General features: G+C 40.8%; 1 protein-coding gene across 1 annotated transcript; it reads left to right on the top strand.

Annotated features, from left to right (window-relative positions):
• Positions 1-46,632: 46,632 nt before the first annotated feature.
• SLC5A7 (solute carrier family 5 member 7) lies at positions 46,633-70,174 on the top strand. Its single transcript, XM_009947169.2, has 8 exons — positions 46,633-46,810; positions 53,509-53,622; positions 56,638-56,793; positions 61,487-61,635; positions 65,552-65,695; positions 67,602-67,755; positions 68,578-68,795; positions 69,551-70,174. Exons 1-8 carry the CDS (start codon positions 46,633-46,635, stop codon positions 70,172-70,174), a joined length of 1,737 nt encoding a protein of 578 aa, XP_009945471.1.
• Positions 70,175-72,089: the final 1,915 nt, after the last annotated feature.

Below are 72,089 nucleotides of genomic sequence, written 5' to 3'. Positions count from 1 at the left end.
ATATTATCTGGTGGCACTGCTGTTATAACAGTTAGAAATTTCACTACAGAACTACAAATCCTCCTGTTTGGAGGATTTGGCATAGGGCTAATACTAGTCAAGGGGAATGAATAGGTTATTACAAAATGCTAACAAAGATTTCTTGTCCATTTATTGGAAATATTTGGCATTTTTCTGAGAAATAACATCAGGCTAGATAGATCACTAATACAATCTGTGGTGGTAAGCCATGTACCTGCACTAAAAAAAAAGAGCTTTGTTTGAGGATAACATCTGATAAGGTCTTCCTTCGTATTCGTTCTTATAGTTATTGAGTCTGCATCAAGAGAACATCAAGCTTAGCGGAGTTCCCCTGTAGCTCAGCTAAAGCTGTATACAAGACAGTCATCACTAGTCTGTAAGAATGCTGGTTGGGAGGTTTTGATTGTTTGCTTGCTTTCCAGAGACACTGGAGTAATGCATGCTAACACAGTCCCTCTGTCTTTCTTGCAGGAGTGATTAGACTTCACCTGGAGATTTGAATCTGCTACTGCCTTCAAAGTAATGAATTTATTCTTTGAGTTCAGTTGGCTCAGCCTCTCACCTTGAGGTCCTGGCTGCAGCCCTTGTTAGCAGCCCAGCCAAACCTGCCATCACATTGGCAACATGAGAAAAAATGTGTATTAGAAGAGAAGCAGAGGACAGAGAAGAAAATGAACTTGATTCCACTCTTTGAAGTCATAACACTTAAAGAGAAGTATCTTATGCAAGGGATTGCGTGAACATGATGCCCTCCTCAGTACCTCCTGTGCAAGTTGTCCTAGGGATTGACTTGCTGCAGCCAAGGGCACAGTATGTATCTACCCTTCTTGCTGCTGCTATCTCAATACCATATCCAGAGGCTAAGCTGTGTGACTCAGCTCCCTCCCCCACATTTTTGTTTCTCTCTTTCCCATCATCCTTTCATACAGAAAATGAAAAGAGAACACTGTAAGGTCAGTCCTCCCTGCTGACCTTAGCCGCAACACCTATGGGGACTGAAATACAGAACAAAGTCTCTGGTTTTTCAGTTTTCTGTATCTCCTGTTAGTTTCAGTCAAGATCAGCCATAACACCTTTAAGAATATCAAGGCACAAAGTTGAACTTACATGTTAATGTTTTCATCTATGGCTTATTTTCCTAGTTTTTACAGGCTGTGGTTTTGCAAACTGCCTTAGTTCTTCTGGTTGATAAACCAGTAGATCAACTAATTGGTTTTAAATTAGTCCTCTGTTAGGAATGACTCGTGTTTTGCTGGAAACAACGTTATCAATCTATGAAACTCACAATCTAGATCTAATTTTTTGAAATCGAAATTAGATTTAGTGGCTTCAAATTTGTGAGTTTGGAACAACATGGTCTATCCATTAGGAAATTAAGTGAAAGATATGGGAAACAAGATTACTCACATGCACACACAAACTGATAGGACTAAAATTTCAAAATAAAAGTTATTTCCTAAATTTCTTGAAGCTTCATCTCAGCAGATACCTTCTTCAGCACTAAGACCACCTCTGATCACCTGCTTCAAACCCTGAATTGATTTCATATTGTGTTAAATCAACCTCTGTATAGTATTTTCATTCACTTCCCAAGCAACATCCTGCCCCTGTTGCAATCAGTGAAGGTTTTGCTTTTATTTCTAGAAGTCTCAATTTTCATGACATATGTCTACCAAAACTCTACTGGTGAGTCTGGATCAGCAGGGAAACAATTTGCTCGAGAGAAGCATCTACACGGAACTTCAATAGAGGTCCCTGCTGAAAGCAGTGTCACAGATCTGGGTCACACTTAGCCAAGATGGAGAAACAATTACATTTTGAATGCTCCAGAGTGGCTGTGTCTGCTGAGATCATAGAATCATAGAATCATAGAAAGGTTTGGTCTGGAAGGGACCTTTAGAGGTCACCTAGTCCACCCCCCCTGCAGTAATCAGGGACACCTTCAGCCAGATCAGGTTGCTCAGAGCCTGTCCAATCTCACCTTGAATGTTTCCAGGGATGGGGCTTCTGCCACGTCTCTGGGCAGCCTGTTCCAACGTTTCACCACCCTCATTGCAAAAAATTTCTTCCTTCTATCTGGTCTAAATCTACCTTCTTTTAGTTTAAACCACTACTCCTTGTCCTATAGCAACAGGCCCTGCTAAAAAGATTGCCCCTCCATCTTTCTTATAGGTCCGCTTTAAGTACTGAAGGCCAGCAGTAAGGTCTCCCTGGAGCCTTCTCTTCTCCAGGCTGAACAACCCCAACACTCTCAGCCTGTCCTCATAGGGGAGGTGTTCATTTGATGCACAAAAGATCAATGCCCTTATCATTTTTGTTGCCCTCCTCTGGACTTGCTTCAAAAGCTCCACGTCTTTCTTATGCTGAGGGCCCCACAGCTGAACACAGCACTGCAGGTGGGGTGTCACCAGAGCGGAGTAGAGGGGGAGAATCACCTCCCTTGACCTGCTGGCCATGATTCTCTTGATGCAGCCCAGGATACAGTTGTGTTTCTGGGCAGCAAGTGCACATTGCTGGGTCATGTCCAGCTTTTTGTCCACCCATACCCCGCAGGTCCTCCTCTGCAGGGCTGTTCTCAATCCATTCTCTGCCCAGCCTGTACTGCTACTGGGGATTGCCCCAGGCCTAGGTGCAGAACCTTGCACTTGTCCTTGCTGAACCTCCTCCTACCACCTGCTATGTCCATGAGCTCCTTCGGCCAGTACCAGCCAGCTGAGCGGTCAAAGGGGGCGCTTTCCTTCCTCCTTGCTCCCTGACCTCACCCTCTGCCCTCCCTTCTGCAAGAACAGGGCAGGGCACTAGGATAGGGATCCAATCTGGGTGAAAATAATCAGGTTTTTAGCTCCATGAATTTTAATACACAACTGTCTGGCTGCTCTGGTTTGCTTTGTAACCAACACAACCACACCAGCTAGGGAAATACAACAGGAGAAAGAAGTGGGCTTGGGAGACTGTGGTGCAAAGGGAGAGTGTGTGGAAGGAAGGATTGCTCCTTTCTGCAGCACATCCCTCGTGCCACCTGGAAACATGCAATGACAGTGGGAAGAACTCACTGCTGCTTCATGCAACATCTAAAATATCTCAGCTAAGTGAGACAGACTGGATCCCATCTTTTATTGTTTTACAGCAGAGAGCGTTTTATTTATGAAAAGAATGTATAATTAAAAAAAAAAAATCTTGCTACCATATCTTTATGCAAGCCAACAACAATTATCTTGTTTTAACCTTGAGGTTTTGTCCCTCAGACTTCCTAGATAATGTAAGTCAATCATCAGATGAAGATTTAGGTGTTTGTCATTCATGACTGTGCCAGAGGAACCTGGGGCCATGGTGTAGCTGCATTGCCATGACCCCAGTTCTGCAATCAGACACCAGTGTGGTTCTGTGTAAGAGCTTACCCAAGTGGAACTGATTGCAGAGTTAAGACCTAAATTTACCCATTAGAGTGCATAGCAGTGGGAAGGTCTTGATGAAGAGACTTTAGCTAAACTCCCTGTTTCTCTGACTATTCTGATTAAGTAAGAACAGTTTGGCTTTTGGTTGATTATACAATTTACAGCAAAAATAATTTTCCTCTCATGAAAAGTCAAGGTTACACTGATGATACATATTTATACTAAGAAAGAAAGCCTTTCTTTTTTTAAATTCAAATTAGTTATTTAAGGCATTCAAGGCCTTTTATTTTCATAAACAAAAGGCCTAAAGCTCTAGAGAGTGGGTAGTTTGTCACCTTCAGGTGAGCAGGGAAAAGTGCATTAGGCTCACGGAAAGGCTGATGTTCTCTCACCAGCTGTTGCACGCACCAGGTCTCATACGGATCTCTCCTGTCTGGTGGTATTTCAGTCTAACTGCTAGTAGGTTTTAAGAGCTTGAATAAAAATATCTCTCTGACAAGGAGAGGGGCACACCCAAGACCTGCAGCAAATGTGCCTAGCATGAGAGGTCATTGCTGTGGCTAAAGGGTACCGCAGGTTACACAGACTGAGAGGGGGGCAGTAGGGAGGCAGCTTGTCTTTTGGGGTTCGAGCAACTCTCTGCAGGAAGATTCCTTTGCAAAAAAAAAAAAAAAAAAAAAAGTATTGCAGAGAGGTAGTTTTTCCAAACAAACAGCAGCTAAACTAGTTTCCAGGTAGACACCACCACAGACGGTGTTTTGCTGAAGCAGCAGAGAACGGCATCGGGGGAAGTCTGCAAGCTCTCCCCACATCGCAGCAGTGGGGAGGGTAGGTGACAGCAGAGGTGACGAAGCAGCCCAGCCTGCAGAGACTCTGGGAAGTGCAGCGTCCAGGCCAAACCTGGGCTCCAGCCCCTCATTCAAGACAGTGACCATGACCACAGTGAATGGTGGTGCAGTCTTCTGTCCGGTGGATCAGGATAAAGTTTCAAGACCGCCCTGCCACATCCTATATATGTTGGATACAATAAGGGGATTTTTGTTTGATACATAGACAATATTGTTGATTATCATTGGCTTTCCAGATTAATTCCATGTCCCCTTTCATTCTTCACCTCCAATAATGTTTTCTTTGTTTTATAGACTTGGTGCTTTTACAGACTAAACTTGGTGCTTGCTAGCAGGAAGTATTGCATGACAAAAGTATTTCGTTTCCCAGGGACCTGGATGAAAAATCAATCAAATACTCTTTGGCATTTATACAAGAAAGAATCCCTAGAAAATTAAATAGGCCTTTTTTCTTGCCAGTAGTACCTGAAAAAGAAGAGTTACAAAAGAGTTCTTCTTCTCATTCATTTCCCAATGGAAAGATATTTCATTATTGCTTTTGTTACTGTAATTATCATCATGCAATCTGAATAATTACAGCAATATACTTCAGCAAACTACAAATGCTGAAAGCAATTAAGTGTAAAAAAATCTAGAGAGCATTTTTTCCTTCGCATAATGTAAAAGAAAGTTATATGAACCACATCTATTTACTTTTCCAAACCAGGTGCTAGTAGTATACTAAAAAAGCTCGAGAACTTGCTTCACAAATACTTTTCTCACACAATAGTTAATGGGCAAAAAACACCTTTATTCACCCAAGTGTCATAAAAGGAGCCAATCATAAAATGACCAGACTGCGAGAAGTTCATTATTGGATCCACCGACTTCGTCACAAAAATCAGCTCATTTATAGTATGGTGCAGCATATCAAATGCCAAGAGTACGCATATAGTAGTATTAAACAGTACAGAAAAAAAAACATTTTGTAGCACATTAGTGAGATTCCATTTGTGCGTGTTCCTGACAAATAGCTCCCCTGCAGTTGTCTCAGCATTTACTTGCCAGACAAGACCCATTTACTGCTTCATTTATTGATATGCAATGGAAGTTATAGAATAAGTATCATATCAGTGAATCTAAAGCAGTAATTCATGCAGTTCTTAGAGACATAATGTCTGGAGAGTCTAAAACTAAACTAACTCCAGGAGATGTTTATGAGTGTTGTGAATGAAGAAAAAAAAAAAAAAAACACCCAAGAGCGATAACTTGATGATGGGATTTTAATTTAATTTGAAGTAATGCAACCGAACTGCATGAGGGGAACGAATGGAGTGAACAATCAAGTCTCTTACACAACACTATTTTATCCTGCCATTAAATTGTTATAATTACCCAGTATTTGACCAGATGGCAAGTCATTTCTAAAGTCAGACCAGGTGTTCAAGATGCAGAGATAATCACAAAGCTGATGACTGTGGTGAAACTAATTAAAAAGTGTGTTGCAGTGGCACAGTGGTGCTGTGGAGAGAGAGTGACCAAAAATAACAGAATAGAAAAGATCTGATGTGCTACAACATAGTGATTTGGAAAATAGTAAGCAAAACCAAACAGAATTTAATTAATTTAAATGATCAAGTTCAGAGGAGCACTGTAATAAACTATTAGATAATACAATCTATTGTGGGCTTTCTGGGGTTTTGTTTCTGTTTTCTAACACAAATGTAAAGACAGAATTGAAAGGCAGAACTAATAAAGATGAAAACTGTCAACCCGATCAGAAGAAGGGCAAAATACGGGCACAGATGCACATCAGAATGAAATACGGGCACAAAAAATCCTTTTCATGCGGATGAACGCTGATTACATGGCCACAGCTGGAAATTACAGAGAGCTTTATTCATTAAAGACTAACTATCTTCAATTAGGCTTTGCTTTCATGACAAAACAACAGAGTAGCAAAGAACTGAATTGCCATGCTGCGCCTGCAGCTCCCCCGAACACGCTGCCCCGCAGCCTGCAGCCAGCACACTTCTGCTTAATAGACACCTTCACCTTTCTGGGACCAAAAGTCAATTCAGCCGTGAGGGAAAATGCATTTAACGGGGAGGTGGAGCAAACTTTAAAAACAACCCCGGCATGTAAACATCCCACCATACGATAAAAGAAATCAAAATGTCTCGTTGCCAGCTCGGTGCACGCTGGCCCACCCTGCCAGCCCAGTACTTTGTGATCACCTCTGGCTGCCTGCTCTAAAAATGTAAGTGCGAATGCTCACGCTGTGCCCACGGCCCTGAGGAGATCACTAATTGGCTCCATGCTATGCCCATACACGAAGCCTGATGCTAAGGGGTCCTGGACACAAGTAAAAGCTGAGACCTATTAAAGACGGCTCTCCATGAGGTTTTTCAGTCAAGAAAGGAAGGTGTTCCCAGCTGCCCAGCTGGTCATCTCCAGCAGAAGGGGAACTCCTCCGTGTCCCTGCAGCCTGCTCCGGAGCCTGGGGACACCTAGAAGGGATGGGGGTTGTAACATCCACAGTTTGAAGACAGCCTAAAAATCCCCGTCTTCCGTGAGCATTTTTTGCCATTACAGAATGATGAAAATGATGTGCAGCCCTTCACCCTGTGCTGCCACATTGTGCCGACAGCGTATTTTGGCGTGGTTGCATGGGGAGCTTTTGCTAGCAATAGCAGTGAGGATTCAGAGTCACTCTGCTGCTTGGCTTTTATCTCTGAGAGAGTTTTCAGCTGTGTGAGCTGGCCACACATTGGGCGAGGATGCTAGTAGCGTTTGCAGTCTCATCCAGCCCTCCAACATTTGGGAGAGTTTCTCCTCGTTGCAGGTGTCTTTGCCTGCAGAAAAGCTGGAGATTTCTTGGTACAGAGGTGCTATGATCTGAAATAGGAACAGGCAGCAGGTGGAGTTGATAAATCAGTTGATAGTCGATTCTGCCAGTAAGAATTTTGCATTCACATTACAGATTGCAGGAACCCTGCTCCTGCAATAAATGTTTCTTCATCCCTTCTCCAGAAAGCAAAAGGGGTGAATAAGTTAATTGATGTGAACAATCGGTATCTGGTGTACCCTATTTAGTCATTGATGTCCAGAGTAGAATGAGCTGAAAAACATAGTCTGTTAAAACATTATCTCCCTATTGTTTTTATCAGTTCTCTAGCTGGCTCAAAACCAGAATATTAATTTTCAGAATAGTCCTCTTTTTTTTCTCTTTTCTATTTTTTTTTTTTGGTTGTTGTTTTCCAGATTTTAGAACTTTTCCATCAACTCTGTTTGTGACATTGATGTTGGTAACACATTTCCCTCACTGGAAGGAGAAAAATGAAGAGCCATAATTGGAAACAGGAATGCAGACCCCAGATAATGGTGCAAGTCTATGGAAAACAGTTTACCCAGTTGAAAATACAGCCACATTCATTCCAGCAGTGTTTCCTCACCACAGAATATACACTGCAGGGTATGTAGCTTTCCAAGTATTTTTAACCTCTTAGGCAACTGGTATTTTGTCAAAAATGTCTCAAGGCATTTCATATTTGGTGCTTTGCAGTTTCTAACGGATGTTTTTCTAGGGACGATTATGAGCAAGTAGCCCAAAGACTGCAGCTTCTCTGGAAGCTGGTGCAGGAACAATTTCTTGTACTATTATGATTATTTTCAACAAGTTCATAATCTCCTGCACCAGCTATTGTTTCTATGCCATCTTCCTGCTGCCGTATTTGCTCTTTATTTAAACAAGCAGAGGTTTTGCTCTTTTTTAGAAACAGGCAAATAAAGATAAGTTTAAGGAATTTGGAAATAAAAGCTTGTATGTGAATTCAATAAGGACACCACAAGCTTCAAGTAAGCACATTGCTAAGTGAGAAGAAGAAAATTTCATGTTAATCTACAGATTTTTTAAAATTTAAAGCCCACATACTTGGCCCTCTGTCGAAGCCTACAGTGACCTGCAGAGGTCTTTAAGGGCCATGCAATCTACTTTTAGTCTTCAATAGGCCTTGCCACCTGCTCACATTTGCACACAGAAGTGAGGGAAAAGCCCTTTCCCTCTCTGGCCCTGCCATATGACCGTTTCTGCTGGTTAGTGGCAGGTAACATTTTGCAGAAAGGAGGAAGACTAGGTTAAAGTCTGCTGCCTTCCTTGCACAGGAGAAAGCAGGCATGAATGTAGGTTTCCCCAAATCAGGTATGTTAAGCATAAAGAGAAAAGAAGCTAAAGAAAGGGAATAAGGGTAGAGGAAAGGAAGGACAAGAAAGTGTTTCTTCTTTTCTTTTTCATAACTGACCATTTCCTTATATTAGGAATATGCAAAAATAATAATCTCTGGCTATAACCTGATGCATGATATACCTGTAGGAGCCCTTCTTGTTGCCTTTCACAGCCAGACTCAATGCCAGACAGGCGTTGGCCTTCCAAACACCAACCCTGTGTAAGGACCCTGGAAGCATACCCCCTCCTGGGGGTTTGGCTGCAGGGGCCCACGGCCAGCTCAGAGCTGGTGTAAGCAAGGGCAGCCGCCATCCCATTCAGACAGTGTCTCTACATCCCTCCTGGGTTTTCTGTCCCTGCTTCGACCTCTGATACCCTTTGTTTTTATGTCTGTGTTCCATCAGTATCTCCTTGTTCATCTAGCAGGCCTCCTGCCACCTTTTCTTGACTTCCTCCATGTCAGGATGGACCGTGCTTGAGATTGAGAAGTTGATTCTTGAAAATCAACCAGCTCTCCTGTATCTCTCTTCTCTCCAGGGCCATACCGCATGGGACACTTCCAACGAAGTTCTTCAAAAGGCCAAAGTCTATCCTGAAAAGGGGATGTAGAGGTCCTAAGAGATCTCTACAGTCTCCTGGGTTATTGCAGGACAGACACAAGGTCAGCAGACATTCATTCAATTTAAAGTAGCTTTGATAGTCGCCTGGCACTAAACTCATAGGCATGGTTTAAGAGAACACTGACTCTGTGACGAATTTACATCATTTGTCTCAGCAGCTGCTTTGGATTTCCCCTTTCAAAATAAACAGTAAAACAAAATTCATATTTTGAACAACACAGTTTGGATAACCTTTATTCCCTATCAAGAAACGTAGAGGCACCATGCTGGTCCCATGTGGATTTCACAAAAATGCAGCCCCACTAGCTTTGTGAATGTCATCAGTCCCGCAAACTTGCTCAGCTGTGACAATTCTATGCTATTTAAAATTTAATGCATGCTTAAGGACCTCAAAAATCAGGCCCTGCATCAGATTAAGCTCAGTCCAAGTAGATGTAACCTGCTGTCATATTTACATATGTTACGTCTGTCACAGAATGGAGAAGAGCATCTCAGAAATAACTACACTCATGCTAATAAAACCAAGGTGTCTAGAGAGGATAATTACTGTATGACCTTGCTGTTTCATGGTGAATGACCTTGTAAGACTGGAGAGCAGAAGTGACTGAAAATGTTCTGGTAGAATGTTTTTCCATTAGAGAATGATCCCAGAACTGGGACATTGCACAAGAACACATATATTGTCCTGAAGATTTTGACACAAAGTTATTGACGTTGTTTGTTTGAATAATTCTGCAGCTCACAGCTTAATGTGATCAAAAAGCTCTGCTTGAACTACTGCATCAGGATTCAAAATGTATAAGGTACAATATGAAGTTCAAAGCAAGAAAATAAGAATGGAGACTTTCAATAAAGTCATGTCACTGTTTCGCAGACTTTTTAATTTTCTCTCTGAAATTTTTTTACTTTTCACTCCCAACACGATGAAGGAATGAAAGGCAGAATATTTTTCATTTTTTAACTACAGGTACTTAAAGGAGTGTATTACCGAGGCAAAAGACAGACCAACATCTGCTAATTAGGAAAAAAAAGTGTCAATTTAATTATTTGTGACTTCTTTTTAATTTTTATAGTTAAGGCACTGAGATGATAGCAGTGTTCTTATGGTTTGGAAGAAATACCTGCATTCTGCAGAGAAAACAGATGTTTTATCAAACTCTGAAGATAATCAGCATATTTATATACACACTTTTATGTTTAACTGCCAATTTCTGTTTCCCAATTAAAGTGGTTTATTTGACTGTTATCTTTAGCTAATTAGTACTTATTTTAGGGAGCAAATACAGAGTTGGTTTCATGGGAAAGTAAACTCATTGGCTCCAAGTAGGGGGAATAGCTTGATGGCTGAAAAAGAATTGCCCCAGATAATGAATTCCTACGTGTTTTGTAATGTAACCTAATGCCTCATGCAGCTACTAAACTCCCAGATGGCCCAGCAGAGGCACATACTCATCAGGTGACATATTAGCCAATTTAAAAGATAATTAGTAAGCACCACTCTTTCTGTATTCTTTAAGCATTAGGAAGATTCACATTCCACTCTTTTATGTACTGGCCTCCAATTCAAAACATATGGAGCAATTTCTTTTTTCTTTTCTAGAGGTGCTGTTCTCCTGCTGCTCCCACTGACTCCAGCACATATTTATTTGCTAAGGATGCTGCTGTGCATTTTTGCTAGCGTGGCTTTGTTTTTCCAAGCATCTTCACTTCTTAAGGTAGTCACACTGTCGGGGTATCTGCTGTTGCAGGTGCCCGTTCCAGGTGCCTGTTCCAGGTTTCGGAGTAGGGGCAATTTATTATTATCTTTCTTATATCAACAGTCCTGATGCTTTACTTCAGCCAGACAGGTATGGTTCAATTACTGGAGGATGTCAGTGCTGTGTATGTGTCGGCATTAGGACAAACCAAAAGTTTGGTAAAATTATCCACCAAAACCAGGAGGAATGTCCAGGAAATGGGTTCAGGATCTGTTTTAATTCTGAACCACGGTATGGACCTGGCTTTTCTGGGTTCCCACCTTTTCAGACAAGCAGATTGAAACTATCAGCCCCAACAAACTGAGTATGTAACTGCATATAGCTGAGTGAGCCTAGCTCTCCCTTGGGATTTAGGCTGGGCAGGCTCTGAACTGAAGGGCCCAGTGCTCTGTTCTGCTGTTAAGCAGATCACTAGACCCCTCTCCCCGAAACATCCCAGTCTGATTTCCTTCCCAAAGCAGCAAGCAATGAAAGGCGTGAAGTATTGGGCCAAGTCTACGGGGGGGAATGCTCTAGGACCCGACCCTTCACCATTTGGATTTCAGACAATTTAGCCTGGATCTGTTTTGCATGCCTCGGGTGCCCAGCCCTACAGCTAATTTCTCCATAGAATATCCACATCCAGTCTAGCAACCGTTTATAACTTGGAGGGGGTTTTAGTCAACATACATAGAATATTTGCATATATTGGATGCAGTTGTCTGTCAAAAAATCTGTTAAGATCTTTTGATCACAGCCATTCTTTTCTCCATTTTTTTATCAAACACTTTTGTCATAAACCCCACTTTTTTCCTGTTTGCTCATACCTCAGTCTCAATTTTCTACCATTAAAATCTTGACAGGACAATTATATAGGTATTATAAATAGGAAATTCCATTTGAATACATTGTCATCCACCTACCAGTTAGTCTCATATAAGTGCTTATGCAGCAATGTTTAGTAGCAAAATCCTAAGCCTACTCTGGATCTGTAATTATTTTATGTTAATTCTTTCTATGTAATTTGGGCAGACCCACAAACACCTCTGCCAGTTTGCTCTGTAACATGTGGCTCCTGCTGAGTTCAGTGACATGCAGAGAGAGCGGGCAGCAGCAATTCCACTCCTCTCCTAAAATTCAGGACCTGCAGCTTTTGCAAGTGTTTGCATTTCTGCATGGTTTGGCCTCCACCCCGGGCAAAGCACTGTGTGACACCGGAGGGTGTTATTTTCCCAGGCTGCGGCAGGGATGGCACCCAGCTGATCAGCTGGGGTGTTCCCATGCTTTGCCGTTGTTTCTCCTCTTTGTTATACTTACGTACTTACATACTTTGACACGCAGCAATTTCTTCTCAGTTCTCAAGGCTGCTTTTCTCCAACAGCCAGTAACTGTCCCTCACGGATCTTCCCAGTCATCATAAGGAAGGGATTCACAGGCTCTGCCCTTTCCAAACTCTGTATTCACTGGCTGATCATTGCACACGCTGCTGATGTGCAGTGGCTCTTTTTGCCCAGTGGGAGAAGTAGGAAAAATGGTAGAAAGTTCACCTCCCCACCTTCAGAAGTACCAAACCAGTTCAGCCCCAGTAAATTTCAGTGTGCTGGCAGGGAGCTATCACTGAAATTTCTGTCTCTGTGCCTCGTCTTGGAATAGGTCCCAGCTGTAATCACCGAGGTGTCTGCTGTGGATTGCAGAAATGCGGGGAGATATCTGGATTTCGTAAGATGCTGCTTCTGTACTCTTTCAAATTACAGACGACTATAGATTTCTGTGAAATGTTGGTGGGAAAAAAAAAAAGCTCTAAGACTTAGAGGTGAAATTTGTCACAGCTGTGACTGTATACACAGCCAAGTGTTAAAACCTTGAAAAGGAGATTAAATGTGTAAATGAGAGGCATTTCAAAGAGACAGTAACAGAAGTCTGCACAGTAAAAATTAGGAATACTATGTAAAAGGCATTATTCGGAAAGAAGGAACTTACAGGTTCCTGTGAACGGAGCAAAGTTTAAACCATAATTACTCTTGTTGATGGACTAGCAGTTTTGCCTATTGAAAGTACATTGTTTATAAAAACTAGTTTATACTAAGAGTATTATGTCTATGAAACTCTGTGAAACTAATGATACAGAGTCAATGGCTCAAATATTAGAAGACAAAGCTTTAACTTTGTGTCGAAGAGCACACAGTAATAATGATTGGACTTAAAATTTACAAAGAAATTATGGAACAGGTTTGTTCTCAGATATCTGTGACATTCAAAGGGAAGAGTCTCATAAAAGTTTTGCTGTCCTTAATACCTTCAGGATATGCCAGAGATTTTGAGTTATACTGTGCTTATTGAAACAGGCAGCTTTTGGCCCTGAATTTTGGAAACAGGTTCATTAATAGAAACAACGCTCTTACGCTGATTTCCACCAGCTAAGAATCTGTCTCTGCAGGATGTCTTACATCCTCATGTCATGGTACTGAAAAAACATACATCAAATCAAATCAAGGTGGCAGAACAGCAATGGGTGTGAGCCTGGTGTCGTGGCTCAGGAATAGCTCTGAGAGGTGCCCAGCCGGTGCTCTCCTTCAGTAGGACGTGCAACTATTTACTTCAAAGAGCAAAACTAGCTCTCCCTGAAATCAATAGGGACGCCCACACTGACTTCAGTGGGAGCTGCATCAGACACCAGTGACCAGTTCTGAAGTTCAAAGACATTTCATCAATTTTTAGCTAGAGAAGTGGTGCTCAGCAGGACACGACTCAGGCCTTAGAGGTAAATGCATTCACGTCTGGTTGGTGAATAATTCTATATAATGTATATTTTGCACTATAATATTTATGAATAATTGCGGTAGGAACCTACAAAGTATGTAGTAACGTGGTACCCAGAAGAACAAGTTAATTTTCAGTGCATCTCAAATAAAGTAAGTTGAGAGAAGTTTAAGGAGGTTTAGTGGTAATACTCAGAAAAATCTGTACAGGCTACTCTTTCAACATGGCAAGAGTTATGTATAAGATTTAGGGAATAATTATATTCATTAAATTAATGGATGAAAGCTTATATATTGCAAAAGTCTCCTCCTACTCAGCATTCCTATAAATTATAAATAACAGTCAATTTAGCGTGACTCCATGGAGGAGACAGTGCCCTTAATCTTCAGATGGATTTCAAGCTTATGCCTTCATTAATCACAAGAGAAGGAGTTCTTTTCAACAGGTTTTAAATTTTTGCAGGAAAAAGAAAAGAAAATCTACACATTCTAGGTAGAGAGTAAAAGGTAGATTTCTTTCCCAGAACCTCCACAATGAAGAAACAGAGATTTTGCACACTCCTATATAACAACACTAGAAAGAAAAAAGAAATGTACATTTTCCATCCTGGTTCTAATTTAAGATTCAGCAGTTGTAGCTGCTTTCAATTCAGGATAGCCCAAAAGCTTTGTTAGTTTTAGTTTTGAGCAAACTTATAGGAAAAGCATTGCAGGTTCAAATCTGAGATCAAGGCAAGTTTGGGCTTGGTTCTGTTGTACAGTGTCAAAACATGCAATTTCTTCATGTTATTGTGATGTTATTTCATGGCTACAGCTAATGATGTATGTAATGCAAGATTAGTTGACTGTGCTGAACTGAGACTGGGTTTGAAAGGAGGATCCTTGGGCAAAGTTGTCTCTATCTGTGCAAGGCAACAAGGCCCTTCATATGAGCTGAGTGTAATTATAACTGTAGGTTCAGATTCAAGTCAAATGGTTCAGTATGAAGCACTTAAAAATTTGAAGAGGTTATACATTGAGGTTCCACTACTCAATCCCGCTTCCATCTCCCCCTTCCCCGACACAGGAGTGCTTTACAACTTTTTTATTATTTCATTTAAGTAGTGCTTTTCTTGTCTCTTTTCCCTTTTTCCTTTCATAACCCCTGAATGTATTACGTTGTTCGGACATTAAAAAGCTGCAAGTATTATAATAAAATTGCTTAAAATCATTGGAAAGAAGCACTGGAGCACAGGACTTTGCATTCCAGATCGTAAAACCAACACAAATAATTTAGTTCCAATCGGGAGGACTATAACTCACTGTTCACCAGAGGGGCCTGCTGCTGATCCATATTTTATGGAACGTACATTTTTAATGAATAAGGAACGGCTTTCCATTTCGAAATGGAATGAAATACTGATTGTTCTGCAATTTAAAAAAAAAAAAAAAAAAAAAAAAGGAAAAAAAAGAAATCTCTTGCTGCTCCAGGCTGCAATGACACATTTGATTGCTCGTTTCCCTTGTAGGTCAGTTCTATTGCCTCATTTCCCCCCTTCCCCAAAGAGCGCTACGCACACCCTCATTTTTTCCTCCTCCTCCCTCTTACCGCCCCCTCTCCTGACCCCTTTTCCACAGATACCATCCCAGGGCTATTGCTCCTTCCCCCTGACCTGCCCAAAGGGCCCGCTGCACTCCCCAGCAGGGTGTCGCTTCCACTTCCAGAGATGGTGGAACAGATTTTCCGTATCAATGCTTGTCTTGGCCATCTGTGCTGGACACCTCGATACTTTCACTCCCTGAAGAGGGGTGTTATTCAGAAACCAGGACCCCTCTCCGTAAGTTCACGTGCCCCTCTTTGCCCAGACCCCTTTGGGCAGGGCAGTCTGAAGAGACAGTTGTTGCCCAGTGGCTGGAACAAGTGGGGTTTGTGCTGCAAGCTTCGTTGGGGGTTTGTTTTGGTTTAAGGTGGCTGCTCTACTGTTCTCAGATTGCCTTTCGCTCTGACAAAGGGTGATGTAAATGGATGGCATTGGCATAACACCACAAGGACAGGTAAATGAAGATGGCCTCAAGTTGCACCAAGGGAGGTTTAGATTGGACATTAGGAAAAATTTCTTTACTGAAAGAGTGGTCGAACACTGGAACAGGCTGCCCAAGGAGGTGGTGGAGTCACCATCCCTGCAGGTGTTCAAAAATCGTGCAGATGTGGCACTTTGGGACATGGTTTAGTGGGCATGGTGGTGTTGGGTCAACAGTTGGACTTGATGATCTTAGAGACCTATTCCAACCTGACGATTCTATGATTCCATGAACCGCGGATGCCAGCTCCCTGCCTGGCCTGGAGGGAAACTCTCTCCTTTCACAAGCACCGCACAAACGCCCAGTCATCCCTTCCCTAGCGGGAGTAAGGCAGAAATCATCCCGGCGTCGCGCACGCTGCCAGCGTACTACAAGCAATCATAAACCACACGTAGCGCCAGCGTGTTCAGGCTCCCAGAAGTTCCGGCAAGAGCCACCGCTGGGTCCCCTCAATGGGCCGCGGGCCTTTGCGAAAGGGCAGGGGAGGATTTGGAAGGCGGCTGAACGCGCAGCCTTCCCGCGGAAGAACACCTTTCCGGGGGCTAAAACCGCCGGCGAGGATGGGGGGGGGGGAGGAGGAGGAGGAATCGACCTCGGGCCGGCCCAGCGCCGGGCGCGGAGGGGGCGGGGGGCGGCCCTCAGCGCCGCTCCTCTGCCTCCCCCTAGCGGGGCGGGCAGCGCGCGGGGCGGGGCGGGGCGGGCAGCGCGCGCGGGAGGGCGGGCAGACGCGGTCACCTCGCGCCCCCACACACCACACCACCCCCCTCCCCGCCTTTGCTGCGTCTTCCAGCACAGCTGGTTTTTGAGGGGTTTTTTTAGCCTCTGCCATATTCCCCCTCTAAAGAAACAGCGGTAGCACACGGGGTAATGGTTTGTAACTGGAAGAGGGCAGATTTAGGGAGACGGTTTTTTTACGCTGAGGGTGGTGAGACGCTGGCGCAGGCTGCCCAGAGAGGTGGTAGAAGCCCCGTCCCTGGAAACACTCAAGGCCAGGTTGGACGGGGCTCTGAGCGACCTGATCTGGCTAAAGATGTCCCTGCTCGCTGCAGGGGGGTGGGACTAGGTGACTTCTAAAGGTCCCTTCCAGCCCAAATCATTCTGTGAGTCTAGATTCTATCATATGACCTGCACAGCACACGAAACATTCGTATATAGATTTTGTTCACTCAGGGGAGACCTTATAGTGGCCTTCCAGTACCTGAAGGGGGCCTATGAGAAGTCTGGGGAGGGACTTTTTACAAGGCCCTGCAGTGACGGGACAAGGGGTAGTGGCTGGAAGCTGGGAGAGGGCAGGTTTAGGCTAGATACAAGGAAGAAGTTCTTCATCCTGAGGGAGGTGAGACACTGGCACATGTTGCCCAGAGAAGCTGCAGCTGCCCCCTCCCTGGCAGTGTTCAAGGCCAGGTTGGATGGAGCCCTGAGCAACCTGGTCTAATGGGAGGTGCCCCTGCCATGGCAGGGGGGTTGGAAGCAGATGGTCTTTGACGTCCCTTCCAACCCAAACCATTCTATGATTCCATGTTATGACCTACACAGTACATGAAACATTCATATATAGAACTTGTTCTGCAGTTCTTCTTGTACCAAGGCTTTCCTGGTGATTGCAAGACTTGTGTTTGAAAAAGAAAAATCGCTCTGTAGTTAGTTCTCCTAACAAAACGTAAGCAAGATAAATGAATTAATAAATTCTGATGACAGCATCTAGGCAGCTGTTGTCACTCCTGTATTAAATCTGACTAGTGAATCGGATATGGTTATTCCACTTTAAAGAGTATCTTGGAGGATGTTTGGATCAGGTCTCTCTGTCAGCTGAACCTCAATTAATTTTGTATTACAGAAAGTAACAGTACGGAGACCAGCAGCCAATGCAATTATTTACATCCTCCTGACATGATCTTCTGGTGCAACAGCATGTCAAAAATAGTAATTCACATTAGGCGAGTCATTGCAGATAATGCAGACAGTATGTGTGTGCAACCCTTACAATGCAGACATTGTATGTGTGTATGGCCATGCAGGACCACAAAACAGACTACTGCAGGCCTACTGGTTTAAAGCCAAGGTTACTTTCAAATTAATTTAAAGCTTCGTATCTGACCAGCAAGTACAGCACATGAGATATTTTCTATCCTCCACCAATAAAACACTCACTATAATCTCCGGGTCCATAGCCTTTTCTCATTGCAAAGCCAAAGGCAGAATGTGACTTCTTACATTTGGTGAATGTTCTTGCCGGGGCAGGAAAGTAAGAAACCAGCTTGCAAACTTCCCAGCTGCTCCAAGGTCCAGGTCTCTATTTTGGACCAATCCTTACTTCATGCACTGACCTGCCAGTTGTTCACTCTAATGAGCATGCCCCTCAGCCACATTGCCAACAGTCCTACACAGAGGGCGTTTGGCTTTATCTTTACATCCTACAGAAGTGCAGTATTTTTCTAAGACAATAAATTTGAAATCAAGAGGGAACACTTAACAAGTTCCACAAGGTGGTATCTCTCTCCCTGATCAAATGTGTGATTAATATATAGCAGGTGAGAAAGTGAGTCCCAAGAGGGTGATGAGGGAAGACTAATGATACTTTTACATCATGGTTAACCTGTAACAAGAATTCATTTAAGCCTACAGATTTGATGATCCTTTTCAATTGTATTTTTATTCAGCTGCAGATTGATTTAAAAATATTATAGCTGGCTCTTTCGAGGACAAGTGGTGCTTCTAATCAGTTCCATCACAGAACTAGATACTGTTTACATACTATAACTACAGGCATCCTTGACTTCTGCAGATTTGCATTCCACAGATCTCTGTTGCTTTTTTCTTCTGGTAATGTTATGGCATTATAGAGGTAGAAGACTCATCTGCCAGCATTCATGATCTTTTTCTTTCTTTATTTCTTTTTTTTTTTTTTCCTATTGCTCTCTGCTTTGTATATTCCTGACATGCACAAGATTTGTTAGAAACATGCTCACTAATTTGTGTTACTGGTTTGCTCTGCTACAGGGTGTACTGTGATAATGTACATTTTAGAGAGAAAAAGGAAATCAATGACTGTACACCATTTTCAAATATCTTCTACTTTACCTCCAATTCAATACCCCAGAGGAGGCAAGAAACTGGGTGAAAAATCAGTGGAAATACTGTTGCTAACTGCAATACTGTATGTTACGTGAATTATGTGCACATAATATGCATATAAATAGAGGGGTTTATATGTATATACTTAGTTCCTCTTTCTTCCAGGGCAATTCCTGCATGGTGACAAATTCCTGCAACTGATTTTGCCAGTGTTGTAGTGGGGCTTGGAGCAGCTCAAACCCCCCCTTCAGGGCAGCACCTGCCACAGGATGTCTAAAGACAAAGGACACAACTTGAGGAAAAAAAAAAAAAAAACCACAAAGAGGCAAAATGGTGCTCCTTGGGTTTCCAAACTGTGTCAACAGATAAGGTCCTGAGTCAGATCAGGTGGGATTTGCAAGAAGTTCAATCAGCTGTAGTGGTACTTTGGATAATGCTTGAAAGGAGACAGAAAAGCAATAATATATTATCTGTGTTTCAAATTTCAGCTTGTAAAAGTGACAAGTTTCTGTTTTCTGAATAATAAAAACTGTGTCTCAGTTTCCATACTGGGGCATTGGGTTAGCTCTGACTCACAAAAAAAATAATTCCTTCTGTTAGGTAGTGTACACCGTGCCCTGCAACTCTCAGCACCTATTAGTCACAAGGGAGAGGACTCCTGAAGAGTTATGTTACTTATTTCAACAACTAGCAGTAGAATAGACAGGACAGTTTGATTTTTGCATGTAAATAGATCTGCGCTGATTGTTTTTAGATCTGTAGCTAAGTAGGAAATCTAGAAATATCTGATCTTAAGCTACTGATCCCAAGAGAAAAATCATTGCGAGAGAAGACATTACAGTAATCTATACTCAACTATGACTGTTGTTGGGTATGGATAGCAAAGCAGTTAGACCTGTGCTGCTAGTCTCTCTCTGCCTCGCACAGGTAAAAGCACAGAATCGCAGCTGGAAACCTTCCCCATCCCTTTTTCAGCAGCAATTGACTTCACTGACTTGGCCGGCAGGTGGAACCCTCCTACCTTTTTTTCTCCGACAGAGCCAGCAAAGCAAAAAGCAGGCAGCCGCCTTCCTTGTGCCAGCTCAGCATTGCCGGTGGGGCAGCCGGGCTCCCTCAGTGCCCTGATCGCTCTCCTCAGCTCTGCTCCCATTATCGCTATCCCCAGGAGGTGTGTAGGACCTTTCAAAAAAAAAAACCCAAACAAAAAAACCCAAACAAACAAACAAAAAAACAAACAAAAAAAACCCCGCCAAAACAAAAAACAAAGGGAGATGAAGTTTTTTCCTGTGGGCTGCGTTTCATTGCCCAACAGCCAGCAAAACTCTGAAATACTATGAAAACAGAACGAGCCATGAAGCTCTTTTGACAAGTGTGTGTTTCTTTTTCCTCCTGTCTGCAGGTAAGGAGGTCATTTATGAAGCTGTATGCTCTTAGCCAGAAAGGATTCGCACTGACCACATCAGTGTTTTCCCAATTTAGCAACATGTCTCTCAGGCATCTCCTTTTCCAACAAGGAGGACGGAGCCTCCTTAGGTTCCATGACAGGGCATGCTTTGGCTTGTCAAATCGGGAGATGCTGCAGGGACCATAACTGTATGCAGCAGCTGGGAAGTGGCCCTCTGAGGACACGGCCCCCACCAAACGTCACATCCCCATCCATAAGCACAGGGTCTCCTGCTCTGTAAGAAAGGTGCTGGTTACAGCCAGAGGGTGAGGCTGAGGGGGTATTTCTGAACCTTTTGCACATCAGAAGAGGGCTGACAGCTCTGCACTCTGAATGTGTGAAGTCACGGTGTGACTGAGGAAGAACAGAAGGCAGGAACCTCAGTGGGACAGCCACTCTTGCCATCTACCTCACCTCTCCTGCGGCCTCTTCTTTCACCAATGGAGGATGAATGTGGTTCCTTGTTGCCATCCCTGTTGGGTACCCCCCAAAATTTATCACAATTCGGTAAGTATCTGGCCAAAGAGCTCTGGGACACTGATTAGAGCTTTAGCCTTTAAAGCCTGAGCATTCGACCACTTTCACACAGAGCTTCTTATTTAAGCATAGCTTTAGACAACTGTTTTTTCAATATTGCTACTTTATTATTACTTTCATTTCTCACTCTCTTTTTCCATGTTCCACACAGGGACTGACTCACTTTTCTCTCTCTGAACACATCACATCATCAGAATATTCATTCTGCTTGTCAATATAAAATTATTTGATTGGTTCATATAATACAATAGTCAATTCTTTCCCTGGATGATTTCACCTGTCAGTTCACAGAATCACAGAATCACAAAATGGTAGGAGTTGGAAGGGAACTCTGGAGATCATCTGGTCCAACTCACCTGCCAGAGCAGGTTCCCCTAGAGCAGGTTGCACAGGATCGTGTCCAGGCAGGTTTTGAATATCTCCAGAGAAGGAGAATCCACAGCCTCCCTGGGCAGCCTGTTCCTGTGCTCTGTCACCTCAGAGTAAAGAAGTTTTTCCTCATGTTCAGGTGGAACTTCCTGTGCTCCAGTTTGTGCCCGTTGCCTCTTGTCCTGTCGCTGGGCACCACTGAAAAGAGCCTGGCCCCATCCTCTTGACACCCGCCCTTTAGATATTTGTAAGTGTTGATAAGGTCCCCTCTCAGTCTGCTGAGCCCTTTCTTCAGTCAAGGTGAATTTTTTACTTTTTAAAAAATTTTCTGTGTAAATCAGTCCCTCTTACCTCTGGAGTCATTCTAACCATGTGCCATGTGTAGCCAACAAGGCCTAGAGCCAACACAGTCATGTGGGCAGAGAGCTGCTGCTTCCCGGCACCTGATATATGTCCTCACGTATCCTTTCCCCTCCATCCAGCTGCATGTTCTACCAGCCTTTTTTTCTTAAGCTGTATTGCATTGCAAATGCTTACCTGTACATCCTCTTTGCTTTTAGCAGTACGGCTCCAGAGGTTTTTCCTCCCCATTGCATACGTGTGTGTCAGCTTAATTTTTCTCCAGATGGATTGGCTTCTTGTTTCCAAGTTCAGCATCACTCCTTCCCCAAAAGTACTTGCAACTGCTCCCCAGTCTCCTTTCTGTGAAGCTCTATCACTCCTAAGGGCTTCACTGTTTAACGCTCCTACTCCTCTTTTTCTGTTTAACTTTCTTCTCTGAGACAGATCTGTCATTTCCTGGCTTGCCTCAAAAAAGTAGATAATGTAAAGAATGAGAGACACAAGTTTTAAGCTCTTCTGGAATTTTGGCTTCATTATTCATTGTTCTTCATGAGCTAACACTTTATTTTTAAAGTTCAGATTGCCTCCACAACTACACTTAACCACATGCCATATAGAAGTACTCTTTATGTAGTCTTCTATAAAAATTATTGTTTTCTTTTTAAATTTTTAGTTTACTATGATTTTTTTCTACTTCAACACTGCAAATTATTTAATGTTTTATTACAGTAGGCTGTTGTTTATACCTTGCTATAAGGCATTTATTTTTTCTCATAAAACAAACAGGATAGGCAGCACACCTAACTTCATACTTCTCTGACAATCTTCCCTTTTTCATTTCCCACATTTTTTTTTATAACTTTAAAATCTGAAATAATAGGGCTACATGTTCATCATTTGGTGAGGAGGGGTTTATAGCTAGGGTTTTTCACTTCCAATCTCTGGTGTTTTCTGGCTGACCAATGGCTGGACCTAAATTCCCACAGTATTGCAAGAGAAAGTCTTAGAAAACTCATGTTACCAATATTACTCAAGTGCAATATATATTTTGTGGAAAAAAATGTATATTCATGTTTGCATATTCAATGAAATATGATGTGTATTCAATGAGAAAGAAAAAAGTATATTCAAGACATACAAGAGCTGTATCATCATTCATCTGAAATCGTTCAATTCTAGGGAGCTAGAAAACCTGCACTCTCTTCTACACCAAATGACCACAAGTCTCTGAGCATGACTATAGCCAGGTCTCCTGCCCACTTGGCTTACGGCTGTTTGTTGATGCAGCCAGATCTGACCCTCTATCTGGTTTTTTCCTTTTCGCATTTCTGTGAGTTTTGAACTTGTAAAAGGTCTCTAACTGGCAGCACCAGAAATAGGACATCTGTATTTATTCACATAACAAGCCTAGCATGAGTAGCAGCACCAGTGCTCTGATGCTGGCTCTGCTACAGAAAAAAAACAGGTCCAGTCACCCCTTCTATGCCAATATATAAATCATCTCAGCTCCAGAGGGAGATGCACCATGTAAACAAACAAAAAGCAGAGCCCACTGTCACGAAAGCTAAATATATCCTTTGCATATGTTATTAAAGTAATGGTGTCTCTGCTGAAGCTGAAGTCACTTGCCAGGGAAAGAGGGAGGCACACATGGCAGATGGCAGGCACTTCATTTTGGTTATGAGCACAAGAATGAGATACTGTTGCATAAAGCAAGGTATTGATTTGTAACATGTCAGCTCCATTGTGGTAACTGCTTGTGTTTACCACAAGATAATTGAGAGGCAGCTTATCCCTAAGTGAAACTGGGATAAAGCTGCCCCATGTTTACCAGTGAGGCAATATATGCCAATAAGCAATAGCAGTGGAACAGCTAATAGTAAATCCACTCCTTCCTGAGTGCGATGTCCACGCCTGTAAAGATCTTCTGAGGCGCATACAAAGTCCTTGATGGTTAGAATGTATGAGAGTCTAACCCATACAGCAAGTGTCCATCTTCAATAGCCAGTTCTGGATATAGTTTTGTTCTGAGGTCAGTGAAGATTTAAACTGAGAGCATCGGCTCATTCATAACAGCCACATTATGTTTGCAGTATGTTAATACCTTCTGCTTACGTTAGGTCTGAATTGTGAATTGGAAGCAAAACAATTTTCCCAGATGATCCCTTGCTCTTTACTAGCGTATTTTGCTGTATACAGTTGTTTTCTGTGATAAGGTTTGGGGGCAGGGGACAAAGTAAGTAGTCTTGTTCTGTCCTTTTTGCCTTTCTACTTGTGGATATAAAATATATTAGGTGAGATACAAGACCATTATTCATGGAGGCAGTAAAAAGCTGGGTTTGTGGTGAGTAAAGCTAGATATCTCACTTGAGGCATTTGTGCACAGCAACCAAGAGGTCTGGGCACCTTTGCAGAAACACTAGCAGTATTGATGGCTTCTGCTCAGACCTGGCAGGAAGCTGATCTACTTTCTGTGCTGTATTTGCACACGTATTAATGACCTCGCCACCAAAGATTTTAGTCTGTGTGCTAGGGAGAAACGTGCCTCAGAAACAGTGTTCATTCCTATTGCGGCCATTCCAGCGAACACCTGCTCCCAGAAGTGGAGACCTAAGCAAGTCCAGACCCTCTGGCTGCTGGACTCAGCCGCAGTGGCATACAGGACTGTTGGAATAGCTGGGCTCCAGCTCCATAAGATGTCAGTGTTTTCTGACTTGGAAGCACGTTTAACTCAGTGAGGACTAGTGAAGGAAATACACGTCCGAGGGAGACAGCAGCCTCCCTGAATTGTAAACTTTTCGGGTGTGGACAGTTTTGTTGTGCTTTTACAGTGCTGTTTGTGCAATGACCCTTGGCCAAAGACTAATACTGAATAAATAAAAGGGTTGTGCTGATGACCTTGTGGGGTAACCTGCTGAAGTCAGCAGACTGGTTGTACCTCTGTTATTTCTGTCCAGCCAAGTATACATTTCTATCCTCTCCAATGCTGATTAATAGAAGGATGCTTGTATGGATTAATTTCCCTACACTAACTAGATTGTGTGCACTATCCATAAAGCTAATCTTTTTCTAAACTTCATAACATATAAAAAGGGACCACACATTTGTTGCATGTTTTCCATTTTAAAATGGCCGTACAAAAAATGCAACAAGAGCTGCCTATGAGAAAAACCCTACAAACTTTATATATGACAATCTTGATTCTTCCAATAGTCTTCTCTGTTTTTCCCACAACAGAGATACAATACAGCACGGCTGTATGACCTTGTTATCCCAGTACCAGATGGGATAAAGGGCTTTAAAACCTGGTCCTATTTTTCACAGTGCTGCTTCTAAATAAAAGGCCCGAGGAAGGAGCTAAAACTATACCCCCCCTTCTCTTTGCTGTCCTTGAATAAGCCAAGAAATAGAAGTTGTGTCAGGGTATCTCTGATCTCTGGTAAGAGAAATAAAGAGTGAACTTCCCATCCGTGCCCCCTTGCACCCACTCAGGGAAAGGAAGCCCTGTTTCTACCAAATGCTGAGAAGAGTTGACAAGTGTTTTGTTTCCCCACTGGTTCTGTTGGAGGTCATCACTGTGTGACACTGCAGGAGCAGCTCCCCTTCCCTGAGCTGCGGGTGCTGCTTGGTGGGTAATTGCCTTCACTAATTCCAAGCTTTTCACACTCCAGCAGATATCATAGGCTTGGCTGTAACCGTTACTAGTCTCGAGCGGCTCTTGTCACACAAAAGGTCTGGAATCACAGTACCTTTAAACTGCTTCTTCCTTTTTCTACTCCTGGAGGAGTTTGAGATGCAGCTGGACGCAGCAATGCCTTGTGTTCCTCCGTAAGGGACCCACCTTGACCCCAGGCTCAACACTGTAGATGCAGAGCTGACCTCTGCAGACATCATCCTGCAACGTCACTTCCAAAAAATGTAGCACACAAAAGCCCCTCCAGCCTGTCAGACTCACAGAAATGTTCTTTGAGGTCCAAAATGCAAGCCAGCAGCAGGATGAAAAGACCTGTGATGACATCTCCGGTTGCATCTGCTTGCTTCCAGTGCCTCCAGTACCTCATTGTTGCACCTTTGTTGCCTTATCTGCAAGTATTTGTGGCAAATCCAATGTAATTATCTCAGAGATCATGTGGAAATGTGAAACACAGAAATATTTCTAAATAAAATGGGCAGACATAAAATTAATCGTGTCGATACAATCTTTTTGCCCCTCCTCTGTTTTAATGAAATTTCAGTGCCTCAAAGCAAACATCAAATGATTCTTATTACTCAGCAGTTACTGAAGGAGACTGGTATTTCTAAAAACATCTAACACCAAATGCTCTATCTTAAAAACCACCACAACATCAGGATTCTTGGGTCAAAATTTGGCTCTTTGTCACAAATAGCATACAAAATACACCGGACAACAGGGCGTTTGTTCAGAAAAAAGCTTTTGCAAGAACCCTGCGGAAGCAAAGCATTTGGCAAGACTAGATGCTATTTATTGATTAGATAGACAAGATTTCTACCTGAGGGGGAAAAAAAAATATTCTAAACCAGCCTTTACTTTCTATGCCAAATAAAACCTGAAGAAATCACCGGGTGGCTATAAAAACAGTCTTCATTTTCCAGAAACTCTGGGAATTGTCAAAGCAGCTGAATTATCCCGCTGGAGTTTGGAAGGTACCTACATTTACCCAGCTGTGAGCTAATCACAGCTCTCTTAGCAGCTTCCCACCTCCGTTACTATAAAGCAGGTATACAATCAGATCCAGTGTCACACACTGACCGCTTCTGCTTCTCACCACCTCCAAGGTCTGAACTTCCATTAGGAAATAATTTTGTGATACCGAGGCACTCATTCTCACCTATGTTGAGCATTGCATGTCCCTGACAGAAAAGCAGCCAGGATTTTCAGAGGTGCTTTGCTGATAAGATCACACATATTAACAGGCAGACAGCTCTCTAATAGGGTGTCAGTAAATAAAGTAACCCATAGCCCACTCAGGGAATTCTGCGGTAGGAAAGGGATGGGGAGCTCTTCTGCTTGAGGCAAAGGCAGGTGAAATCAGGCAAAGGCATCTCTGTCAGGGGAGGTGGGAGCCGTGCCAAGGGCAGGGGGGAGCTGTCTTGCCTGGGGCAGGGCATTAAAATAGGGAGCGTATGGCTGTAGGGACACAGGGAAGGAGTGACAGTGCTGGAGCCACAGCCGAGTAACGGGCAGGGAAGCCGCTTTCCCACTGAGCTCTCCTCTGTGCCTCCATCCCTCTACTGCTGAGCAGAGCTTTCCCAGACAATTCCTATTACCAACCGGTGATTTATAGTCATCTCTCTCTCAGATGAACCAAAACACATGTCTCTTCTGATGGACTGTGTTCTGCAAAGCATGAGCTTTTACAATACAGCTGCTGTGTGCTATCCTCCACAAAGCAAATGTGGGAATATTTATATGGTTTTTTAATACAACAAATATATTTCCCCAGATGCTCTTGACTGAACATGTTGCTAATGGGAGTGTGTTCAGCTTTCCAGAATAAAAAGCTTTTAGAAAAGAGAGAAAATATTGAAAAGCTCAAGAATCGAAGGTGATTTTTTAAAAGAAAAACAAGCTTTCAACTGCATCTGAGTCTTTCTTCTCACAACTGCTCTAATATCTACATTACAATATTTCTCATTAGCTCCTTCTTCTTAAACATGGCATCACCCAGAGAATGTGGGTCATATTAGCTGGGTAGGTTCAGCACAGCAATGGAAAGCAAGCAATGCCATACCATGTGAGCAAGCATCTCATATGCTAACCGTTGAATATAAGCCCCACTAATGGGCTGGAAGCTGAGTCAAATATTAAACAACACAAGTTCTAATACTCAAGTGTTGGATGAAAACTCTGCTCTATTTATTTCAAAGGTTATATGAGCATCCTCCTTAAATGTCCATAAGGCCATTTCCATTTGTACAGTTTGTTTACTGAGAAGTGTTAATAGATGCCAGGAAGTTAACCCATTTGTTGTGAAATGCATCTCCTTACAATGCTTTCTTACATTGGAATTAAAGAGATTACAACAATAAATTCCTGGATATATAACTTGATGCATGTTCCTATTGATTCTCAGTCTCAGTGAAATGAAGGAAGCATATTTCATTGTGAAGAATATCTCAAAGAATTTGACAATCACCGAGTATGTCTTAACCACTTTAGATCAAATGCTTTCTTGGCAGTCCATTTTAGAAATGGTCTGCTTTCACATTTCTATGTGATTGAACAATTATAACTTGTCAATTTTCTTTATGATCCACAGTCACTTGAGACTTCCTGCCACAATCACCGGCGTTAGTTTTCTTGACTGAGAAATGCTTATGATATTATGTGCTAAAGAACTATTTTCAACACAGTCGGCAATTGCTTTTATTAGCACACCTTTACTGACCATCTTTAACAAGATTATCTTTGCCAGCTGCCTTCTTTGTATTTTGCCATGTGTGTTATCAACATGCGGACTGCTTCCCCCATGGTTCACAACCCTGCTTTTATCACAGAACTGAATCTAAAGGACACACATTCCCACTCTTGTGCTCAGCCCACTAAATCCCACTTCCACAATTTTTTTTTTGAGTGAAATGAAGCTACTCCTACCTAACCTCTTTTGAGATCTGCCATGTTTTCCAAGCTTAGAAAGTACAACTAGAATACAAATATCTAGCTACTAAATATAAATCAGTAGCTTTCTTTGAAATGTATAGATGCGCTTCTAAAAAACGTAATTCTCAAGCATTTAGTAGAAAGTGCAGTAAATATCCGTGTATGGTATTTTATGGCTGCTAACGAAGAATTTTAGTTAGAAAAGAGCTTAAAATTTCTCAAGTGTCAAAGTAATGTTCTTATTATTAACTTCTCTGTTGAGCTATCTTGCAACAAATTCTAGGCTCCACTGAAAACAATGGCAAAATTGACACTGAATTCAGTAGAGAAAATGTATCAGTCTTTAATTTTTAGAAGTGTATACTGAGATACACAAAATTAAAAAAAAAAAAAGGGAGAAAAAGTAATTAAAATTGTAAACCAAGAAGTCATATAGATGTTCAATACAGCTGCTAAAGGAAAAGCACCATTCTGACAAATACTGAAACAAGATTACAGACTCTGAGATACTGAAGTAATTCACCTGATAGACTCAGCTCTGATGATAGTAACCTTACTGGAGTACTGCCTTTTGTTTTAGGAACAAAATTTTGAGGAAGAGCTCATCAAAGAGAGAAAAGCAGAGAATGACCAACACCATATGACTTTGCCTATGAGGAAAACAAGCATAAATTAAATTAATTATTAAAAAAAAAAATGAGATGACCATATTACAGTACACAAAATGTTGTCTTAGGAAGGAATAACCTCTTCACTGATGGACAGCAATATGCTTAAATAACAAAAATGAAGACTATGGTTACATTTTAGAGAAGAGATTCTAATAGTAGAGACAAGCCCTGGAATAGATTGCCTGGAGACATTGTCAAATCTTTGGCAGATCTTTGGGCAGACATTGCCCAAATATTTTTCAGAGGAGATCTAGGCCTTCAGCGGGTCTTCAGTTTGTACAAACACGGTTGCCTGAATTGAGACAAACCTTGAAAGAATAAATTTGTAAACCTATGGATGCTAAGCATTCAACATCAAAGAGCATTTTTTTAAGATTTCCTAATTAAAACAGTTTTCAAACGGTACTAAAGGAATTAGATGATCAGCTGCTACTAAATTTGACCAGATGTGTGTACTGAATATCCTCTGAACAAACCAGATCTAAGAGGTACCTAAACACATTTGAAGATTTTTTTTTTGTTAAGAAAAATTCCCACCACTTCAGAAGCTAAAGGCTAAACCAGAATAGAAAACAGACTAAATGGCCTCTTGGAGTGCCTTCTGGTAAACATACCTTTAACAAACAAGAATACACTGTAATCTTTACATGCTTGCTTCTACTGCTGGCTGCTTGCTCCTGATACCTTCATCTGCTACAGGGAAGTTTGCATGTCCCAGGCTGTGTTCATATCTTGAACAGAGATAGGGTTTTGTTTCCAAACTTTATTTTGATATACTCATCATCACTAAACTGGGTAAGAAGAACCCAAACTTCAGGTAATGTACATCATCAAAGTATCATGGATGCCATGGAAGCATGGTAATTCAGAGCAGTGGAAGATCTAGTCTAACACTGTAATTGAGTGGCGGAAAAGGGCTATGCTCAGATTTACAAATCTTGCACAGAGGAATAGGTTTAGTGGTTTTGTTTAGTATTTTAGTGGTTTATAGGCACAGATAAAAGTCCTTCTATAAGCAAACCTATTTGATAAGAATAATCTCTTGATTAATATCTCCCCTACAAATTTATTTACATCTCAGATTTTGAGAATGGTATGTACATAATCATTTGTGTTACTGCTACAGCCTCTGTTTGCTCAACTGATTGTCTTGCTATTGTTTTTCTGTCTGCTCATCTATACAAGTGAAATTATCTTGCCCTTTTCTCTTTTCTGCCTGTTTTCTCAGATCATTTAACAATGAGCTACGCTTTCCATGTAGCCCTTTCAAAAGAGATGAAAAAGGGGGAAAGTATGGGGGAGGGACAGACAACTGAAAAGGCACTGTCAGATCCATACGAAGTAATTTCCTTGCTGACAGTGATTTTGCTCGATCTTTCAAAAAATTGTTGTGTTCACGGTTATATGTATTTCATTGTTTCTACGTGGTCATACTTCAGTGATTCATTACCACAATTTAGCTTTATTTCTATCTGGAAATGCTGAGATTGTCTTTCTCTTTGGGAAAAAAAAAATATAAATAATGATAAAACAAAACTCTATTTTTATTGTAGTCACCATTAAAACGCACTGAAAATTACAAAAACAGCAATTAAACCATTTAAGTCCCACTTCTCTGACCTTTTTTAAAGAATATTATTTACAATAATATTGCCACCTTATTCCTGAGTAACCAAAATTGTGTGCAACAGACTGCAGTGAGGGGCTTCTTGAACTGTGCTACAGGGTCTGTGCTGGATTATAGTCCAGACCACATGCCTGCTCCGGGCACACTCACAGTTTGGTATCACCTCCATATACTGCAGGTTGGGGTGCTGGGGCCGGTGGTTGTTGATTACCCCTCCTACTGACCAAGGGAATGGGTAAGGGACTGGCACCTACCTGACACCAACTATCGTCCAAGCATGCTATTTCTGCTTTTTGTCTAGCCTGATAGCATATGGGAGCAAAGCCAGAGCCAAAGTGGCAGCATGCCTGTCTGAGGAGGGATTCCTTCCCTTTGCTGTGTCCCACGATGGCACCATATATCTGCCATGACCCAAGGCAGCTTGCACACTCACAGTTTGACACATGTGAGGAAGGAGTTCCCCAGGCTTAAACAAATAAGTATTTAGTTCCCTGAGCGCTAACATGTTAGTCTGTAAATTATCTATGACACTAAACTGTAAATGATAACTGAACAGTACATTGTGCTGTGGGTAGTATTTAGGAAAACCATAAATAAACAGCTGACTTTTTTTAATACATCTCTCACCTATATATCTCACTGGTATAAGGCAGTATAATACTATTTTACTTCATCAAATTAGCTTCCAGTGTTGTGGGCCTTGACACATAAAATAACAATAATTTTGTGGTCTGCACCTCCTCCCTCTGTGCAAGTGAACTAGGAATAAATAGAGTGAGGAACAAAGCAGGAGCAAGAATGGCCCCTCAGCATAGGCTGGCTATTGAAGAGTGGATGCAGTCTAGACATAAAATAAGATTGTCACAAACAATTTCCCCTGAAGCAATGTAGAAGCAGGGAACCAAAATGTGGCCATTGCTTTTTCTTGATCTGCTGTTATTACAGCACAGCTATGCCCTACTCTGCCATGAGAGTTAATAATATTGTTAGGAGAAGAATCATGTAAAAAAGAAGAGAGGAGAGGAGAGGAGAGGAGAGGAGAGGAGAGGAGAGGAGAGGAGAGGAGAGGAGAGGAGAGGAGAGGAGAGGAGAGGAGAGGAGAGGAGAGGAGAGGAGAGGAGAGGAGAGGAGAGGAGAGGAGAGGAGAGGAGAGGAGAGGAGAGGAGAGGAGAGGAGAGGAGAGGAGAGGAGAGGAGAGGAGAGGAGAGGAGAGGAGAGGAGAGGAGAGGAGAGGAGAGGAGAGGAGAGGAGAGGAGAGGAGTAAATGAAACCTACTCCATGATCCCTGATGTCCCCAGCTGGGTGTAAATTCTGTGGCAAGAATTGTGGAGGTGCTCTGGGTAACAGACTAGAAATGCCACAGCAACATCCTTATGATAAAGAAATAATACTTTTCCAGTATCAAATGTGAGATTTATGATTAGGTCAAGTGGAACAGTGGGCTTTTTCCATCTGCAAAAAAAACCACATCAATGTTTCTTGTACTTTGGGTCATTATCAGATTTCCAGTTTTAAGCATACCATAGACAATTAGTAAAATGTCTAGCGCTCTGGCACTATAAAGGAATGTTCCTGACTACGGCAAACATGGCAAAACCTGATCATGGCAACACATGATTCAATCATTTCTACCCCAATAAATTTGTTTGCATTGAGTTTACATAGAAAGGTTTCAGTAGCAGGTGGGCAATCAAAATCTGATGGCATCAGAAAAGCTGATGACTGCATCAGCGAAACTCGTCTCTTGCCAGAGGAAAAGCTGAAAGTTACAGCAACAGCATGGCCTCATTTCTGGCATATAAGGAGTTTAGTCAACAGCTCTGAACTGTGGGATAAGCACCTCATCACAATCTACTGAGATAATTTTTCATTCACTAATTTGGATGGACACGGGCAGAAAGGAGGGTGAAAAGGAGTGCATACGATATAACTTCTGGCAATGAAAGGAAGTTCCTACAGAAAGAGCTTAATCATGTAAAATTTTTCAGAAGAGTCAGGGAGGCAGAAAGATCTCAGTGGATGATCCAGTCCACCTCTAGAGGAAAACATCTGCATCCCAAGGTTTCCCAGGGAAAACTCAACTTTTGGCTCAAGTAGCTCTATCAGACACCTAAAATTGTGTAGGGTATTTTCAGCCTTCACCTTCAGTCTTTATTATTCATCCACTTCATTGGATGAATTTAGAGCATGCTTCCTGTTTCCTGAAGCAGAACTGTAGCTTCAGGCTGTCTGCAGACTCAAGAGGACAATACTGCATTAATTTTTTCTGCATTTGATTTTCATTGGACTAAAAGGAAGAAGATGTTTCATTCAAAGCAGATCCTGAATCCAAAAGAGGGAGTTTTAAATACTTTTTTTTTAATCATTTCTATCCTATAATGTAAATTTCATCTCTACCTTTCCACTCTATTTTTCTCTATCAATAGTAGACACCTAAAAAAAAAATAATGTAGTTGAATTGAGATATATTTTTCAGCTTTCAGTGTCTCTTAAGTAATTTCACTTGTTTTGATTGAAATTTTTAGTGGGAGGGGTGTTGAAAAATCAAATAAACTGGTGAAGTATAACCAGCATCCAAGACAGTGAGAAGGATGTGTAACTAAAGTAGTTATGGACTCATATATAATGCTCTTGTCAGAGGCTTATATTTGAGGTATAAAATGCATATGGGAGAAGTTTAATGTGTGGACTTTTGCCATTAGGTTGTATTTCAGTATGAGTGGGAGTATTTGAACAAGTCAGATACTATCTATCATCTGATGGCATATCCTCCAGGCAAGTATGGGGTTGTGTGGGGCTTCTCAGCAGCCTCCTCACCCCTAGATATTTAATCCTCCAAATGACATTGGCACTTCTGGATGCTCGCCCAGCTGCTTGCATACTGCTTAGTGGCAGTGTTCAAGGGGTCTGTCGGGATATAAAAAGGCATCTGCAGTGTCTACTTCTGAAGCGGTTACCCCAGTGTCCCTTTTTAACCACTGGAAAGCATCAGAATGCAGTTTTTCTTGTCCTTGACAGATATCTTTAAAGATTCAGATGACCTGCACCCTTCACTGCAGGTGAACATACACTTCACTAACCATAAAGCGAGTCCAGTTTGACTAACTCACATGAAGATGTCTATGATGTTGGTGTCTAAAGTTAGGTAAGAAGACTGCTTTTTTTGTTAAGATTGTCACAGATGAACCACAGACAGTATCTACTGCCACCACAGTACCTGGTTTTGATACAGGCTTTCACCTAATGGAAACTTACCTAATGGAATATTTAATTATTTCCCAAGTCATTCTTGGATCAGAATCATGAGAAATTAATGTCATTGACAGCATTTTGTTTTCGTTTTTGTTTTTTAATAAATGCAGTGTCACATACTACATATGCTTTGACATTTCTGTTGTGTGGGAGACTAGCCCACCTCCCAGTGAGACTATCCAGTGCTGTTCTCCACGGGAAGGGAGGAAAAGAACAAAATAGTCTGTTAATTTGACTAATGTTGTTGTCTGATGTTGCTCAGGAATTTTGCAGTTCGGTCACCTAGTAGCTATCGAGTCCATAATAATTTAATGGTTCCTACCTAACCAAGTAGTAGGGGGATCATAACTAGTACTACTTGCTCAAACCACTGTTGGCAAAGCTGGCTCTCTATCATAATGCAAGAGTATCTACAACATGCCAGACATTGTCTAAAAAGCAAAGGGAAAATACAGTCCTTCCTTCAAAGTGTTAACAGTGTCAAAGCAGTTTATTTAGCCGGTAAAGCGTGATTTACTTCATTTTTTCCATCGCAGTTTATATTGTGAGGTCTTAGAACTCACGAGATCTTCACAGGCACCGACCTCTCTCTCCTCGCTCCCAACACGTGGGTTATTTGGGTGGCTGCAGCTGACCTACGACGCCAGTGACAGGCCCTGTTGCAGGCTAAGGGTTGTTCCAGGCGATCGCCCCGTCTGTTGGCTTTGGGCGCCGGGCGGAGCGCCGCCCCTCACCGCGGTCTCTGTCCGTGGTGCTGATCACCGCGGACGCCTGCCTGGTTCCTGCTGCCGTTAGCGGCGACGGGGAGGCGGGGCGGGAAAAGTAAACATGATAGTTTTACGGGAGAGTCAGTGAAATTACGGGGTTTAAAATGTATGGATTAATTTAAATAATCTATATTAATTATTGTATTATAAATATAAGAATTAGTCATTACCATGATGCTTAATAATTGATATGGTCATATAAATATTAACATAATTCCTTGTGCCAATTTTATGTCTTGGAATTACAGCGCAAGACCCGTCTACAAATTACAAAAACAAGTTGACAAAATCAGAAAAATTCATAAACAAAGATGAATATGTGCCTTTCGGTTTTCTTCCATACGCTGGTATTTTTGATTACTCTAAGCAGAGAGGGAGAGATTGCATTTTGATTACTTACACGCAAATGCATTTTAAACCAGTATATAACCATCAAGCTCATATACTGAAGCACTATGTCAGAGCCATTAGACAAGCAGGAAGGGCTACTGAGTTTCATAAGAGCCTCTCATTTTTTGAGATAAGTTTCACAAGTTTTGTATGTAAAAGCATTCTTTTTCTATTGTTTGAAAGTTACTTCAGGTTTACTGTCTTCTGCTAAAGCACACAAGGTCTTTTTCTTGTTCTCATTAGGTCTAACAGCTGCAGGATGGATAGCCTGTATACCACAGAGCATGTAATAAATAATGAATCACTTTGAAACATTGCTTTCATGAAAAGTCACATACAAATATGATGTTTACTTGCAATTTGTTTAAGTTATAAAAACCCTGGCTGAAAGGGTGACTTTCCAATAAATCTGCTAGAGTACTGGGTAATGGAGCCTAGCTTCTTTTCTTTCCTTATTTCTTAATTTTTCACCTCAGCTAATTTATGAGCCCTTTCCAAAATCATGCTCCAAAGCATATTTGTAGCAAATTCCCCAAGTGAAATGCATCTATGGAATTGTCACCAGGTTCACTTCAATTTTTAATACCAGTTTTCCCCAGCTTCAAATTCAATGAACAACAAATCACAGAAAAACACCACCTTTCATGCTATTTGCATTTGCTTCCCAAATGTCTCAAAGCACTAAACCTTAAGGATTAGTTCACAAATGTGAGCTCAGTATTTACATTTTTTTCATAAATAAAGGAATAGAAGTAATTATTCTGATTAAAAATAGAATTAATCAAAACTGACAAAGAAAGTTGTTCTGACAGTGCTAGTTGCACCACTGCTTTAGTAACAGTGACGTATTTTAAACTAGACACTTAAGCTTCTTACAGTTCCACAAACAAGTTCAGCAAGGCTATGCAAGCTTCCTTCTTTCTTGATCTGCTATGACCCAGGTCTGCAGGAACCAGAGATCTTAAAAGGTCACCTGCTCCTTTCCTTGTGTATATCAAGATTAGCAACTGACAGCAATTATGACTATGAAGTGTGGGGTTTTGACACACAGAGAACCCAGGATGCCTTGCAAACTGTACCAGGAGCCCAAAAAAAGTAGCTGTAGGTACAAGGTTTTCTGGCCACATTGGCCATTCCAGTCCCAAAGACTTCTTTCAAAATCCTTTTTGCTGTGATCAGATGCTCTTTTATCAAGTATTTCTGTCTCACAACCTGGAATATTTTTTTGTTATTTACACTTTGCTTTGCAGACCAAGACTCCTGTAATATGTTTATGGTATTTTGGGACTCAATTTTATTTCTCTAATTCACTATTTTTTAATGTCATGATCCAAATTTCACTGAAGTCAGTTACAGCAATTCTGCCAGGCACTGGAGCAGTCCCCTTGAATTGAGATTATGCACTTACTGATACATGGAAGCTACAAGAGACATTATTCAGAATTTTATCAAAATGGATTTGTGTGCCAAATTCTTTCTGACTGCATTTAAAGTACAAATGCTTAGATCAGAGAAACACAGAAACAAAAAAGTGCTTTTTGGATGGAAGCATCCTTACACAAAAGAGGAGCTAAGACATTTTTGTTCACAATCAAGGATTTTTGACTGAAAGTATTTTTTAGCTTTGACTTATCAGTTTCAAGATACCTTAGGTACTGAGTTTCTGATTTAAAGAAGTTTGTAAACCTGTTATTGGAACCACTGAAAACCACAGGATTAGCCTGATTAGCAATTAGTTATCCATAGGAAGACCTTTAGTTACTGAAAGCAGAGCCCAGTCACTTAATAGTGGCAATGGACATCAAAACACGGAAATAATATCTGTTTTAAGTAAATTTCATTGCAGATATGGTAAACAAGATATTCATATGTAAGCAGCGATGACTTGCGACTAAAAGCATCTGTCCTGGTGAAACTGGACAGTATTTCAGGCCAGAAGTATTTGCTTTGTGAATCTTGTCATTAAATGTGCAATTTTTCCATTTTGACAATTTTAGCGTAAGTTCAGGACATCTTTAATGAGATTTAACTACTGTAGAGCTTACAGTTCAACAGTGTCTTTATAAACTCCTGTGTACTCTGTCTAAGATTATTACTAACCCCCCCAAAACCCCATATTTCCTTCACATTCCTCCAAGGATATATCTGCTATGATATTATTTTCCCACACTAATTACAAACTCTGTTTACAAATTCCTGGTAGAAGTAGATGTGCTTATAAAATCATCTCCTATCAGTTGAAGTTGATGAGAAGAATGACTTCAAACAGGACTAAATCAGAATCATTTTACCGTTTGTTTTCATTTTGGCTGCAAATATTATTTTAAATTCTCTGGCTTAACAGTAGTGAAATGATACCGTTTCCATTTTTATTTCAACAGATTATTTAATTTGAAAAGACCAAATTGCATTTCTCATAGATCGCTTACAAATTACATCACAGAATTCAGAAAGCAGTTCTGAATTGTGCCCTGATGGCTGTGTGCAGCTCATTGGCCGCTGAGAAGCTGACACTTTGGGGTTTTAGTATAGGTGGCTTTTACACCTATACACAGAATGGCAAGGAATACCATTCTGGTCCTTCCCTGTTCACCCACGCACTTTGTCCTGTGTGTGTTTTTTAAGACATCAGTAAGTAAGTACATACTTTAATTTTCCTGAAGGAATGGAGCAGTGGAGCAAGTAAACTGATATGGATGTTTGAGGATATACTGGGTAACTTTAAAAACAGAATAAATTTCAAACCTCTGCTGAAGACAGGTCTCATGCTTACTCTGAAAGCTTTAGAAGTGCGAATAACCATGGAGATATAATGGTTTAAGGGTTACCGCCCATCCATGACTGACCATCTACATATGCCTTACTTTCATTGCGAAAGAAAACATGCTAGCTTAAATCACATTTTATCTGACTTTCACAACAAGCTAAGCATGTATTGACTTTAATTAGATTCCTGTAACTATTATACTGGAGATTCATAAATTGCTCTTGCAAGGGTTCCATTAAAAACTAATTTAAAGCTCACACATGTTTTTTTCTCTCTCAATATTTTGAAATTGGCTGACACTAGTTTCAACCTTTTCATTATTACAGACCATGCACATCGCAACAGATGAAATCACTGCCCAGATAGGGTCATGTGACTTATACTGTGTGGATATTTCAGCTATACTACTGAAAAGCTACTGCTGTTAAAAAAAGGAAAGGAAAAAAAAAAAAAAAAAAAAAAAGGTTTGATTTATCTAATCCTAAAATCCTCACAGAATCCAATCAATGTTTTCAGGTTTGCCCTCAAGAAATCATTGATTATTTAGCCAAAATATATGGACACGAGTGAAGAGAAATTGAGTCCAAACAGCACCGGTTTTTGATCTATCAGTCTATCCAGTGCTGTAGAGAAAATTATTTTATTCTGTTTAGGATCAGTTACTGGTAGTGATGCCTGGGAGGCCCATTTTTCACATTCCTCTCACTAGATGTTTCCAAGGAAATTCCCATGATTAAATCTTAATAGGATTTTCTTCGGGTTTTTTTGCAAGTTCCTACTTGGTCAAAATTACACACTGAAAATGATTAAAGTGTTTATTTAAACATGTCTATAGTAAGAATATGAGCACCATACCTATTAATAGTAGTAGCATTTAAAGTAAAATTTAGACATTATCTTCAAATCACAGTTAAAAAAATACAATTTCTGTGTGGTTTCATTCAGTGCTTAACATTTTTGTTACCTTTTTTGGTTTTAATTCAGTTTGCTTTCTGACTTCTTAGTGGAAGGTGGTATCTATGGATCTATAAAAAGTATGTTGCTCATGTGAAGTTCAGAATGAGAAAGAACCAGTCATCAGAGGCTTTACCAAAACTTCCCACAGATTTCCTCTGAAGACTGAAGTCCTATCAGAGCAAAGATTGAAACAAGCATGAAGCTAGGTATCTGGGTTTTTCAGTGAAGGTACGGAAGCACTTTTTTCTAAATTCTCCTAAAACTTTCTTTACAAATATCTCCATGTTATCACCAAAAAAATTCCTTCCTAAACTAAATTTGAAAACTTAATGTTCTTGAAATACCTTCTCAGTTCCTACTCTTTTTTTTTTTTTTTTTTTTTTTCCCAAGGCAGCAACAGGAAATCGGCTAGTAAAAAATGGACAATTTGAATTCAGATAGATTAACGAAAAGCCTTCATGACTGGCACTGCAGGGCAAAATAGCAGAGTGTAAAGAACAAGTGAGAGTGGCTTAAATTCATCTGTTAGTCTTTGCTCTTTCTTGCGCCCCTTTCAGTTCAAAGCCAAACTTGGGACTACAAGCCATCTTCAGCATGAGTGAAGAACATTCATATAGTCAGTAATAACTCCAAAAGTGTTTCAGAAACTGCTCTCCCTCCTTTACTCTCTCTCTTTGCTACAGGCTCTCTCTTTGCTGTGATATGGCACTTGATTGTCTCCCAGGTCTGCAAAGAGATCTGTAGCCCACTTCCACATCAGTTCACTCATGATTTTGTGGCTTTATTTGCTGTGGCAAAGCTTTGGCACCCTCCACTCACCTTGCTACTCTTTTCAACTTGGGTTATATTTGGATTCCTGTTTCCCTTGGGGATGTGAAGTACTAATGTGGTTTCAAGGTCATAATGCCCACATAGGCATGCTCCTTTCCTTCTTGGGTATGTGATTCTTCACTGACACACTGTAAATCATCATACAATGCAAAATATAAATGGCAGAAACAGCAGCCTTGCTGAGGGTGTTCCTACGCCAACTGTCCACCAGTTCAAAGGCCTTTTGCTGTAAGCTTGATAAATGGTGGGTGTTCATTCAGATAGATCTATTGCTCAGGGATAGATTTCCCCAGAAACCCAATAAGCATTTCAATCAGCTTGATCTCATCTAGTTCAAGGCACACCAAAGAAAGGTGGATCCTTGGTTTGTCTGTTCCTCTTTGTTGGCCATAACTCACCATCCTTTTCAAAAATCAAAAGAATGACAAGCGTTACTTCTGAGTAGCTTGCCAAATAGCTGTTTTGCATCATGTCCTATATTAAGAATCACTAATTTGCATTATAGTTTTATTTTGTTACAGTTATTTTATTTTGCTTACTCCTCATGTTGTTCAGTGATGCGGATCAACAATGGAGAAAAGCCTAAAGGAAAATACGTAGTTTCTGTGTCAGGGTCTTCACATTGCAGTACTTTTGTATAGCACTTACTGCAATGGAGCTTTGATGTGACTGGCTTCTGGGAACTGGCAATATCAGTATTAAATAATCAGGATAATACACAACTTCTTCACTTGCTGCATTTTAATCATATGCTCAGTATAGTTCAAATATAACAGTTCACCATAAAGCAGTGTGTATCTTCGATCTCATTCACTCTTATTTACACTAAAGTAAAACAGGAATAATGCAATACAGCTGGTGTCAGAGAATGAAAAAATTGAACACATTCCATTTTCTCTTTCAGTCCCTTAATTTCAAATTTTTTATGACTGGTTTCTTACAACAGGTGTTGAAAAACTAGTTTGGTTAAGGTTGCCTGAAATGTCTCACAACAAAAGCCATACTTTTAATTGCATACAACTTTGCCAGGCATCAGGCTATCAGCTGAAATTTTTCACAACAGATGTCTTAGATTGAATATTGATTTTCTTTTCTTCAGCATTTCAGCAAAAACAATATTAGTTGCTCCTGAGATTTGCGTAAACATTGAATAGAGCAGCAATAGAAATTGACTGGAGCTGTATTTTAAACATATAAATCTGTACAAAAATGCCACCTATTCCCTTAATGTGTTCTGTAGATAAAATTATCTGTATTTGTGAAGCACTAATGCCTAGCACTGCAGAAACACCTGGAGAAAATCACCAATTTTGTTTTCGTTGCAAAGTTTGAATGAAGTATAAAGTGTAAGGCCACATGATTAATGAGAAAGATAAATACAAATAGTGGAGATTTACTCTTATTGAAAGAGATAGGCATCTCAGGGAAAAAGTAGTAGTTTTGATCATGCATCCAAAGACTATCATAAAAAGTATATGGACAAGAGGACTGTGTTAAGATTTTACACAGAGTCTTAACTCTGCTTTTCTTATGTTTTTAAGTACTGAACTTTACAGTCTTATCATTCTTTACTGTTTTTTTTTATATTGCAGACTGACAGAAACTTCAGCACACAGTATTAAACAGTATGTCATGTGTGGTATTTGTCACAGTAGGAAAAAAACGAGCTGTTTCTTTGACATTTTATCCAGTTTACTGGATAAACAGGCACATCAGTGATCTCCACTGCCTGGAATCCTGAAAGCTCAGAACTGCAGCTGTATCTGTATCTTCCCACAAGGTAACTGGGGACTGTTAATACCTATCAAATATATCTTCCAAAAGAATTCTCGTCCAGGTGTTTTTTCTGAGCTGTTGAGCAAATGGATGGATAATTTCTTTGGGGACTCCATGGTTAATAAAGAAACTGCAGAGGGAATCTAAGATGGATGCTATCCCCAAAACCACAAACTGATCGAGAGGCCCTTTTTTAGAATAATTCTGCCATAAACCTTTCTGTAGCATCTGTCTCAGGAAAGCTTTTATTACAGGCCTTAAACTAAGCTGTAGTAAAAGCTATCTTATTAAGAGAATGCTCATCAAAACCCTGTTGGTTTTTTTTTTTAAGGAAGCTAGTGGGGTTTTAAGTAACTCTGTAATCCAATCTTATAAAATGTAAAATTACGCCATTCACATTTTAAAGCCTAGAAATCTGTCCAAAAAATAAAATTTTACGTCAAAGATATATTTAGCCGGATAGATATTTATTCCTTAGAGGTTTTTACATCAGAACTGAATCCGGTAGCTTCTTGAATACTGTGAATTACGGTCTTTAACATAGATGTTCACCAGGGTTAGGCTTTCATTTCCTATTGTTCAGACTCCTTTGAAAGACCAACGAGCAGGAAGTATTAATAAAAAGAAACTGGGTGGCAGTTTAGCCTAACCAGCCCTAAACAAATGTTTTTGTTTTGATCAGCTCCATAAGCTGTATCCAGAGTGACGTTTTTCTAAGCAAGGTCTCAGCGATGGACATGGGTTTAAAATGCAAAAATCTTTGCTGTTACCAAGAAGAAGTTCAAATAACTATATGTAGGCTCAGCAAATCTTTGGAAATATTGTAACAGCTTTGTTTAAAAAAATGACAGATTCTGCACATGAAAGCTAACTCCCATTGTTTCCACAAAACATTCTTCAACGGCTATGTAAAGAAATGAAAGAGGAAAGAGTACCAGATCGAGCTGCACACAGCAAGGACTGCTTGGAAAAGTAAAAGCTCAAGTCAACTAACTTGGATGAAAAACTGTGTTCTGAAACAATCTGAGTAGGGACCTGTACCTTTAGGCTGCTGCTCCTTGATAGTTATACTGCCTTTGCACAAGCTCTCCATAAGAATATTCAAAGGATTTGACTGTCACTGAAAGAAACATTCATTTTAGTATTTGAAAAATTGCCACAAAAAAAAGAGAGAGGACTTGAGGCCAGTTTCTGTTAGTGAAGTAAATCTCAAAAGCATTCAATAACTTAGTTTGAATTGTTCCTGGTTTGCTTTGTGGCTAACTGAAGTAAAACATGTCTCTTCTTCATTTTTTTTTTTTGAAGCCTGTAAAGTGAAACTGAGAGCTGGATAGCCCAGTGCAGGATGGGCCCTTGGAAGCTTGCAGCAGGCAGCAGTGAGGATGCAGGGTTATTTGCAAAACTTTATTTACCAAGGTACCAGTATTCATCAGGTTATTGTTTAGTGCTTTATACTGATTCCTCTAACTTATCCTAAAATGAAAGAGCAGTAAGGGATCTTCTGTCAACCCTACCTGTCAACTTTGGACTGCCCCACTATGGGGTTATCAAGTCTACTACTGTCACTGTTCAGAGCAAGACTTTCATGAAGGGCAGAGGCAGCCCACAGTGATGGGCAGCCATGAACTACCAACAAGGACAGAAAAGCTTGAGCATGATTCAACGTGAGTAAATGCAGGCTTCTGTGTCAACTTTCTTAAATACAAAAACTAAGTTTTAAAGATTTCTTTTTTGAACAGTGTGTTTCCAAGCTGTGTTCTTTAAAAAAAAAAAGAAAAAGAAAAAGAAAATTATGTTCAAATGAAGAATAATTGTCTTAGAAGCCACAAACTGCCAATAGACTGCCTTTTTCCTGCAAAAGGTGACCTCAGTTCTAAGCATTTAGAGGGCAGAAGTAATTATCTTTGAAAATGTGGTCAGGTCTAGTATGGAATCCGCCTTGCATTTGCAGTTAGTATCTCTGGCACCATACTGCATCTTTTCCCAAGAGCCACAAAATTTACTGGTACTCACTCATGCACACCGTCAGATATCATGAGAAATGAGCTTTGTGTATGGCTGTGATTGATGGATGCTGTTGGGGTACAGCTGGCAGAATGCACACAGGGATCCAGTGTAGCAGGGTCCTTTCCCAAGAGAAAGCCCCAGAAAACTACCTGAAATAGTAATAGTGGATGAGCAAAGAAGGGATAATAAATTATTGAGTCAACTAATGTTCACACCTCACCAAAATTATTGTCTCGGTCTTTCCCAGCTACATCCAGGTGAAGGCAGCTTCAAAACCCAAAGTCATATCAGCTCAAGGAACCTATAGCTTAAATTAACATCTCATGAGATTGTTTTTAAGTAACTACAGGAGTAGATAGATGTGTAAAGTAAAACTCAGCCAGTGCAGTTGATTCATTGAGTGGAAGGTTGCAAATCATTCCCAAGTGTTAAAGAGACAAAACTCGTCAAAAAAGGCTGCACAAATAACAAACAATATTTTTTCAGAATTCATTTTAATGAATTTCATTAAAATATAATTAATTTAGAATTAATTCATTTATAGAAATGAAAAAAATAGCTTCCCAACCCTAATGCCATAAACAGATGTTAATTAGGCCCACTAAGGACAACAGGGACTTGTTACAGTCTTCAGTGGAGACTGAAGTTTGGATTTAATTTAAGAAAGTATTTTTTTTCAGTGTTTAGCATTTTTTTAATTTGCCTAAGACAGACTTTGGCTAACACTTTTAACCAGAATTTTCCATGCTTTGTGTTGTCATGACTTCTTTCTGTGTATTAAGCTGGAGAAAAACAGACTAAAATGTAATTAAAATTTCATGTGTATTTAATTTAACATTCATTTTAGCATCCAAGCATGTTCTATCACATTTTAATTGCTGGAATTTGTTTATTTTTCCTAAATGAGACACCCTCAACATTGTTTCCAAGGTCTCTGACTTCTACTTATTAGTTATTTTGTGTTCACTTACGATAGAATTTCTATTTAGAAGGCACCATGATGCTCCCCTGAGTCTAAAATGTGTCTCTGTTGCCTTTTACCAGGAGGAGGTTTTTTGCTGCAGTCTCCCAAAGAAAATGTTGCATCACTAGCGTCGCTCAACAACCCATGAGACTGGCCGACAAAAATAGCAACAGTTCTAACCTTTAATTCTTTGGCCACCTTTATTTGGGCTTCTTCAACCAAGCCCAGGGACTTGAAAGCAGTATTATGCACACAATTTATGAGTATGCAATCATAATTTATTGCACATAATGTACACAATAAATGGCTGGGGCTAACATGCTACTTGGCACAATATGCTCAGCAGTCCGTGAGCAGGCAGCTGAACCGCTCTGCTGGCCAGCCAGTTGGCAAACAGGCAGGAAAGTGCCAGCCCTTAGGTCATTCCTTGCAGAGGGCTGAGCTTTGCTGACTTGCCACCTTCCTCCTCTTCACGTCTTCCCACATTGCGTTTTCCTCTTGAGTCTAGGATGATTTTATATTTTCTGCTTCAAATTTGTTCTTTTACCAATCTCAGTTCTGTGCTCCACTCCTGTGGGCTTTTTATTTCTACTTTTCTGTCCTTCGTGAGCCAATGGCCCATGTTACCTGCCTCAAGAGCTGACAGTGACTGCTACATCTCAGCATGACCTTCCCTTTGTAAAAACTGGGGCAAGGGCACGTGTGGGTCCTCTTTGCACATGTACCCTTATTCTCAGCACTCATTGTCGAGCATCATTTGGAGACGAAAAGCAAGAGTCCTTTCACAGGAAAGCTGATCCTACCATAGCTCTGCAGGTGAGGTTTCTAAGGGAAACGCAGCTGCACGTTCAACCAGGTTTGGAAGGGAGCTGTGGGGAAAGATGGACCTGACCAGCCCCACAGAGCCGTGCCTTGGCTTGGTGCTTGCCCAGTGTTAGGCCCAAGGGTGGTGCGGGAAGGATGCCAGGCAGGGCAGTGGGAGGACAGAGCTCACTTTCCCTCTCCCTACCTCAGCTCTCTCCCCTTCCTCCAGCCCTCCCTTCAGCATGTCTCTTTTCATCAGGTCTTTCTTCCCTTCCTTTCTCTTTCCTGTTGGTTGGGCATGATCCCGTTCCTTCCTTTCTCCCCGTCATTCCCGTTTGTTTTCTCACCCCGATTTCACTTCCTAACCCTGTTTCCCCTGCCGTGACACGACAATCACTCTCCCTTGAGTCATCCTTACTTCCCCCCAACGTCCCCTAGCACTCTGACGTCTTTCCCCCTTCCTCCCCCCACCTCTGACGGACACGGTCCTCTCACCCCACTCAACCCTCCTCCTTTATAAAGGGATTTTCCTCTTTTTAATCCACGAGCCCCCCGTCGCAGCCTCAGCACTCCGGCCACCGGCGGCACCGCGGGGGAAGAGCCCATCCAGCTCCTTCGCCCCCCACCCCACCACTCCTCCCTCCGCCAGCCACAAGCGGCAAAACCCCGGGCGGGGGCAAAGCCCCCCGCGGCTCAGCCCCCGACAGCCCGCCCGCGGGATGGGCGGCCGTGCCCCGCGGGCTGCCGGGCAGCGCGGCGGCGGCGGCGGCGGCGGCGGCGGCGGCGGAGCGCAGGTGGGGCGGCGGGCGGGGACCGCGGAGTTGCGGGGGGTGGGGGGTGGGGAAAGCCCGGCCGCGGGCGCGGAGCGGGGGTGCGCGGGCGCGCAGGGCGGCGCGGCGGCTCGGCGGAGGGCGGCGTGCGGAGCCCCCCGGCAGGTAGGGTTTGGCTTGGGAAGGGCTTGGAGCCGTCGGGAGAGCGATCGCGGAGGGCGAGGGCTGGGAGGGGGCTCCGGGAGAGGCTGGGGAGGGGGCGGCCGCCGCTCCTGTCTGCCGGCCGGGAGTTTTCCCCGGCTGTAGTTCGCAGCCCTCGACATTTGTGCCGTTCGACAGCCTTTAAGCTTTCCGTTTACTTCTCAAGTTGCGAACGAGAATAGGTTGATACTTTAAACACTGGACAATTAAATGTTACAAAAAAGAAAGCGTGCATTTATAAATACGGGAGGGGATAGAAAAGGGGGAAAGAGAGCACTCCAACACAAAGACTCAAAAGATATGTTTGTTGTGGTAGCTATTACTTATCCATAGTTCTTACAACAACTTAAAACAGTTTTGTGACTTGGTTTCTAACTAAATAGAGACTTTTGTAACAGCCCGCATGGCCAAGTTCTTCTATCCTATTCCATGTACCAAACTATTTATTGACTGAAGAGTTCCCAGGCATGGGGGACTTGGTGACACTACAATAATTCTGTGCTCAGTAACTGATTTCTAAGAATTGCGTAGCTTTCAGCCACATCATTTGTTTCCCATTGTAATTGCAGGTTGCAATTGTTGGTTGTTGCTCCACAGACATTTTAATTCACATGTAATCTTAATTTCGATCACATATGATACACTCATTCCATTAATTCACCAGAATAGTCTCTTTAGTAACCACCTGAGGTTTTTGTGTGTGCACACTGATTCTAAAAAGCATCTCATCGGGTTTATTAAAAGCAGACGTATTATTGCATTCTCTCCAGAGGTCTTAATGAACTAGCGATCAAAGAAACAGTCGGGACTTCAACATGGCTTTCCATGTGGAGGGGCTGGTGGCCGTAGTTGTATTCTACCTGGCTATCCTGGCAGTTGGGATATGGGCTGCTTGGAAAACCAAGAACACCGGCAGCGAAGGAGATCGCAGTGAAGCTATTATAGTCGGTGGAAGAGACATTGGCTTGTTAGTTGGTGGATTTACCATGACCGGTATGTAAAAAATCACCTTTTTTTTTTTTTTCTAGCCATCATGTAACTTGTCAGTTTTCCATCTGAATGAAGAAGTGTAATCTGCATGTTGAATAATGCAAAATGGATAAAATATACTTTTTTTCCAATTGCTGCTAACATTTTTTAGTGAACAGCCAACTGTAGCATCTATATAAAAACAAATATTTTAAAATCATACAGGAAGAACAAGAAATTGTATCTCTTATTCATTGCTTTCATATTCATATTTAGATCAGATATGTTTGGGACAGTAGTATAGAATTTATACAGATTAGTGAGAAATACAGTGTTAAAGTAGCTGTTATTGTTGTTAAAGCCATCCAAATTGGTGAGTTATTTTTGTTTAAACTGAGTAAAAGAAAGTTTCTATGCAAAAAGATGGGGGTGGGTGTGGTGGTGTGCAGCATCAATTAAAAATAAGTTTCTAAAAGAAAACTGGCATAAATCCAAACTTGTAATTCCACTGATTTCAGCAAACTTACTTTGTGGATTTTTTTGGTTTCTTTTGCAGCAGTTTGACAAAATAATGGTATGAATAGTGGTATTGGTAGGAAAAGCCTGGGTGAAGGAAGACTTCTTCACTAATTGTGTAAGCAGTGCTGTCTGACTCCCAGAGCCAGTGAAACCAGGTGTCTTACCCGGGTGAACAAGATATTCACAATATGACCCAAAATCTCAGGTCTTACAGCTAACATATGGGATGGGGAAAAAAATACATTATAAAGAAGAATGAATTGGCCTACTGTTTTTAAGTAATTTAATTTTTAAGCATGCTACTTTTTTTTATTTTTTTTTTTAATTTATTCCAAATCCTATTCAGGCAAAGCCCTTTCAATTGACAAATTGGATTTATCAGTTTTGCTGTTTTATGTTTATTTATGTTAAGTTTATATTTTGGTGGTTTGCCCTGTTCTGTTTTCACAATTATCTAATAAGGAAGAGACACATAAAAACTTGGGCCAAAATTCTGTGTTCTTTGATCAAAAGAAATTCCCATCCACTTGCAGAGTCATTTTGCTCATTCAGAGAGTGAATATTTGGATATTGAGTGAAGAATGTTTGTAAAAGTCAATAATATAGGCTGTTGTTCTACTTTTTGCACTTTGCTATAATTTACTGTATCACGTATCCATCGGCTACTGAAGCATCAGATATGATGAGATTCTGCTCATAGGAAGAGCTAGTTTGACTGCTTTCTGCTGAATGAAATGTTTTCAAGAGCACCAAAACCAGAATATTTTGAAGAGATATTGCCTGCCACAAAACCGTAATCATTAGACTAGGGGAGTGGAGATGAAACAAGACATTCCCCACACAAGTAGTTATGACTAATGGCTTTGCCCGTGGAAGAAGACACAAATTCTGGTCTCCTTAATCCTATTTTGCAGGAATATTTTTCATAACAGCTGAAGCAGAGATGAGACTTGAACTGGGGCTTCCTATATTGCAGGCAATTTCTCTAACCGCCACAATTCACACTCACGTATGCGCATCCCGTTTCATGCAAGCTCTGGAGATGGCATAGTATATCATCTCTGTGGTAGAGTATCAAGCTGATCCTAAAATGCTTGCGCAGCTGAAACACTCATGGATTTTATACTGTCGGAGTTCAGGTACTTTCTCACCTCTACCTTCCACAGATATGGCAATTAAAGCTTGAGATGGCAAGTAAATTACACTTTCAATTTCGGGGAACCACGCCTGGCACACAAAGTTAGGTGTGGGCACAAGCCTACTGAATCAGGGGTTAGTCCGAGTTTTGTCTCGCTGAGGGTGATTGGGATACTTAGTTTGTAAAGCCATAACAAAATAATTGCAAAGGTAAACTGATCAAAATCTGCAATACTAAGTAGACACATTATTCGAGGGCATACTTGCTTCTTTAAAAATGATAGATGCCGATTTTGCACCTCATAAACATGCCTCCAGAAATATATGGCTATTTCAACATCATCTTTATATTTTACAGCTTTAATTCTCTAAATATGAATTAAAAAGCAAAGCCTGCCCCATAAAAGGAAAAGAAGAAATTTTTCAAGATCTCCAGAGAGGATATTGTTCGTATGGACAGGAAATACTCTGGGTTATGAGATAAGGCCTAATTCTGTCTTTCTTGCCCAAAATAAACTCTACCGTGTTCCATGGGTATTGGCTACTAAAATGGTAGCAGTTTCTAGGGCTACTTGGTGGGGAGGATGACAGAACTCAGCCTATATATCTAAAATAAAATTCAGAGGGTAAGCATCGTGGCTTCACAGGGACAGACTCAAGATTCCTGAGTAATTATAGTTGATTTTCTAAATGGCATTGAAAAGCCTTAAAGCAAATGCATCGCCTATGAATAATGGCTATGGACATATTTGGATGTATACTATGATCCTGAAGAAGCAGCTGTATCAAGTAGCTACCGAAACGCATAAACACAAAGCCTGTTGAAGTCTGAGTGTGTCTGCAATTAGAAAGAGTGAGAAGCTTCAATTGTGGATGGATCACAACAGTTCATGTTAAAATGAGCTAACATAATACCATAGTAGACACGCCTTTAATCTTCGTATCATTTTTACATAATTATAGTTAAAATGTTGCATTAAATATTAGCATTCCTTAATTTGTGGGCCAAGTTCTGAAGAGGTGATATCTGCGACAAACTGGAGTCTATTCTGATTTCAGTGACTGAGTTTAAACCCCAAAGGCAATATTTGAGGTGACATAATCAAATGCTTACAAATAGGAAGGAAAAGGTAATAACCTATTGATGTAATTTGTTTGGTTTTGTTGTTCTGAAAGAAAAAAAAAAAAGAAATATTACAAAATTCTATTTTATTGTAATCCTTAGGTCAGGGTTTTCATTTTAAAGAACTTGATGAGTTGACTCAATAATCTGAGTGGTCAGACAAGGGATCATGCACAAAGAAGTGTCAAAAAATCTGATTTTCTAATATATATCAATATATATAAAGAAATCTGAGATTAATTTATGTGTTCCTCATATGAACCAGGAGCAGAATTGCACTCCATATCCTCAGCATTTTTCTGATCATTTTTTAGGGTGCATGTTTTAAATGGATGGTATTTGCTGCATTTTTTGGTCCTTCAGATGGGAGGAAAAGAGAGGATTAAAATAGATTACCACATGAGTGTTTCCATAGATTATTACATTTTATATTCCTTTTGTCTGATTTGGGGAAAAAAAAAAAAAAAAAAGAATTTCACCAAAAAAATGGTATTAAACTAACTTTAAATTGTAGCTTAGCAAACTGAGGATCAGAAAATTAATATCTAAGGTTGAAATCCCATTCTATCATATCCCATTATTTCTTTTCTAATGTATTTACTGATGTCAATGTACGTGCTGACTACCCATTCACCCCTTCAGAAAAAGCTATATAGCACCTTCCTAGAGCTCTGGGATCCTTGACAGATGTTCCAGAACAGTCACATGCACACAAAAGCAGCAGCTGCTTTTCAACCCTCAAGTCAGAAATCAAGAAATCAAATTGGAAATAAATGCTAAATCCTCCATGCCACCTTACCCAGCAATGCTGGTCCAGGACAGGGCCGTGGTTCCTGCAGTGTCACACGGAAGTGAAGCGACCTGACCCCCTCCAGAAAAAAGTAAGGGTGTTAGGCACAGCATTGAATTGCCCCTTGGAGAACACCCACCACCTCAATACCAACCCCAAGCAAATCGATGCTGGATGTTGAAGCCTGCTTGCACCACAGCTGCAGAAATGCTGGACATCTGTCCTTGACTATGGGATATTATTGCCCATCTGGAAGTGGGTATCATTCACGCAGAATTCATACTCAGCCTTTTTCCAGGGAAGGAGACAAATACTCTGTTTCTAAATATTTACTCTTACAACCTATCCCATAAGTCTACGCTGCTTGGGACACAGTAGGCAACACACATCCCAGGTGGTCAAAGACTCAACAGTCAATGGCTGAATGTCCGGGTAGAGATCAGTGACAAGTGGCATCCCTCAGGCGTCCATATTGGGACCAGTATTATTTAACAACTTTGTTGGGGACATGGACAGTGGGACTGAGTGCACCCTCAGCAACTTTGCTGACAACATCAAGCTATGTGGTGTGGTCAACACGCTGGAGGGAAGAGAGGCCATCCAGAAGGACCTTGACAGGCTGGAGAGGTGGGCCTGTGCAAACCTTATGGAGCTCAACAAGGCCAAGTGCAAGGTCCTGCACCTGGGTCAGGGCAATCCCAAGCACAAACACAGTCTGGGGGATGAAGGGATTGAGAGCAGCCCTGCCAAGAAGGACTTGGGGGTGCTGGTGGATTCAGTAAAATGAATATGAGCCAGCAATGTGTGCTTACAGCCCAGAAAGTTAATCGCATCCTGGGCTGCATCAAAAGAAATGTGGCCAGCAGGTCAAAGGAGGTGATTCTCCCCCTCTACTCCACTCTTGTGAGACTTCACCTGCAGTGCTGCGTCCAGCTCTGGGGGCCCCAGCAAAAGAAAGACAGGGACCTGCTTGAGCGGGTCCAGAGAAAGGTCATGAAGATGATCAGGGGGCTGGAGCACCTCCCTGTGAGGACAGGCTGAGAGAGCTGGGGTTGTTCAGCCTGGAGAAGAGAAGGCTCCAAGGAGACCTTATAGCAGCCTTCCAGTGCTTGAAGGGGGCCTGCAGGAAAGGTGGGGAGGGACTATTAATCAGGGAGTGTGGGGATAGGACGAGGGGTAATGGTTTCGATCTGGAAGAGGAGAGATTTAGATTAGATATTAAGAAGAAATTCTTTCCTGTGAGGGTGGTGAGACAGTGGCACAGGTTGCCCAGAGAAGCTGTGGCTGCCCCCTCCCTGGCAGTGTTCAAGGCCAGGTTGGATGGGGCTTTGAGCAACCTGGTCTAGGGGAAGGTGCCATGGCAGGGAGGTTGGAACTAGATGGTCTTCAAGGTCCCTTCCAACCCAAATCAATCTGTGATTCTATGATTCTATGATTCTAGGACTCTGGTAAACAAAGTATCATATTCCCACCTACCTTAATTTACACTGTCAAGAGGCACAAAATCCCAAATTTCTGACAACTTTTTGCATAGATTTTGTATCTCTGCTCTTCCCATCAAGGATCAGTGTTTACCCATCTTCTCCATGTGGTCCCACATGGGCATCACTCACCTCTTGTGCTGTCTCTGTAGTGTACAATAGATCTTGATACCCAAAAGTCTACCAATAACAAGATTCCTTGGGTCACTTCTTTTGTTGCAGACTTTCTCTCCACGCACATTCCTCACAAGCCCATTATACTGTTTCCAGCAACAGAATGTTCCATTCCTGTGCTTCAAAATGCTGAAAGGGAAACAATTGTAATGCTCTGGTTGCTGAAGATCTTTGATTCTAAAGCCATGCTGTAATTTAGCATTGAGTTAAAAAAAATCACCCTCTGGTAGTATTTGAGAGATACCACTGTTTAGCAGAAGAGAGTGGTCGTTTAGATTTTCATGAAATTTCTTTAGGAATTCTAATTACATTTTCTTGATTTGTGTTTATCTCCAATTGTTTGTCTTAAACAAAATCAAGTTTGCTTGTATGATGGTGGATGCTGGGAAAATTCTGAAGAATGCTTAAGGAAAATAAATTTCTTAACAATTGTGAATTTTTACACTACTACCCTTATATATGAAGGCAAAGGCTTCTGAGGCAAATCAAAACAGTGTTAGAAAGGTCTAGTAGTTGTAAAGATCTGCCTGCCCTTTTTCAAACTGAAGACCTGGATCCATAAAACTTACTCATTATATGTTAGAGAAAATCCAGGACTCTTTGCATGGAATCTGCAAACAGGAAGAGATAAACTATTACATAATTTGTTATGAATTATTTTTGCAGATGTAATCACAGTACATTTCTGTGTTGCAGATTTTCTTTCACACATACTGTAGGTCTAAATTCTCAAATGTCGAAACTTCCCTTCAAGGCAGAGAATCAATTCATTAAGGGTCTGAGGTTGGTATATTAAAAATACTGCTGTTTTTTAGAGAGATAAAATCAGAAATATGACCAATAGCACAGTTCACTTCTGGAATAAATCTTCAGGAGGTACAAAAACAAGTGAGTCAAAGTTTAGATGTTAAATGACAAAACAACACCATCACAACCCTATATGGAAATAGAGCATTTAGGGAAGTCAGATTTTAGTAAATGTGCTTTCTGTAGCCAAAATTTAAAATTTAGCAAAGTTTTAAGAGGAATTTTTTTTCATGAAGGTCCTAATAAATGATCAATTCATTAAACTCTCCTCATTAAACTTCCTAAATGCTTTGAGTTTTCCCAGCTGGGATGACTACCACTGTATGTTCATTATTCTTCTTCAGATACCCCCTTGCATCTCCCTTTCATTTACACTAACACAAAACCAGTAATGTGCTCCATTCACTGTAAACAAGTAGTGGGGGACTCAGCCCTCAAACCTTCACTGACTACACAGACGCTTAGACACCTTGGTGATGGTCTCAGTCCATCTGACTTCTTTTTTCATATGCTTCAGTTGTAAGTTTCTCAAATTAGGTCTATCTTTTATAGAAGGATGCCATGTCTGGCACTTGTACAGTACATATAATAAAAAACAGCAATATTCTAAGTGATGACAATTTCATGCTACAGTGTGGAAGATTTTCTTTCTTTGTGCACATTAAGGACTTTTTCACCTCTTCTTTTTCAGCCACATGGGTTGGAGGAGGTTACATCAATGGGACAGCAGAAGCTGTGTATGTCCCAGGCTACGGTCTAGCTTGGGCTCAGGCACCTATTGGATATTCCCTTAGTCTGGTTTTAGGTAAGCAAAGAGATAAAGCTAATTCTGCCTCATTTTAAACAGTTCTGATGACAAGTCCGTCATTTGAAATGAAAAAAATAGGGTCTGATAATAGGATACTGAGGTAAACTGTATCCCTTCTGCTGATGTGTTTGGCTATTAAAAAGAAAAATCACTATAAATAGTTTGATTTCTTAATGCTTCTGAATGCCTTGGCAAGACCTATTTGATTATTACAACCATAGTGATCTATGGAGGTCACAATAGGAAAGGTTTTGTTGTGAGATTTTTTAAAAATTATATATACTAAGTTTTATATATATAGTTCTCTTTAAGTGCCTATGTGATCTGGAACATGATAGTATATCAGGGCACCTATAAGTGTTGGAATTCAAGAGTGGCAAATGTCATTTCATGTTAAAAAAGTGGTTATACCTTACAGATCTTTACCAAACACCTAAGTAACTTGTCTAATTTTGTGTAGGAAGTCTGTAGTAGAACCGGTCTATTTCCTTAAAATTGCACGAAGCACCTTCTTAAACGTGGTACAAAACTCCAAATCATATGTCAAAATGCAAATACACAATCCTACTATATGCAGGGTCAGAGTGTAAAATACAGGCAGGATTTTAATTTTTAATGCGGTGGCCTCTAATTCCTGCAATGTAGTCTCAGAACTTCCTTTCTTTTCTTAAAAATAATAGCAATAAAAAATTTCTCACCATGTCTCAACCACATGGAGCAGCTCTCAACAAAAGTATTGCCTTGTGAGCCATGATGAATATGCCACAAAATTGTCAACTACGTCCTCTCAGTTTGTGAACAGAATATGTCCCTGAGGCAACTGCTGATGCAACTGTTTAAAAAGAATGTTGTTACAAAAAAGATCCTGTGTTCTTCATCTTTCACTAATGTGAATGGTGTATTAGCCTTTATAATTATACTTGACCCCTCAGTCTATTTTGAGTCTTTTCTCGTGGTCCTCCCACCTAGTCTTTTCCTTTGTTTCCTTTGGTCTTCCTGCCCCTTTCTTCCTGTACATCTCGGTTGCCCTCCAGACTCAATTTTTTCCCCTCAGAAACACTTTCCTATGGCCTGTCCTGGTTGTCCTCTCTTCCCAGATGGAAATCTTCCCCATCACAGATATTCCTGTCTGCATGTGTAAGCCAGCTCCAGTTTCAGTAGTAGTTCCCACCCCTGAGAAAGCAGCTCTATTTCCTGTAAGGAAAACAATAACAGTAGATGTCTGCCTGGAGATCAGTTGATGTCATTATGAGATCATGAGGGTCATGTCCATTGATGTTATTAAGCAGTCGTTAGGATCGTAGTCACAAGCATCTTCCTGACTCTTAGCCTCTGTAGAAATTACACAAATTAATAACAGCCCAGAAGGGGTTGAGTTAGCCTCTCCCCTCATTTTCAACTGTTTTTAGATATCCAGACTTTTTTTCCTGGAAATTATAATGGCCACTCCAGAGAAAAGAAGTCTGTATCATATATATCATATCTTTGCAGAGCACAGATAGGAAAGCATTTCTGTAGGTGTAAGCTGTACACGCGGGTTTCAGGAGAGCAGTTGTTTATCTTTCTTAAAAAAAAAAATTATAAATACAAAACTAGAAGAAATATTACTGCCTTAGACTGGAAGGATTTAAGATTGATATAAATCTCCCTGTTAGTTCAATGTTGTGCTGCATACCACTTTTTCTAATTTTTCAAGCAATTTAGTTTTAAAGGTTAGAATTTCCTCCTATTTCCTTTGAGAGATGCTTGAATGTCCTAATAGATTATATTATCACTGACTCTTTTTTTCTTCTTTTAGTTGTCTTTTTTAATGATGACATAACAAGTAGAATAGGAACAGGATCCATGACCAATTCAAGAATAGTAAAAAACCACTAGAGGGTTTCTACATCCAAACAACCTGCCTAAAGACAGTGTTAACATAAGCAGCATAAATAAATTGTGATTGGTAAGCCAGTATCTTCTGTTCAGGGAACTTAATGAAACGAAGAAATATGAGTGATATAAGGCAATACATAGAAATGGGGAAAATCTTCTGTACAATATGATGAATACATTACATATCTTGTGATGAAGAATCTAATTAAGGGTTGCCAAATACTGTACAGTAGATTTTATTTGGAAATGACTGGTTTTCCAGGTTTTTTTTTTTATTTTATTCTACCTTTTATATTGCATTTCAGCAGTTTTATTGTGGTAGAAGTCTACTTAGTTATAGTCCTCTGCAGATCTCAACTACACAGGCTTCCATATAAGGGCTCTTTCAGCTTTCCTGAGTCCTTTTTTTTTCCCCAGCCAGAAAGAATGTGAGGACTGTACAGTAGAAAGGTGGGGCCTTTAAACATTTATGTACTTATCCAGCCCATATGCCAGCCAGGCAGAGCAGAATTGCAATACATCAAAATTCCTGAAGATGCATAAGTGTATGACAAATGTTCAGGGAGCCTGACACCTGCAGAGCCTGGAAGGCATCTGACCTACCCTGCAGGTGTAGTAAGGTTGATTTAAGCACACATAATAAATCTGGATTGTCCTGAAAGAATCAGATTTGCTGCGTGTGCACTAAACCATGTGCAAACTCATATTTCTGACCCAGGAATCCCGGACAGTTTTATTTTTAGAGTAGGACCGTGTGAAAATTCGTGCTGGATTCTGCCCTAAAAAGGAACAGGATTAGGTAGTAAAGCCATTCTCTTAGGCTGATCCAAAATTAGACCAAACTGACAGCATCCATAATGGCAGAATCAATAAACTGAACTAGACAAAATAAGACAAACTTATTTTTCACTATCAGACCATAGACATTAATGGTGTGGATGTGTTTATGTAACTCTGTGGACAGACATAAGGTAAGAGTTCTTACAGGATATTTTAACTGTACTTATTTATTTAAAAAAAATAATACAGTAATACCGATATTTTTGTACTCTGAACTGACAATCAATGTTTCGCACCTCAATGGCAATGCATTTCTCCACTGCACCTGGTGTCTTACGCTACTTTTCTTTGTAGGTGGCCTTTTTTTTGCAAAACCCATGCGATCCAAAGGCTATGTGACAATGCTAGATCCTTTTCAGCAGCTTTATGGAAAAAGGATGGGAGGGCTACTATTTATTCCAGCTTTAATGGGAGAAATGTTTTGGGCTGCTGCCATCTTCTCTGCCTTAGGTAAGGAATAAGCAGTATAAATATTAATTTTTCACAGGTGGAAAGTATTAAGAAAATCAGAAATGCATTAAAATTCTGGCTTCAAATGCTAACTGTCCTAGGCAGATTATTCAGAGTGTGACAGTTCTCAGAACCATGCTAACTAGTAATTAAACCTGGTAATGGTACCCCATTAATTATTTTGGTAATGGAAAGACATGCAAGGTAGCTATTCATTTTCAGGTACCTTTAAGATGACCCTTTTCAAGGAGCACGAAAAGATTTAGCAACAAATTTCCTTTAATTGTGAGGGTGACATGAGCAATTGCAAGTGTCCCTTTTATGTCAAGGCTGACCCAGCTTTTCTTTTACATGGCTGAGATCACAGAAGCCAGTCAAAATTTCCCTTAAATATATGAAATATTATTGCCAATGCATCTAAACAAAATATTCCTTTGTATATAGGAGACCTAGATATACAGAACTTTCCATAGCACAAATAATAGAAGTAAAACAGATGCTGATCAATAAATTGAACTACTATTCAATTCTAAATGGCTTTCTACTCAACAAGATGAAGAAAATACTTAGGATTCAAGAAAGGACTCAGAGAATTAGTGGAACTATGACTCAATAGAAAATCACCCAACTGCTCATTCGGTTCTGAAAAAAAAACAGTTTCCAGGGTTTTTAATTACATTTCAGGCCTGAATTTAGCAATCCCTTCAAGAACTGAGAAAGCCCTTAAGCTGAAGCACCAGTAGTTGACTTTTACTAGCTAATCATACTCATAGTGCACATGCATGTGGTAATGCTTTCTAGCACAAGCTATTTTAAACAGAAAATAAACTTTGAAGGTACTCTCCAACTGTGCTCTGATGAACTGCAAAGCAATGGGGAGCTTGTTTACCACAATTTCATCACAAAACCCTTCAAGGACTAAGAACAAACTACATGCTGAGGCGATAGGAGTTGAATTACTTGAAGAACACTGAGTATTTGGAATATACTTTCTTTTTGATTGAGGACAAGCTAATCTGTGGTATTTCAAAGCAAGGGATGTGAATACCTTTCTAGTCGGTTTACCTTAACAACTGACATCAAAGATTGTCAATGACTATAAAGGTCATTGAGGGGCTTGATTTTAACTATTCTGTGAATAATCTGATTATATTATACCTCCTAATTTGCACAACTATCTTCACTGATGAATTTTTAAACCCAGAACTCTTCACTTCTTGATCTTCCTCATGATTTCTTGCTTGACAGGGTTATAGAAGGGAAAGACAGGGCTTCCAGCTTGTGAAAGAGGTCTGAGTTTGTAATCCTTAAGCACATGAACTTTGAAGGCTCACTGTACAACAAAAAGCCACCTGACACCTCTCAGCATCTTTTATATACACCACACATCACGTTGTGTTCTACTGCCAGAACTTTTCCTCTTACGCCATCAAGAATATCCATCTACAATACCTGCAAGGACTAAAAGTTATTGCAATATGTTTCATTTAAATTCTGCTAATTAGGAGGACAGTATTTTTTTTAAAAAAAAAAAAAACACATGGTTTTAAAACACTGCAATCACTTGAAATAGCTAATACATATAAGGAAAATGTATAACCATCCTGATAGCTGCTGGAAGGGCAGTGCAGGAGCGCACAAGAAATTCAGGTTTCTTGAGTAGACTGACAACAACTTCCTGAAACAAATGATCTGGGAGCTGATGAAGGGAGATGCTCTATTGAACCTGTTACTTACAAACAAGGAAGAACTGGTTAGGGATATGAAGGTCAGAGGTAGACTTGACTGCAGTGTTCATGAGATGGTGGAGTTTAAGGTCCTGAAAGGAGGAAACAAGGCAAAAACCAGGACCTCAACAATGGACTCCAGGACAGTACATTTTGGCCTCTCCAGGGATCTGCTTGGAGGAATCCCATGGGGGAAAGCTCTGGGAGAAGAGGAGTCCATGATTGCTGGTTGATATTCAGGGATCACGTCCTCCAAGCTTGAGAACAGTCCACCTTGACAACCAGGATAACAAGCAAAGCTGACAGGAGACCTGCATGGATGAAAGAGGAGCTCCTGACTAGACTGAGACATAAAAAGGAAGCATTCAAGAGGTGGACAAGTGACCTGGAAAGAATACAGAGATACTGCCCAAGCATGCAGAGATGGGCTTAGGAAAGCCAATGTCCACCTGGATTTGAATCTGGCCATGAAGGGCAGCAAGAAAGGCATCTACAAGTACACAAACTAGGGAAAATATGAACGGCTGTTGAATGGGACAGGGAACCTGGTGTCAAAGAATGAGGAAAAGGCTGAGTGCCTTCTCTACTTCATTCTTTGCTGGTAAGACCAGCCTTCAGGAATCCCAAGACCCTGAGAACCCTAGGAAAGTCCAGAGCAAGGAAGGCTTGCTGGAGGAGGATCAGATTAGGAAACATTTAAATAGAGTGGACAGACACAATTTAGTGGAACCTCATGGGATGCACCCTGTGAGTGCTGTGGGAGATGGGTGATAGCATTGCAGGGACACTCTCAGCAACCTTCTGAAGACCGTGGTGATTAGAGATGTTGCTAAAGACTTAAAGAAAACATATGTCACTCCTATTTTTAAGAAAGGCAAGAAGGAAGATACCAGGAACTAAAAGCTGGTCAGCCTCATCTCAATCCCTGGGAAGGCAATGGAGCATATACTTCTGGAAACTACTTCCAAACAAATGAAGGTCAAGAAGGGGATTAGGAGGAGTCAGCATGGATTTATGGAAAGGAAATAATTTCCAACCAACCTGACATCTTCCATGATAAGCTGATTGGCTTCGTTCATGAAAGGAGAACAGGACATGTTGTGGATTTCAGAAAGGGCTTTTTACAGTGTCTCCCATAATATCCTTGTAGACAAACAGATTAAATATAGACTAGATAAGTGGACAGTGAGGAGGATTGAAAACTGGCTGAACTGCTGGGTTCAGAGGTCTGTGACCAGCAGCATGGAAGCCACTGGGTGGCCAGTCACCAGTTGTGTACCCCAGGGGTCAATGCTGAGTCCTGTATTGTGTAATGTCTTCATTAATGACCTGGCTGATGGGACCAAGTGCACCTTCAGCTAGTTTGCAGAAAATAAAAACTGTGAGGAGTTGCTAACAGACCAGATGGTTGTATTGCCATTCAGAAGGACCTCAACAAACCGCAGAAATGGGCCAACAGGAACTTCATGAAGTTCAGCAAAGGGAAATGCTAAGTCCTGTACCTGGGGAGGTACAACCCAATGTCCCGGTACAGGCTGGTGGCTGATCAGCTGGAAAGCAGATTTGCAGAAAAGGACTTGGGAGTCTTAGAAGGCAATGAAGTTGACCATGAGTCAGCAATGTGCCCATGTGGCAAAGAAAGCCAATGGCATCCTGGGCTGCATGAGAAGAACCATTGACAGCAGTCTGAGGGAGGGGATCCTTCTCCTCTACTCAGCACTGGAGAGATACTTTTGGAGTGCTGGATCCAGTGCTCCCAAATACGAGAGACATGGACATACTGGAGAGAGCCCAGCGAAGCACCACAAAGATGATTAAGGGACTGGGGTATCTGGCATATAAGGAGAGGCTGAGAGAGCTGGGACTGTTCAATCTGGAGAAGAGAAGGCCCAGGAGGTTCTTATCCATCTGCATAAATACCCGACTTGGCAGTGGGGGTTGCGGAATAAAGAAGATGGAGACAGGCTCATCTCTGTGTGGCCCAGTGACAGGACAAGAGGCAATGGGCACAAGCAGAAATACAGGAAAATCCACTTAAAATCAACAAAAACTTTTTTTTTTTTTTTTTTTTTTTTTTTTTTACAATGGGAGAGATCAAACACTGGCACAGGTTGCCCAGAGAAGTTGTGGATTCTCCATCCTGGAAGATACTCAAGGCCCAGCTGAACATTGTCCTGAGCAACCTGCTCCAGCTGACACTGCTTGAGTGGGGACTTGGACTAGACAATCTCTAGAAGTGCCTTTCAGTCTCAGCAACTCTGATTCTATGAGCTGTTTTATGGAGACTGACTGGTCAGCTCAACATTGCGGTTGTTTTCTACAAATGAAATTTGCTTGATGGTGCTTGGAAAAGTTCTTGGTTTCTGGGTAACAACGAAGGATGGATCCTCTGATTTGCAAAGAAACCCACCTTTGTCCCATGTAAACAGTTCAAAGGCACTTTAGAAGGGTCAGCGGACACCTGCCCCTATAGCTGATGCCTCCTCTACCATTCCTTCCTTGGTCAAAAAGGCCTAGCTCAGAACATAAGTGAGATACAAAAGGGTGTGATAAGTTGCAGCAGACCTCCCCTAGGCACAGCCTTTACAGCAATGATACACTTGTTCCCACGTGACTCCACCCAGGGAGTCAGCTGTTTGTGTGGCTGCTTTTCCAGGCAGAACAAGGGAATGTAGCCCTTCCAGAGCTTAAGCAATGTAAGGAAAGGCTGTTGGGACCCTCCCGGCCTCCATTTTGTAAGAACCTGCAAAATGACAGATGCTAAACTTAGACCAACAAGAACCTTCCTTTTCCCACTCCCTTCAAAGGTGTAGAAGAGGTGTGCAGAAGTTAGAGGGGGGAATTTCTTCATGCTGTTGCTAAGTGTCAGACCAAGACCTGTATATGCAATTTAACAAAGGTGAGCCTTCTCATCAGACGCTCTGCGACTAACACACTAACACACAGTGCTTTGGTTTTCCCCATAGGTGCCACTATAAGTGTGATCATTGACATTGACGTCAATATTTCAGTCATTATTTCTGCCCTGATTGCAACTATGTACACGCTTGTGGGTGGGCTTTATTCTGTGGCCTACACTGACGTAGTTCAGCTCTTCTGCATCTTCCTGGGACTGGTAAGTTTGCCTATTTCTCCCTTCTTTGTTGACAATTTTGCCCTGAGAATTATGATGATTGCTGATACCTATTGCCCAGGTTTGGTTTTGGAACTGTGTCTTCACTGAAAACATAGAGAAGGAATATCTACACTCACAGTGCCCTGACTTTAAAGAGTCTGCATTTACATCAACGTACAGCCCATGCTTTGACAAAAATGCTGACCAAGAGGCTGATTCTTTGGCTTTTTTCCAACTTGTCTGGTAGCTCAAATGCTTCCCTATCTGCCCACAGGACTGTGGCACAGGCACAAGAAGGAGGCATCAGACATAGGAAGCAGTCGGTAAAGCAGTCCAGAAATGCTGGCATGGGACCTGCAGAGCTGATACTCCCCTGCTTCTCTTTTCTGTAGCTGTCACCTACTCGTGCAGCTTAGTGAACCTCCTGCTTTAAATCACTTTCTCGTTTTTTCCCTCATTTCCTTCCACCATCCTTGGATACCACAGTATAGGAAGTCTCACCAGATGACTTTGCTGTTTGAATATGGTGATATGAATATCCCCTCATCAGCTATCCACGATATGCTAGTGGGTAGCTTTTCTTTTATTTACTGCTGTTCTTTAAGCCCTACTCTGAAAAACATCAATGCAACAGGGCTCAGACCACAGAGGTGCCATCAAAGAAGCTGCTGCCTTTGTTTGCCAGTGTCAGTAATCGGTGGTCACAGGTGTGCAGAGAACTGAGACAGGCTGAAATAAACAATGTGGCTGAACCTGAAGGAACTGAATGGCACCTTGGGGACCCAGAGTTGTTTCTCTGCTTCCACCAGAGTTCTTGTGCAGCTCTAGGGAAATTGCTTCATCCAGTGCTCGTGCAGGTGGTCGCTAACCAACCCTGTGTGTGTCCTCACTCTGTGGCATCCTACCGTGAGGCCTACGGCCTTATTTGCAGAAGTGCTAAGCATTTCCTGTTGTAACTGACTTCATGGGAATGGTGCTAAATACACTGAAAAAGTAAATCCAAGTTCCAGCTGGCCACTTCAAATGAGAAGTTATTCCAGATCTTCTTCTCTCATACCTTTGTTCTTCACCTGCACAGTGGGGAAAAATACTGTCTCCTTCCCTAACATGCATGTTAATATTTGTGAACCATTCAGTTTCTACAGATGGTGTGCATTACAGAAATTCCAAAAATTGTAGATAAATCAAAATACAGAAATGCTTTTCCAATGAGAACAACTCATGCATTGCTAAAGACCCTGATCCCATGGGTATAACAACATGTGATCCTGTATTAAGGGCAGCATGAACCTGACAGGGAGGGGAAAGCAAATGAAGGTTGTATAGCAGTGTCCTAAATGGTCAGATCCATAGCTTTAACAGTGTTCTTTTAATTCAGGTTGGGCTCTTTATGTAACTTCCAGTTTGAAATAAACAGCAATAATGTCATGTAGAAGAAACCATATTCATAATCTCAAGAGTCATCAGTAGGGCTGGAAGCCTCAGATAACATCTGAATGGACATGCTTTAGGTGTGGCAGTTTTAGATGAGGTGGAACACTTTCACAGTATGTCACAGGCTTAGGTATCCCAGCTTCTCATCCAGGCCCTGGAGCAGTTTGTATTCCCACTGGCACAGAGCTTTAGTGCTCATTCCTCTAATGTCTGTCCCTCTCCTGCTCCTTACCCAAGAGGAGGCGCTTGTTGTAATCACTTCTGTTCCCTACCCTGGCTCTTCATTTCAGCCACAGTTTCTTCCTTAGGTTTCTATGAACTCTACCCTAGCCACTCCATGTACTTCCCTGTTTTTCTCCTTACAATCCCATGTAGTCTTTCTCCTTCCCTCCTCGCTCTCCTGTACCCACATCTGCAATTCTCAGCTCTTTGTCTTTATCTTGCCCGGTGAGTCTTTCCCTGAGCCTGCACTGTATCCCCACTATTCACTGACTCTTCATTTCAGCTGTATTGTTAATTTCCCATTCTAAACTCTTTGCCACCATGTAGAAGTCCTTTTTTTTCTGTTTTCCAAACCCTTGAGGTCCAGGTCCTTCTACCTACCTGCTACTTCTACCCTTAAGCTTCAAGTCCCAACATAAAGTCCCAGTTTCTGCTTCACTTCCATGAGCCATGGTTTTATTTGCCCTCCATTCAAAATAGTGAATTTGCTGCTCCCATTAGAAAGGGGTCAATGAAGAAATTGAATTGATGTCTGTATTAAGCAAATTAAACAGTGTCAAGGTGAAAACGCAGGATCATCTGTAGCGCTTAATTCTTAACACAGTCCTGACCTGTTTTGTCCCATGCCAACTAGTTATTTTCCCAGATAATTCCTAGGACCAGTTCAGGGCTGTCCTTTTTTTGGCAGGGAAAAGAGTCTAGATGTATGGATGCAAAATCTGACATGTCAGTGAACTGCAGGGCCAGAGAAAGCATCTTGACTTGTTTTATTTACTAATCTAAAGGTAGTCCTTGATACCACAAAGAGCTAGGTTCCTGTCAGGAACTGGAACGGATTACAAAAGCTCGTAATGCATTTGCAATATGGTACCTATTAAATCTTGGGCTGTGACATGGAGGCTGCAGATGGACTTTTAGAATTTTACCCTATTGAAAATCTCATCTGACTACAGGCAAACCACAGCTTTTCAGAACCTCATCACTTGGACATGTTTGAGATTTGAGATTCACAAACAAGAATAAAAAAAATTCATTTGACATCCTTGTTCCCCATGAATTTCTCAACAAGAAGAGTATTAATATCCATTAATTTTGACAATGTTTATTTTTCCCTCAAAATAGCTTGGAGACAGTTGAAACATCTTGGTAATCTTTCCCAGAAAAGTATACGCAGACAACGAGAAGGGAATTTTTCTGCCCAAGTGCTTAAATTGGCAAAGTTTAACACGTAACTGAGAACAGAATACTATGGTACATGATAAACAACCTGAATAATGGGCAGTGCTGCAAAATATTCTTCGCACATTATTGCATTAATCATACAACAAAGTAGAAGAAGATGTTTCGTTTCTCCACTCATTGCTCCTGTTACCCCATACACTTAAGTGAGATCAGTTGGATTGTGCTAATCTGTGCGGTTTTGGATATCACTGGATCCTTAAGGATGCCGTGCTTGTAATGGTCTATTCCATATAGCACAAAGCCTGGTTTTCTTCTCAGTAGGAGCTGCTGAGGTTCCCCTCATAGAAGGTTAGTGAATTACACCGTTGCAAAATGAATTGGCGATTAAATGCACAAAAAGTCTGTTGGTGAAGGAAACGAAGCTTCTGGCAGAAACTGCCTCTGGGAAGAGTTTCTCAACCAATTTTTTCAGCCTAGATCAAAAACAGAGAGACTGAAAATAGTCAAGAGCCTGGACTGAAATCACCCTCAATGAAGGAAAGTGCTACTGGGTGGTCTGGAGGAAGAGATATGGAGGTTCACCAACAGCATCCATCTCTTGTCATTATATTGTTTTGTGTTGAATTAAAAGCAAATTCCTAAGCCTCCAGGTGTGTTTGTGATGTCTCGTGCCTGTATAATGGCAAGTCCAGATGCTCTTGCACCTAAGTTTATATGTAGATGTTTCTCTACAGTGTGGTTCAGGAAAGGGTGTAAAGAATATATGTGGAGTTTAAGGAAAATAAAATGAAGATATATAAATGTGTCTTTCCTGTTGATTTTGCTATTTACACTGATTAACTCCTTGCTTATACTCACACTCTCCAGGACAGAAGTAAGCTATCCATTACCAAGCTGTCTGGATTTCGGAGATGTTCCGCCGGCTCATAACCCGACTTTTCTGCAAGTCAGCTTGGCAATTTGGCATTTGATCAGTAGCATGCAAGAAAGAGAAAAACAGATCAACGTTAATATTAAAATTTCACAGATTTAGAATGCCTTCTTTAGTCCTGAACAAAGTGTTTCTCTTCGGTTACAGTGGATCAGCGTACCCTTTGCGATGTCCCACCCTGCAGTGACAGACATTGGGCTCACAGCTGTGCACCAGGTGCACCAAGCACCTTGGCTTGGATCTATCAACTCACTTGACATTTACACATGGCTGGACAATTTCCTTTTACTGGTAAGTGATGGTTTGTATGAAGGAATGAAGCATTTAAGCACTCATACTGTGTTACTGTGTCAGCTGAAAATAATAAAGAGGCTAGTTAAGAGTTTCCAGCAAACTGAAAAGTTTTCCCCTCCCGACTCCTCCTCGATATTTCTGCATGTTTGAATTATTTCAGTGAAATATCAGTAGAATATTGTAGCACAGCTGCCAAAGTCAGTATTGCCAGGAATGTAATTTAAATATCATGAGGCTGAAAGTGTTGACCTATGCTAAAATTAATTAAAAGTGTGCAGCTAATACTTAACTGATGTAATTGTTGGCAGAGGAATTTACATACGGCAGAAGGCAATAAAAATGTTATACAAATGATTAAATACGCCTTAGGTCTAGGTGATGTAGAAAAAGTTTTGCAGAGATGGATGGATGAATGGATGAATTCATATGTGCACACATGCCAGAATGAACTGAGGGCTTTCATTATTTAATACCTGTGTATTACACATGGGATTGGTGGTTATTAAGTACTTTCCATTAGAAGATCTAGCAAAACATGCTAACATTTTCCATTCTCAATGTCACTGAGCAAATCTATACTCTTTTTATTATCATGTTGTACTTTGGGATTCCTTTCCCTGTTTGTTTTTTTTATTTTTTTAAATACTCTCAACCAAAAATCTTAATTTTTCTGAGAATTGGACTATTGAAATGTATATTTTATCCAGCTCAAGTTTTTTAGATATTCTTAGAGAGCCAAAGTGTGACACTAGCTCAAGTAGCTGTATTCTGTCTGGTAAGCCTGAAAGTCTCATCTCTGCTGATGACCAAAGGAAAGTTCTGATATTGCGAAATTGTTACATGTTTTCATCTTGTTTGTTTCATTTATCATTCAATAAATTTACACATGCTTGGAAAGCTTGGTTAAAGGAACATTATCAAGGCTGCAAAGGAAAAGAGTCATAAATAGCAAGTCAAAATCAGAGTTGTCTGTGAAACATTCACTTGGTCCCTATGCGTGCATGAAGCATATATGAAACACCTGTATACACACTATTTGGTCCAAATGCCTCCTGCCTCATTTAGTGTGTGGAACTGGGCTCTGCACGTTTAGTGAGCAATTTGCTTTGTTTTCTTTCCATGCTGTTTAGTAATAGGCCCTTATTTACTTAGTGGAGACTATTCAAATCCTGCCCTCCAGACAGAATTGTTAGCATGTGGTTTTTCAACCTTTGATAATAATTTCTAGTGTCATATTTTGCAGACATAATTTTAAGTCTAATCAGGATCTTAATTGTTATATAGCCAAGACAAAAGAGAAAGGTTGCCACCACAAAAGAAAGCGTTCTGTTACTGAATTTGTCTTTTGTGTTTATTGGTTTCATATTTGCTTAAGACAGTGGGAGAATAGTTTTTCAGATTCTTTAGGTCAATGTATACAGAACGTGTTGTCTTGTTTAGATGGCCACTTGCATTTATAAAGGAAGATAAAATCTTGCTTTCAAATCCTGTCACAGTGTAATCTAATTTTGGCAGGGGAACGGTCCTGGAGGCCAAATTCTTCAAATACAAAATATGACAGTAGTATTTTATAACCTGTCATAAGGCTTTATCAAGTATTTACACCACTTACAGTAGTTTGGGAGTACAGAGATTATGTAAGTGCAAAGTGTTGTTGCTAATTGTACAAAAGAATAACTTGTCTAAAAGAATGGGATTTAAGTGGACTTACAAAGGTTTGACGTTACTTGTGAGAATGAAAGTTACAGCTATTACTGACTGACTGATATTCAATAAATAAATGAAAGAGCAGCAACATGGCATTCAGCATTCAGGTTATGCTTCTACGTGCTCTCCATATGGTAATAGCATAAAAATCCAGAATTAGTCCCCAGTGATGGGATGCTGCCCATTGTGTTTGCAGACATTAGGAGGAATCCCATGGCAAGCGTATTTCCAGCGAGTTCTTTCTTCATCTTCTGCCACATACGCGCAAGTTCTGTCATTTTTGGCTGCTTTTGGCTGTCTTGTGATGGCACTTCCCGCAGTACTCATTGGTGCAATTGGAGCATCTACAGGTAAATGATTAAAAATTAATAGTACAATAAATGTAAAATGAAAGTACAATAAATGTGTGAAAACCCTACAAAGCTTATATTACATATAATCTATCCAGGTGACATCATTAATCAACTTATGACTTCTTCAAAAGGAGACTATACGGAAAAGTAATATTATAGAATGTTTCTCCCAGGGGAAATTGCTCCTACCCCAGTGACTGAGATTAACCCATTTAGCACGTTCTAGGTAGCTACAGACATAATATTTCTATTTAATGTTTGAGTCAAATTCTGGTACTTTTATTTGGTCTTAACAGTAATAGCTGCTAAATAGCTGCCTATGTATTGTAGTCATTTCTCAGAAATTTCTTACCTTGACCAAAACATCCTTGTCAAGTTCTTTGTCATAGTAGCGTGATTCCCATCCCAGTGACCATGTAGCTAAACTGTTAGAAATATTCTGTTAGAAATGTTTAGCACATGGCTTTGAGCTCTGAGTCTGTAATCCAAGAGAACAGTTAAACAAGCAAACATGGATCCCAGGCTTGAGCATGAGCAATGCAGAGATTTAATATTAAACTTCCTACTGGATAGCCACAGGGTGAGGTCAGACTTAGTTTAGAGATAAGGAAAAACGCTGAGCAGAGTTAAATCTGCTTAACAGAAACCAGTGGGACAATGCCTCTCAGAAATGCCATCGGTCCTGCCCTAGCAACACATTGGTCATTGAACGTGAATGAAAATGTGGCAATATGAACAGATGACTACACACAAAGTCAAGAGATGCTGTAGCTGATGATTACTAATGTTACTAATAACATACCGGTGTCCATATTGCAGCCTGGAATGAGACTGAGTATGGTGTCCCTGACCCCATGGCTAAAAAAGAAGCAGATATGATTTTACCAATCGTGCTCCAGTACCTCTGCCCAGTCTATATCTCGTTCTTTGGCCTTGGCGCTGTATCTGCTGCCGTGATGTCGTCAGCTGACTCTTCAATTTTATCAGCAAGTTCTATGTTTGCTCGGAACATTTACCAGCTTTCCTTTCGGCAAAACGTGAGATTACAATTTCATTTCTACTTTTAGAGAAAATTTTAGGTGAGACCTTAACTAGGTGATGCATAGACTGTAATTTCATAATGAAACACCTTTTTCAACATTCCTCCCCATAACTAGAAAATGTATAGCATTTCATTCCTAACAGTATATTGAATAAATTGAAAATCATAAAAATATTTATGGTCATGACTGACAAGAGAGGTGAAAAAGCTAGCTCAGGGGAGGCAGCTTTCACGAATTCTCATGACACTGCAGTTTATCCAAACAGCTCCTAATTATCCCTGCAACCATAAGTTTTACTTAAATCCTTAGCAAAATAAGACATCTTTCTGAATTATTGATTTGTTAGGAAATCATTTGGCAACAGAACAGGCTAGTGAGTCAGAGTTTTTCTTAGGAAATGGAGAAGAAATTCTGATGCTGACAGTTTTTTCTAGTTGAGCCATATTGTGTTTATATTTAAAAGTTATTTCTAACATCCTGCTGTGTTTTTTTTCTTTGACACATTATAAAACTTTCCCTTATGCTTAAAGATTAATGGCTTTGGGAATGACAACCATAACCCTTGGGTTTTTTTCTCTGTGCTTGAGATGGAGATAGAAACAGAGACAGAGATACCAATTTGTAAATATTATTGAATATCATGCAAAATTTCCTTTTACAATGCAGTATTTTGTATTGACTATGTGCATAGATGTAGGGATACATATATTGTCATGAAAAAAACACCTAACATTGCCCTTTTTTTGCAGGCTTCAGACAGGGAAATCGTATGGGTCATGAGAATCACTGTTTTTCTGTTTGGAGCATCAGCAACAGCAATGGCACTGCTGGCTTCGTCAGTGTATGGCCTGTGGTACCTCAGCTCTGACCTTGTTTATATCATCATATTCCCCCAGCTCCTGTGTGTGTTATTTATTAAAGGAACCAACACCTATGGTGCCATTGCAGGATACTTATTTGGCCTTGTTCTCAGAATAACCGGAGGAGAACCGTACCTCTACCTTCAGCCCTTGATCTACTATCCTGGTTGCTATCCCGATGAAAATAATATCTATACCCAGCGATTCCCATTTAAAACACTTGCAATGCTTACCTCCTTCTTTACTAACATTATAGTCTCCTACTTAGCCAAATACTTATTTGAGAGTGGGACTTTGCCACCAAAGCTGGACTTCCTTGATGCTGTTGTTGCCAGGTACAGTAGAGAACACATGGACAAAGCAACTCTTGTAAAAAGTGACAATATTGTATTAAACGAACTTGCACCCGTGAATCCACGACACAGTCTAACTTTGAGCTCCACTTTCACAAACAAGGAAGCCTTCAATTATGTTGATTCGAGTCCAGAGCTGTCCAACGCTGAAGACAATTAAAAAGTCTGGTAGCCCAAGGCAAAGCAATGGGAAGCAGGATATTCTACAAAGAATAATAAGAGGCATTTTATCAGAAGAAAAGCAAGAATTGGGAATAAAATGCTACTGCACAATTCTTTAAGTTGTTTCTAGGAGCAGAAGCATCCCATGGGAGGAACTCTTTTCTGTTATTATCTAACATACTGGATTAGATCATAGAGTGTTTACCGAGAGATACACTCAGATCCCATTCTTTCCACCCAGAACTATATACTGTGTAATTAAAAAAATATTTACAACTGAAAAAATATGTAGCAGAAAAAGTGCAACAGTTATTTAGCTAGGATAACATATGAAGAGATTATAATACAGTCACTCTGAAATACTATCAGTCAACACTTTTATTGGCATTAAGTGAGAATATATTGTCACAGCTATAAGTGATTTATTACTAGAGAGCTAGTTGCTTGAGCAAAGACAGATAGATATCTTCCCTGGAGTTTTGGTCTGGTCGTTTTTTGCCTCATAAAGAAATTCAACTAATAGAAATCTAGTATTTTATTACTTGTATAAGACAGCAAAATGTGCAAATAGTAATAAATTCCTTATAGGAGTGCTAAATATCATATATTAATTTAAAAAGTTAAAGTGAAGTCACCAGTTTAAAAATATGTTATATCTAATGCGAGACAACCTTAAGCAAAGTATGTTACTATAGGTGTTCTTTTTTTCCTGTGGTTAGTGGCTGTCACCAGTGGAGGATAACAAAATTTTTAAAGCAATAATTGGAGTTGAAACTCAGCTTGTGAAAAACGATAGAACACTTCTAAACTAAATAGAACTTTTCAATGTTGAAAAAAGAAACCTTATCTTGACTTATCATCAAAATGGACACTGAGCAAAGCAGTCTGACACCAAGCAACTGCAGCAATGGAACAAATATTAAAAAGGAAGGAGAGTCAAGAAGGCTTGAAAAAACAGATGAGAGGGTTTTCCATGGGGAAAATTCCCATTTTTCACCCAATTAAAAAAGTCTTCTCAAAGACACGAAAGACTCTTTTGGGTTGGTCTTGCTGGGACTAGTCTGGAAAGTGTAGTTTTTCCATGGAAAATTACATTTTCTCAAAAATTTGATTTTTCATGGGAAAAACGGGCTTGCTGAACAGCTTTCCACATCTGTAAGTGTCTACCTCCGAAAGCAGCAGCAGCTTGGAGGCGAACTGAAAGGAAAGTCACAAGTTTAGTGAAAGGCACAGCAGTGTCTTCCACAAAACGCTGTGTTCCTTCCGTACCAGCCATCCTCCTGGGCCATTGCAATGACTCTGCAGAGCACCAGGAGTGGCCAGGTGCAGATGAGGCTTCGCTCATGAATGGCAAAGCTGGCCAGAAGCAGCAAAGCAGGGAGATGAGGCCTCTTCTGACTTTGCCCTGGCCAGCAGGGAACACGCAATGTTGTTTCCATTTGCCCACGGCCGAGATGATTGTGTCTGTCCCCATTGGTATGTGCCTTTCACAGTGGGAGATCTAATAGCTAGATTTCTGTACAATTAAGAGTTATGCTCCAATGATTCTTTTTAATATCAACGCACGACACAAAATGTTCAGTTGAAATCTAGATATCTTCCTGTTGCTGGTCACTGGTGAAATTTCTTCTTTAACGTTCACAGCACGAGGAGGTATACTGGAGGATAGGAGATGTAAGAATAGGTTTTGCTGCTAAAGGAAGAAGCCATCAACTTGTGCATTCAATGTTGACATAAACTTTCACAAGGTTGAATCCTTAGACATGTTTTTGCTCCTTTTGTGGAGTTTTAACAGCATATATCTATTTTATACATAGAGAAAATTAATTTTAGAAATGTTGATTTTTTTTCTCCATACACTGCATTTAAAAATAGCACTGCATCTCAGTTCTGAATATGCATTGTGAACCGCG

Source organism: Leptosomus discolor, chromosome 1, assembly GCF_034619465.1.
Source record: "Leptosomus discolor isolate bLepDis1 chromosome 1, bLepDis1.hap2, whole genome shotgun sequence".
Classification (NCBI taxonomy): Eukaryota; Metazoa; Chordata; class Aves; order Leptosomiformes; family Leptosomidae; genus Leptosomus; species Leptosomus discolor.
Note: the sequence above shows the minus strand (reverse complement) of the source record. Positions and strands in the feature narration are given on the sequence as shown.

Excerpts from the sequence above, each read along its gene's own strand:
- SLC5A7 (XM_009947169.2), top strand. The coding sequence starts at position 46,633 with ATGGCTTTCCATGTGGAGGGGCTGGTGGCCGTAGTTGTATTCTACCTG. Across the intron at positions 61,636-65,551 it reads TCTGCATCTTCCTGGGACTG|TGGATCAGCGTACCCTTTGC; the intron begins GTAAGTTTGCCT and ends CTTCGGTTACAG. Across the intron at positions 65,696-67,601 it reads TGGACAATTTCCTTTTACTG|ACATTAGGAGGAATCCCATG; the intron begins GTAAGTGATGGT and ends TTGTGTTTGCAG.